Here is a 60,948-nt window from a genome sequence, read left to right as displayed (position 1 = left end):
CTTATAAACAGCTGAGAGGATGTGGATGATTTCAGGAGTTTGTGACATGATAGATTAGGACAGGTCTTAGAAAAGTCTATTGCTTCGAAAATACGTCATAAAGTCTTAGACTGCATTTAATGTGCATTTAACTATAGGTTGCTAATAACTATGTGGGTAAACCTCATAAAACCTCTCAAGAAAATGTCCTGGTTATACTTTAAATTAAGCATTTAGGACCGTTAATATATATTTTTACATTATTTTCAGGACCATTAAGCACATTTACCATCAATTTCTCATTACCGTATTGTGTCCTGTGATTTACTTGCACTATTCCCATAATATTTAAAAATGATTCAGGATAAAAGCAGCAGGCTATATAATGCCATGAGGTGCAAATACTTTTTATTATAAATAATACTGTATTTTTTCATATAACAGTAATGAGAATATGAAAATGAGAATCTTTTTTCCCACATTAAAGTATTATAGTTTTGGTTTATTTTGGAATGAAATATGAGCAATAAACATTTTCTCCACAGGTTTTGTAAGATTCACCTATGTGATGAAAGTTCCTTTCTAGGTTCCTTTTGTCCCAATTCCGTGAAATCATTCAGAAAGTAGAGCACAAAGTAAAGTTGAAGCAACTTTTATTACACAATTCATAAATTAGAAAACAACCCAGGAACATTATGACAAGTGCTCTTTGTCTTTTATGCACTCATCATCTCCTCACTCTCAGCTTGTTTCTGTAAGCTAGACATGAGGTGTTTCTCCAGGACGGGGGGAAGCAGCCACATTGGGTGTTAGTGTTTCCTCTGGAGCTTTATGGACTCCCTGCTGGGAGCATCTCCTTAATGTGCACAATGAGAAGTATTTATACCAGCCTGACCATTCCGACCCCCTTAACTCTGTCCCATCGGCCCAGACTGGCGGATCTTTTCAGAGCCGTGCACAAAGCGCCCATCGGCAGTCTCTGCTCGTTGCTGAGACTGCAACAACCTGTATCTCACTAACACAGAGAAAAGAGATGATTAGCATTACATTCATTCATGGTTTAATTATCATTAAAGAATGTGAAATATATGACCCTCATACTGAGTGACTTGCTCAAAAAGCAAGTTGGAAGCTCCACTTAATACAGTAAGGAAGTTTGTGTCTGGATAATTTGGACAAAAACAAAAGGTTTTGGCTTTAACAAGCACTTTCTATTTTGGTCCTTTTTTTGTTCTCTTCTTTTTCTCGTTACCCCTGCTCTCTCCTTCTCGTTACCTTGTTCTTTTCCTCTTTTTAAACAGTTTACTTCTTTCATTCCAACTTCCTTTTCACTTTCAGCATTGTTTATTCCTGCTTTCATTCTTCTTTCTCTCTCTTTCAGTCCTTTGGATTTCATTCCACCCCCATTTTCTCTCAGAACGCCAGTGTTCAGGTCCCATTTCTGTGGGGAATCGTGTGTGTGTGTGTGGAGGGGGTTAGGGTGGACCCTGTATTTTAGTTTATATGTGTATGCTTTCGCAGTCCCCTGCCGTGAGGAAGAAAGCAGAAGCCTCTTTTTATCTGTCTTTGCATTCCAATGCATCCTATACAGTCCCTAAACCCTGCTAAATGTTGAAAAAATGGAGAGAAAGGAATGAATGAATGAATGATGCCTCTGTGCTAAAGCTCTTTCTTATGGATTTAGACTTTTTTTGGTGAGATTTTGGGACAGATAAATCCTTGAAAATGAATATATTCTCTTAAATTCTATATGGCTGGGACTGGCAAAAGGATATCCGCTGGCTTTGCTTCAGGATTTTACATTGGTCATCAAGAGCGGCAACCCAACTTATTTTTTTATTGCACAAAATTAATTTTTTAATAATGAAATCAACTGCATAGGCCCAGCATTATGAACAATTATTAACATGACATTAGCCAAATAGGAAAATTGAGAATTTTGGTAGTTTTATGCTTTTAGCCAGTAATTCAGTGTTAAAAAAAAAAAAAATGCATATATATATATATATATATATATATAAAAGGCTATAACTAGTTGGAGCGACTTAATTTTTTTGAGTAATCAACTTTAAAATTTGTGTTTATGCTACAAATTATTGAGTTCATCAAGTCAATGTAGCTTGTTGGTTGAACGTAAATTCACTCAAAGTTGTTAACTCAAAAAAAATTATGCAAACTGTTGCGTTAATATTTTTGTTGTTGTTGAGCCCACACATTATTTTTAGAGTATACATATATATAGTCATATTTCATTTCAAACTTTAAGTACATGGGAGAATAAAGGCATAGTCTCACAATCTGTTCATGTTGGCATCTGCTAAATTTGAACCTGTACAAAAATATCGTTGAGTTTGATTGCGTGCTCTGTATTTTTCACATTGATGATTCTGTAGAAAAACAGTAGTGGTTTACAATCAGTGCCTTAGGGTGACTCCACAGTGTTAGGTAATTAGCCAAATGAAATTAGTGGTTTACTTTGAACTGCAAAATGCAAATTGAGATCTTCTGAAGTTTCTTTTGCTTACATCAACAAAAAACACGATATCAGAAGGATAAATGGTGCACGTAAGCAGCATCAAGTACAAAATACCTACATTGCCTATGCGTTTCTTATTTTGTTCCACACTTGCGCACTTGTGAGATTACATTTACATTCACTTAAAAAGGGCAGTTTAGATAATAAATAGCTGAAATTTCACAGATTTCAAAGCCTTTGATGTTGGAAAAGGAAAATCCATTTTTAACATCTTGAAGTCCTACTTGACCTCACACTCTTTGAACAAACGTCCGTAATCATTTCACTGTTTGGACTTTCCGTCCAGAGATCAGGGTTGGGTTAAGTTTATCTGAAGCACATTTTATCTGTCCACCTTGCAAAATTCCACTTCACTGGGATCAGGTGGACACCTGTGCCCCACTGGCCTGTGTTATTTCAAGACCTAACCTTTGACCTCTAAGGTCAGTAATGGTTGGAATTCTGTAAATGTCTTGGAGGATTAGGGAAGGGAAAGGTTATGGTTAAATCTGTCTTTATTAAGACAAGATTTTTTTAAAGCTTCCTAGACTAATGAAATTAAAGGAATAGTTTACCCAAAAATTACAATTCTGTCATCATTTATTCAACTTCCAAACCTGTATGACAATTTGTTATGCAGAACACATAAACATTGATGACAAAAAAACACTGGACCCCAAAACAATGAACCTCCATTTATGTTTAAATATCTTTTGTGTTTCGCAGAAGTGGGTGATTGACTGAATTTCTATAAACTATCCCTTTAATTTCATATAGAAGATGAGATTCTTAACTCCATAAAGCATATTGTATGATATATGATACATGAATTTCTATGGTCTCTATATTATTGACATGCTAAAAAAATTGCATACAATCTTATGACTTCTGCCCTCTGATTGATAGTTCATACTTTTTTTTAGTAATAAAAAGGCCTTTTAGTATAATTCTAAAAATGTCCACCTTCAGTTTATGGTACACGTGTCTTTTTGAAATCTTTCTTATAAAGTAAATTGCATATTTGTGTTTAATTTGGGCCTGTGAATGAAACTGAGCTTCATATTCTCCCTATATAATATTATATGGGCCATAAAAACCTGGTGTATCAAACATGATACACAACATAAAACACATATGCAATTTTTTTTTTAGACTTTCTTTAATATTTTGTCTGCACTGTAAACCCGAATAAATTGGCAAAACTCAAAAAAATTGAGGTAATCAGTTACATTAATTTTTTTAAGTTAAGAAATTCTGAATTTAAGCAGATTTGTACTCAGACATAGCATGCTGGGAAATAGAAATGCAAGTCCATTTTTAGGTAAATGTAAGTTTGTCTAAATTAAAAGAAACAAGTTCATAAAACTCAAATCAATGAAACAATTCAGATACTTCAAATGTGTCAGTTTCATGAATTCAAATGAAAGATCTAAATACTTTAAGTTAATTTGATTGAACTAATTTGTTTAATTTGAGTTTGCCCTACTCAAACCAATGAATTAGTTTGAGCATTGCAGTTTACGGTATGAGTATAAGCTTTGTGAAAGGTTCAATAAACCATCACATTTCATATGTCAGGCTTTACAGGGTTCATTTTCCATGTAAACATCAAACAATTGACCTGCCATGTTCCTCTCTCACAGGAAGTGTTTCACACTTTAAACTGTAGGAGCCTCTCACCCAGCAGCAAGAGACCTACGTTTTTACCTTATAGGAAAAAGAAAAGGGCTGACTCAACCAGTGTGTATCGGTGAGCAGGAAACATCTTCATCATGTGAATGAGGGGTCACAGCCATTTGGGTGTGTATGTGTGTCCGAGTTGGCTGCATTGATGTAGTTGGCCCCACACAATGGCCGCAGTGAAGAACATATATCATCACAGCCCCCCAAACAATGACCTTCCTCCTTCAATAGACTCCCCACATTTCCATATTCCAGCTTCGGGAGTCAACGGCTCATTGGGGCTGTACAAACCTTGGAACCTGTAATATTTCTACTATATGATTCTCTACCCAATTACAAACACACATACAGCCAAACAAACTCCATTTTTCCCATTCTAGGCCCTGGAATTCCAGCCACCCCACACACCCAAGATTTGTGGTTGCTTGATTCCAAATGATTGCCCTTCAGGAAAAAACAGGCTCTTTAGATGTGAGCCAATGATAGGGAAAACGCTGGGCGTCTCGACTCCTGATTCTGGGCCTCTATAAATCTCCAGTAAATGAAGGCGCATCCTCACAGCGGTTCCCTCCCCGGATCTTTTGTGCTGCTAATGCAGATTAGCGTTTGGCTGGCTGCCCGCTTTGACCACTGCCGGCGAGAGCACACTGCCATGCTACAGATGTGGATATCACTGGCACATCTGACCTTCTGCATGGTCCCACATCACACACATTCATGCACACATATTCACTCATTCATATAACATACATAGAAGCACAATGACATAATATAAACAAGCTCTGACTTGTATACAAAGACGCATTCTGTTCCTAAGCCTTAAACACTAATGCATGTAAAGTGTAACAGTTGCATGAGTCACAAACTGGATCGGCCTTAAGAGATTCTGAAGTTGAGAGGAGTTTGCATTTATACCTGTATTTCCTGTCTTAGTTTAAGGGAATATCCCACATCAACTTCTTTAAAAAAGGTTTAAACTCATGTATACAGACATGCATGGTCTGGTGTAATCATTTATGCATGACATGTAGACAAAAAATGGGCAGCTATGGGCAGATTTATGCATGATCAAGAGTAGAAAAGCGCTGCTGCAAAATAATATTGTTCTTAATCAGTATTTTTATTGATAAAAAATCTAAATCTAATTCTGTCATGACAACTCGGAGTGCTTGGCATGGTAAAGGATATGACAATGTTGATATGTTTGGTCTTGGCGGAATAGATCTGCTACACTGCTGCTGCTTTTATTGCTGCTTCTGCTGCTGCAGAGCAAGTACAGGACTTGCTAATGCCAATATATACACGACACGCTGCTGTGAGCGAGTAAGACATGCTGCTGCTGTACAATATAGCGTACATGAATTACCATAGCAGATCTATACAGGTGGAGCTGGGGAAGGTGGAGGGTTTTTGAAAGGCAAATGCTACTCATGTATTTGAAGGTTGAGCATGAAAGCTCATTGGCTATTGATACAGTAGGAACCAATCAGCTGTGCCCTATAGAAAATGATGTGATTACCAGCAGGTTCAGTTAAAAGGACCTATTAGCCTGTGCCATCTAGAGTTTCATGACAGAACTTTGTATTTAAAACAAGATTAAGAAAAATTGCATAAGATATTAGAGAATATATCTTGAATATTTTTTTCTTGTTTTAGGTGTAAACCTTACTAAGTTTGGTTAGAATTTTTTAAAGATACTTAAATATTTTGCTTGAAAACAAGACAAAAATACAGAGTAAAAGAGATTTTTTGCAGCGCACACTTATTGAACTGTTTTGTTGGAGAAAGCGAGTGTGAATCGAGTATTTTGCAGTTCTGCAGGGGGTTTTGGGGGGGTTGAGGATAAATTAAACCCCAGTTGCCTGTAAAGGAGCACTTCATTAGTCTCCAGGCTCACTAAAGCGCTGCATTTCACAAACAGGAGAGCCTGCCGTTCGATTTGCCTCTGCAAAATGAGTTTTTTCAGCTCATGTGTTTCTCTGCTTACGGCAAAATATTATACAGGAAAAAGCTTTCAACTTCAATACTGTTGTACTGTTACAACTCATTAAAAGGTGAAATAAAAAACAACATCCTTCATTAATGCAAGCAAGATTAAAATGATATAAGGTCATTGTGTTGTATGAACTCAATGAAACAAGACAGATTTTATTGAGTATGTAATATAGCTGTTGTTTCTCTGGTTTGAACTAAGACTGTAAACATTTGTTAGAGCAAACAACAGCGCGCACACACACACACACACACACACAAATCTTTTAAAACAAGTCTTTGTGACAGTGATAAAGTAAGTCTAAGGGACATGCTTTTACATCCCACGATCAAAAAAGAATCTCTAACATGAGGAGATTGTGTAGACTGATCATATCTGTTTATGTTCAAACTTCAAAGAGACTTTTTTTTTTTTTTTACATGTAGAGGAATAAATGGGACAAAAAGCCCCATAAAGTACCATAAAGTAATGCATTCAACATACTTTATAGTCCAGTTTTCTGAGGCCTTATAATAACTTGTGAAAAACAAACTGATATTTACAGTAGGCCTCAAGACAAGTTAAATGAATTGAACAATTTTTACAGTACCAAGAAAAAATAAAGAAGAATCAAAAGCACAAATACAGTAGTTTACTGCTATTATGGTAGTATTATGCTACATTTACAGAGGACTCTTTATGCATTTCATTTCTCAAAGGGCTCTACACTTCTGCTTCCTTTGACATTCTGCTGTTCCTGCCAGATTTGTAGCAGATAGTGAATCGTGGTTAAAACAGTAGCTGATAAGCTGAGGCTGATAACCCATTTTTCCCCCTCTTGCAGTCTACTCGTAAATATATGTTACTGCTGTGGTTCTCTGAAGTTGCAACCAGAGAACTTCAGAGAACCACATGCCAGCATCATAACCCAGGTAGATCATGTTAATTGTAACTAGAGCATCAAAGTTACAGATTTGCTTTTCCATCTGAATGAATTTGTAGCTTTGTATTTGTAGCTTATCATCACTGCCTATATATATATATATATATATATATATATATATTGTTCGAAATACTGAATCAACAATTGAATCAACTTTTTTTGTGGTCACTATGTGTTTGTCTGCTCATTTTTGATGGCAAAATTGTAATATGCAACAGGCTGTACCTTTCCCAGTAATAAACCCCCTTGTGTGCTTTGTTTAAATGTGTCATTCTTTCCTGTTCACCAACACACACACACACACACACACACACATTGGTACCCTTAAGGTCATACTGCATTCTTTAAAGGCAGCTCCATTTCCAGACTCACTCAGTGAGGAAATAGAGCCGTTTAATGGAGATCTGGGACTTAGATTAGCCTTTATCACTCTCAATAACTTCCTCTCTCAGGATAAAAAACACACGCTGAAATAAAAAGCTGATAAAAACCATTAAAATAAATCATGCAAGTTATAAACACAAACAAGACAAAGGAAAACAAAACGCTCCCTACGGGAGGTTGTGCTAATAGAGTAAATCGCCAGGATCATTTCGGAAACCCTTTGCCAAGTTAAACAGATTATACTAGCGCTAATGATTTTAGGGATAATTTTGAGGTAAATCAGACAAAATGGGACTTGGTATATGAAATTTGGGATTGGGGGGTGTTGGGGTGGGCTAGACGTCTCGCTAAGATCACTTTGTGAAAGGAGACTTTCTTTACTCCCTCTGTGTGTTTGCATATAATACTCTTAATAACATGCTTTCTTTCTCTTTCTTGGACACGTACTTTATATTTTAAAATGTATTTTATCAGTTTAACATAAAGTCTTTTTTTAATCTTTCTCCTAAAATACACTAGGAGGTGAAAATGGAAGGAATGTAATAAGCATATGTTTAATATTATAGAATATCACATTTATTATATATTTATTAAATAAATATGTATTTTTAGTGTCAAAGTTACCTGTCAAACTGCTCTGGAACACTATGTATTATGAAATGTGGTACACAAATAAATTTGAATTTAATATGATTATTTTTCAGGAAGTGGTCCCTCATAAAGTAATCATCAAATTTAGGGGTCAGCATAAAAAACGAAAAACCCTTACTTAAAACTCAACCATGATTTTTTGCTTGAGTAAGTAAAAGAAAAATGAAGAAGTCTAAATAATTTTCAGTGGTACAACAAAAATCTTCATTTAATCTCATTTTTGTCTGATTGGCACACTAAAGAGGCCTAATCTGTGATTTTCTTTAACCAGTCGAATGTACACCTTCAGTGCTCTATCTGTCCTTTTTCCTCACACACACATGTATTTCATTCCTGTCTCATCCCTGAGGGCAGCCAGAAGACTATTTGGCCTGGTAATACATCATCTCAGTTTGAAAGAAACTCCACGCAGGCGGCTAATGAGGCAAAATGAGACTGATTAGCCAACAAACCTTAAAGTCACTGACAGGGCAGCCAGGCAGTCACACTGAGACACAAATACAGAGCAAACACAACTGATAAAACACTGTTCTTTCTCCATCTATTTCTTAGTTTCCCACCAGTCCGTCTCACACACACACAAAAACATCTTTGTTAAAGTCCCATGAAGTATTTTCAAGATGTCCTTTTCCCTGAATACCTGCTCTGTTCTTCATAACATCATCCATTTCCATGATCCCGCTCCCTTACATCCACTGACAGCTATGTTCCAGTCGTGTGCACTGCACAGGTGACGGAGAACACGGGCTGACCCCTCCATGCACCGGCATAGAGCTACAGCAGATGATCCTTCCGTGGAGTGCACATCGCTCCGGTTTCACCAGCCGGCTGACGTGCGGCTCTGCCATTGACCTGGGGCAGGTAATGCTTCGCTAATTGGCAGGGAATGACTAAATGCCATGTTGATTACTGACAGTCCGCATTGGCCTGCGTCTTCTCCAGACAGTCTGAGTTAGCTGGTGGCTAGCACATGATTAAGTACATGGATGGGGATGGACACCTTCGCACACACACACACACGCTCCAGGTCATCGTGAGGACAGCGAGCCATTGCTGCTGGTCATCTTCAGTTCAGATTGTGGGCCATTGACAGACCTGTCAGCAAGAGAGAGGGTCACATGGAGTGTATGTGAGTGTGCATTTGTTTTAAGGCGGTTGTCTATGATTATCTCAGGTCACATCAGAAGCTCAGTTCAGTTAGTGGTGAGGAAGCTGGCAATATATTTTCATATTTGTATGCACATCATATAGAGCTGCACGATTCTGGATAAAATGAGAATCACAATATTTTGGTTTCAAATAGAGATCACGATTCTCCCACGATTATGAATATACAACTAAACAAAATAACATGTAATTTACTAGAGGTTCTGACAAAATATTAGCCTAATTGATAGAATTAATTTGAATGAATTATTTAAGAAAATGGTTTTGAATGAATTCAATGAATGAATTAATAAAAACTTGTTTCATTACTGGATGAACCAGTGTTTTTCGAATCAAATCGAATCTTTTGAATGAATGATTCAATGACAAATACATTTTTTAACAGTCACTTGTCGCCACCTAGTGGCATCAGATGTAATTGATACAGCCGTTATTTGAAGCGCCATGTTAGTTTCAAAAAGTGGTTTGCTCTATTTTGATCGCTATCGTAGACATCAGTGTTTATATCCTAACTTTAAACTTTAATCTTAGTACTTGTGTGACAATTTTAACATTTGTAAAACAGATATAACTTCTGTGTGGTTCAAAACCACTGGCTCAGCGCGACAGCACGAACACAGATTTGAATGTTCCGGTATGATTTTGTCAAAGGAAATCCAACATGGCGGCCACGTGCAACTAGTCAATAGACATGGGCGAATTAATAAAATAAGATCGTGTGAGTGTTTGAATCGAGATTGCAATCTTTTTACGATTAATCGTGCAGCTCTAGTATCATATAAAAACTAAAAATATGTAATTTGAAAATATATTTTCATTTGCTCGTTTAAAAAATACTGAAATTTGAAAATTAATTAAAAAATTTAACCCAACGGCTGGGTTTGTCCATTTTTGATTTGGGTTGGAACAATCCAGCATTTTTTAGAGTGTACAGTTTGGCGTCAGCAAGATTTTTTTTTTTTTTTTTTATGTTTTTGAAATTTATGCTCACCAACAAGGCTGGATTTATTTGATCAAAACAGTAAAACAGTAATATTGTATAATATTATTACAATATAAAATAACTGTTTTATTTTCACATATTTTAACATGTTTTTTATTCCTGTGATGTTAAAGCTGAATTTTCAGCATCATTACTCCAGTCTTTAGTGTCACATGATCCTTCAGAGAACATTCTAATATGCTGATTTGATGCTCAAGTAACATTTCTTATTATTATCAATGTTGAAAACAGTTGTGCTGCTTAATATTTCTGTGTAATATAAACTGTGATATATTATTTTAATGATTAGAAAGTTCAAAAGAACAGTATTTATTTGAAATCTTTAGTAATATTATTAATATGTTGATTTTAATTTTATGCATCCTTGCTGAATAAAAAGTATTCATTTCTTTAAAAAAAAAAATCTTATTGACCCCATACTTTTGAATGACTTTGAGTGTATGTGTGCCATGTGACTGACAGACATATCTCCAGATGGACAATTCAGGAGTCGACGGGAGAGAAAGCGGACAGGAAATTGGACATGACATTAGCTAGTAGCAGGTTCAGAGTCCAGGTGGGATGCTGATATTCCAGGGTTTTCTCTGAAAATCCTGCTGTTCCAACACATGTTTTGCTAATAAAGACACTGAGAAATGTCTTGTGGTTTAACAAAGCATTGGTGCACTGCAAAAACTGGAGACACTAATACATCCAGACAATAAATTATTGGTCACCAATAACCCAAACCTCAAGTGTGATGGTGTATTATGAGTTTAGCCATCAGGCACTCCTCCCCATTTCTTTCAGGATCAATCCTGAACATTATTAGTCTTTTAATATATTTACTCAATACAACACAGAAGCCATATAAAGTTCAATCAATACAACGAGACAATCATTCTGAATTTCATTCTAAATTTTAAATTTCCTCTAATTTCTACCCCCTTTTCAGCATGTTTAGATGTTTTGACGTGTCTATCCTGTAGGTCTAAGTACAAACACAGAGTTAGGGGGTTGAGATGTGCATAATCAGACTCAAGGGACTATGAGGGACGGTGGTAAGCTCAGATTGCTTCTCACATATGTCTGTGTTGTCGGGGGAGGGTTATCTCTTCCTACACCCTCTTCCCTGTCTACCAGTGCATTTGGATGTTCATGGAGACAGTCCTAGTCTGAGTCCTGGCAAACTGACTTTGACACAAACAGTAGGATATTGCACAATCACTGCATCAGATGGTCATTATCACAAAATAAATCTTGACAAAGTGATGACGATCCCAGCATGAAGCTACCAGCTACTTTAGAAATAATTAAATGGCTAAAATATTGATTTCATATGATTATTAAGTTGCCGCTAACTAACAATTTAAGAAATCAACTGCCAGCTGTGAATTATTCAGTTTAGTCAATACGATCTGATGACAAAAAATATAAAATTTTTACGAGCAAGTTATTTCATATGAATTTGATTAGTGACCTAGAAATAGTGCAAATTCTCAAATATTTCTTTTATCATGTCATAACTCTTGTAATATATCTTGTCATGTCATATATCTATATCAAATGTATATTACAACAATATATGCATAATATATTATAAATAAAAAGCAGTTTCCACAATTTTGAGACCACAATTTTGCCCAGTATAGCAATTCGATATAAAAACTAAAAATATTTTTTAATATATATTTTATGTTGTTATGTGTTATATTATATTATACTGGTCAATGTCAGAATTTAGATTAGTGACCTAGAAATAGTGCAAAATCTCAAGTATTTGTTTTATGTCTTAACTTTGGGCCTATATAAACATCATATATATTTCAATATATACACAATATATTATAGATATAAATATCCAACACAAAGCTACCAACTACTTTCAAAAATAAAGAAAAAAAGAAAGAAAAAGGGAATGGATATAAAGTATTGATTTCATATGAGCCAGAAGTTGTGTGAATTATTCAGTTTAGTTCAACTGATCTCATAAGAAAATTTTATGAGGTGGCAATTTCATATAAATTTGTAAGATGTGATTCGTATTTGGGACTTTTAGAAAAAAAATTTAATCATGAAGGTCCACCTCTAAACCTGTCAGTGCGGCATAAGCAATCATAGGAAAACATATAAATTAGATTGTATGAATTCATACGAATTTGCCAAAACATAAAATAGTTAAGAATTACCATGAGAGTGTGTTGGTTTAATGGTCATTATACAAAAATATCTGACCACAGAATGACATGATCGACTGATCAGAATCAAGTATTCCAGAATATTTTCACAATTATTACAAGCGCAGCCTAAAACAAAATAAGATACATGTTTAAAGTGCAGCTAGAGAAATTAAGAGCTTATACACATTAACAGAGTTTATACACAGAGCTAATTCAAACATGTATTGTTGTCATTTCTGTTATAAACCCCCCTGAGAAAGGAAACTGAAAGATACATCTAGAAAAAAAGAACAATGAACTTTGTAACACACGCAAGCACACACTCTGTGAGTCTCTGAGCTTCTCTCTATTTGAGCAATACATGAATTCTCATGCCTTGTTGAACAGCGTGGTAGGGAGTCTTGCAGACCGCAGCACACAGACAGGCCTCATACTGGGCGATATTACAAGGTATAGACCCAGAGTACCACTCAAACACCCCAAGACACACACACACACACACGCATCTCCAGACTGATCGATACCTGCTTGCAGTCCAGCACTGATGTGATCTATCAGAGCCGTGATGGAAGTCAGTCTCTTGTTTCCTCATGTCAACACACACTAATGAGATCCAGGTTCACTCATTCAGCCTCAATATATTGTCACAAGACTATTATATGTGTATCTGTGAAAAAGAGAGTTAGATATAAGCCACTGAACCACTAGATATCTATACCAGATGTACAATACAATATATACAAAATATATTATAAATATAAAGCGGTTTCCAAAATTTTGAGACCATAATTTTGAGCAATATAACAATTTGATTTAAAAAAAAAACAAAAAACTATTTCCTAAACAAATATATATTATATCATATTAATACATTATATATATATATATATATATATATATATTAATAACAATTTGTTTTAAATGTTATTAGAAAAAATAATTAAGTAATATTAATTTTACATATGTCGTAAAGAGGTCAATGTCGGACATTTGACTAGTGACCTAGAAATAGTGCAAAATCTCAAATATTTATTGTATGCTTATGCCATAACTTCTCTAAAACACCTATTTTCAGGTTTAAATGAAAAAAAAAAAAAAAATGACATTTTTAATCTGGTCTCAGACTTTTGGATCCACCAGTATATCCACACATTCCAATCATAACCTTCAATATTACACACGCGAAAGTATCTGATCATCTCACCTTTTAATCCAACCCCTACCATTCGCATTTAATGAAAATCTGATAAAAATTTATGAGGTCATCACCCTGCCTTATCTACCTTTTATAAAAAAGAATTAAAAACTTTTATCTTTAATTAAAAGGTTAGTTATTACCTAGGAAGGATTTGAGACAAAAATGTAATTTAGTCTAACATATGTGTGCGTTTGATCTTATTTGCTCTTTGCCAGCATTGACTGCATCCCTGAGCTTTAAGCACGTTTTAACACTGCTCTAATGGAAATTGTGCAAACACTTTAGTAATTGTATCTCAGATGCAACAGACAGGCAAAAAGAGACACTTAGTCTAGAATGATCTCACTGATGAAGGCCTGTAAAGTAAATATTGGTGCCGAGATTGAAGCGTCTGCCTAATGGAGACGGTTTTTATGACATCTCCTAAAGGGCTGGGGCAAGATGAGGGTCTTCCCTCTCTGTCTCAGATCAAAGCAATAGCTTGGTTGGTCTCCGGGGTCTCATTGCTCTTCCAGAGTTGAAGCAGCACACGGTGGCTCTGATTGCGGTTAGTGGCGCTGGAGGGGGGAGCAGATAAAGGGGATCTATCTTTCTAGCGCCCCAGGATCAGCTTCATCACCTGGGCATCAATACGTCCCATCACACCCTCTGTCACTGTGGCTCATTTGAATGCACTTGATGTGTGAAAGCTGGAAGGCAGACTGGAGATAGTCATAAAACTGTAGGGAAAGCTCCTAAATTTTTGTGAATATCATAAAAAAAACAAAAAAACAAAAAACAAATCTTGATTCATAATTTTAATGTCTTGAGTCCCATAGCCTGTTTTGTTCCAGTACCCAAGAATCAGATTTTCTTTGGATATTTTCCAGTCTTGAAGACTAATGAGAAAAGACAGAATACTAACTGTTAATTACTGCCGGTGCCACAGAAATCTCCTTGAGGAGTAAAATGGAAACAAACATCACATTTAATACGGTACGTATAATTTGTGGTATAAAATAAATGGAAAGAAACATCACATCATATTTGTTGGGCTTACAGATGCTCGTAGCTGACAGTTTTCATTAGAGAGAAGACAGACCCGTAGACAGACAGGGAAGCAGGGGAGACGAAGGAAAATCTCTGAAGTCTCTGCATACTGTTACAGTTGACAAAACCATAAAAAGCCACACAAAGGGATCACAATGGCTTAATAACGGTCATAAAACAGCCGTTTCCATGTGGTCTGAAGTCTTGTAAGCAGGTTATCTGGATGTTGGGCTGTCTGAGGGGTGAAGAGGGCTCCTGGCTCTATTGTTAAACTGCCTGAAAGAGGTTGGGAGGAAAAATCAGCTCAGAGACCAACGCATTTGATTAGCAACAGAGACAGACGGTGCATCCAGACCTCTGCTGTCCCTCACCCATGCTGTCAATCATATAGCATTCATGTTCATGCTCAGCATTTGTTCAGACACACAACTCACTAATATTTTAACATGAGCACATGCAACATAAACTGAAGAGCTAGCCTGTTTTAACATGTTAACTCTATACAATGCTCAAACAGCAACTGATGGGGTAAGCAAACGTCTGTTCCTGTGACAGACTGGGCCTAGTATGTGGGAGGGGTCTGTCAACCATGGTGACAGATTGACAGGTGACAGGTGAAGAGCCCATAACCAGACCAGACAGTACTGATCATGGAAAACAGCCAATAACACTCTGCAGTGCTTCTTAATGGGTGGGTCACGACACAAAAATGGGTCACAGGTCTGTTTTGTCTGGGGACATCAAGGAATACACACACAAATACACACACACACACACACACACACACACTACTGTTCAAAAGTTCGGGTCTGTATGATTTTTTTATGTTTTTCAAAGAAGTCTCTTATGCTCAACAAGGTTGCATTTATTTGATCAAAAATATAGCAAAACAATATGGAACAAAGGGACATGGTGGTGGAAAAAAATATGAGATTGGGAGGTAAAAATATATTTCAAAACTTTTGCGGTCACTCGCAAAACATTTGCGTTCCCCCAAGAAACTTTTTGTTTGCTTGCAATGAACGCAAACATAATTTTTCTACCCATCTCATATTTTCTTCTATCACCATGTCCCTTTAGGGGCTCTGTAAATCCGAAATGTTGATTGTAAATTGTGAAATGTTGTTATAATTTAAAACAACTTTTTTTCTATTTTTGTATATCTTAAAATGTAATTTTTTTCCTGTGACGGCAAAGCTGAATGTTCAGTAACCACAAAGACTATAGATATAGAAAGACGGTTTGCTCCTATTAGTTATGAATATGAGAAACTGCAACGCGCAATATGGCAGAATATGTCCCGCCTTCTAAGTAAAAGAGCCAATCGCCGATTGATAAAGTCATTGCATCACTGCAGCTGCCGTTAGAGGCTCCGGTTCCCATATAAACTTGAGACTCACGCTTAGAAATGCACATGCTATTTGAGCATAAGGCCGTGTGTCCACCAAAGCTTTTCTTCCAGCGGCTAGCGTAGGCCTACATTTCCATATGTTTTCAATGGGAGCGCCACATTTTTTAAATGGCAGGAGTGTAACGAGGGTCTTTTTCACACTGAAGCGCAGTGCGCTTGCCGTTTTTTACCGGGCACCTAGAGTTGACTTTGAGTAAAACGCTGCGCTCATCATTGTCATTTTTTAGCCAGCCGTCCAATCAGAGTGGAGGAGGGGCGGGACAAATACAACACCGACCAACTGTCACAACATTCTTGCTGTACAACGACATCAATAAGCAGAGAACAGAACAAAATGGATGAGAAATTAATATTGCTGGTCTTCGAACATACACAGCAAGTACTCTACATTGTGTCGACATTTTTAGTTTGAAACAAAGTATCTGCAAAATCAGTTACAAGTAACAGTGCCGTGGATATCATGATAATAACATTTCAACATCGTTGTTGATAACAGTTGTGCTACTTAATATTTTTGTGAAAACAATGAATTTATTATCAGGATTCGTCAAATGTTGTTCAAAAGAACATTATAAATGTCTTTACTGTGACTTTTGAACAGTACTTTATCTCACACATTTTCAATCTTCAATGTTTCACATTATAGCAGTCTTCCGTGGCGAATCTAAACGGTCATTATTGTGCTTACCTCCTCATGTCTTTCTCTTTTCTTCCATGTTCAGATGGGATAAGCGCAAATTGCTCCGTTTGGCCCGAATCTGCCATTCCATTACCCTTCCTCCCCTCTGGGAATGGACATATCCATGCTCCCTATGACCCCTGACCTTTCTCCATCAGGACATGGGGGTGAAACACGGGGGTCTCTTTATGGTCACCCTGACTCTGGGGTCCACAGGGATGTCACCCTGAGATGTTCTTCTACTGATGTTTTTCATGGCTTTTCTCTGGAGACCTGCAACAAATCGTGGTAAACTAATGGTATATTTGTTTTTTAATGACAACAGCTGGAATGTGGGAGTAAAATACCATGACATATAACTGCTACAAGAGAAACGTTCATTCTCTATTTTTAACAGGAGATTTTTCTTGTCTATTCACATCAACATTGCATAATTTGAATTAGATAAAAAGACTGATGAACCTTATATGGACTTTTTTTTATAAAATAGCATGAGATCTTTTGCATGACCCTTCACTAATCTTGAGATGCTGATAAACTCATTCAGTAAATGAATAGCTAGAAATTCAACATGGTCTGATTTATTGTCAGGCCAGCAGTAGATCACGCTAACATTTTTTGTGTCTCCTCATTGGTAAATGATTCTACTGGATGCGGCTGGTGGTCGGAGAGCTAAAGCCAAAGAGCCACTGATTTACCGACGACTCATTGGGTAAACGCTTGAGCAGATCATCTGGTTAGGTTCAAATTATTCTCACAGTAAGATGGCAAACAGAAGTAAGCCCATTTCCTGAAAATCAATACCAACATACACGGCAAACTGAGAAGAAAAAAAAAACCCTGAATAACATTAAGACATGGCTCAGTAACTTGGGGATTACTCAATATTTGTCCTGTGAAATACATTGCTTGAGGGCACGAGACACAAGAAACAAAGGAAAATAGCATAAGATAATTAATAAACAGCAAGAATTGTTTTCCAATTGTGCAAAAATCAAGACATGGAGCATTAGTGAGTATGTCAGTTAAAATTTCACTAATATTCTTTCTTTGCTAACTCGCCCTTTCTTATCCAGATCTAACAGAGGTCCTGTTTACACCTGGTATTAAGATTTTGGTCGACTGGATCACAAGTGGACGATGCTAAATTGGGTCTAAAAAGTTTTGAGCTTGTCCACTTTCGACCACTTCCAGAGCATTTGACTGAATTGCTTTCGTAGTGTAGACGCTCATGTTGTCGAATGTGTTTGAAACGGCACAAAAGACCACCTACTCTCTGCCTACTGACCTAATACGTAAACAATATGCTAAGTGCTCTAACCAGATGGGATTTAAACTTTGTTGGCTGAATACCCAAGTTTGGTTTGAAGACAAAAAAACGTATCAAGCACAAAGTTTGTTTTTCTGTCTCAGACTCAGGACGAAGTTACAGTTTTTAGAATGCATCTGGACGTTTCTGAATGGTTAGTGGATAAATTGATGAGTGGTTAAGTTGATTCAAATCAACGTCACGTTAATCTTTTGTGCAAATCCAGCATTGAATTGACCCTCGTTTGTGAAGCAGTCCGGCGTAAAATGATGGCATGGTAACAACACTCTACTAAAACAACTCTTCCTCTTTTCTAAAGCAGCCCAACATGGCCTCACCCCCTTTGTTGCGTGTTCCCGGGGGCAGGGTTTATGTAAATTTTGGGGTTTGTGATGTCACCAACCCAGGAAGAAGCTTGTTGTAGTCCCTACCAGCCATTTGTTGTAGTCCTTAAAAAGCGATTTCTATAAAAGAAAATATCTCCCTTTGCATTGAACTTTGAGCATCGTAACTTTGCAGACGTTGTTTATACTCTAACAGCAACATTACACACTAACTAAAGTTAAATCATAATCAAGAACTCCTTTAATACCAGGTGTAAACAGGGCCAGAAAGTAAAAGCTTGACAAAATAAATACATTACCCTAAGAATGCTTCATTTGTCACCAAGAAGGGTTTCTGTCTCCACAAACATTCAAGGGTTTATTGCATTCAAGTAATATAGAGTGGCCCCAAAAAGCACTTTTGTTTGACTTTCATTGCATTAGATATAAAACACCAAACCAAGAGGCATCACTACAAAAAAATGATGCTAGAGTTTTTCCACAGAACTAACTTTTCTGACACATTCTTCAATTATTTTTAACCAAGGTCATTTTCATGGAAGTATGACCTCATATTTGAACAATATATTTATTATAACTGTGGCTTAAGTGTCCAAATACTTTTTGGGGCCACTGTATATTTGTGAAAGTAAAATGATCTGAATTAAAGAGGGGAAAAATTGAACCAGTACAGGTGAGTAATAGAGATGGAATAGAACCTTAGAGCTGTGGAGTGAGTTCACTGAGCAGGAACACATTAAGATCGAAGTGAGGAAAACTTTTTCATTCCAAACTCTTTTATAACTATAAATACGATACTAGCAAAATTCTCTGACTGATCTACAATGAGCCTGGGATCTCTCAGCCTATACTAGAGAGACCCTCAATTCTGGGTTCGTTTTCCCTCCTAATGAAAGCTTTCCTATACTAACATCTAACAGATGAAAGTCCACCTTTTTCATATTTCTCTCTGATTGCAGTAATAGCCTTATTTATGAGTGTCCATTCCAACTGAAGCACAGATCTCAGGCCAGGCGGACCTGGAAGCGTGATGGAAATTAATCTAGTAATCTTAAGATCCTTTCCTCATTTTTCAAAAACTACCCCAATTCATCACTAAAATCAATGACTTAGATCGGATCGTGCCAGGTCGTTAGGTAAGGCATGATTAGACTGGAAAAATCAAGGCCAAAAATGTCCCAGACGTCAAAGAAACTCCTGAAATGAGAGCTTGTGAACGCACAGAGGAAACAGCTATTGTTAATACAACATGTTGTAATAGCAACACATGTAATGTGAGTTTAAGAAATGTTACCTTTGGGAATTCCCTTAGCTACTGTTCAGTTAGTGTAATTATGAATGGCGTGTTATTCTACTAATATCTCTAACACATGCGCTCTAAATAGGGAACTGAGCACAATGGATCAAAGTCCTCATCAATAGAGGCCCACAACCGGATACAGAAGCCCCCTCAAAGCTTACCAGCATCCAGGCCTCTCGCCCACCTTCCCATCCCTGATTAAAACAGAGATGGGGCCCCTGAATTCAGCACATGGGGGCGATTACAAGGAATCCTTCAGCAGGGTAATTATCGGCAACTAAAACTAAATGAAACATTGTCATTAAAATAAGTATAAAAACATAAAATATGTCATAAAAGCTAAAACGTAATTTAAAAATTCAGGGGCTTTCAGTGGCTTGGCTTACTCCTGGTAGCCCAAACACACTGATTAATTTAGAAGGTTAAATTAAATGTGGCTTTTTGGGTGTGCTAGCAGTCAGAGGCAAAGATTGGTGTATTTTTCAAAAAGAGGAAAAATACTTTGACTCTTGTGCAGATTGAAAAAAGGTGGCATGTTGGAGCAATGGTCTATTGCTTTTTTGTGACCCATTAAATGTTTTACAAAACATCTCCTTTTAGCTGGCATGTCTACTGCAGTTATCCAGGTAGCTGCCCTTGATTACAAGGACAGATGCATCCCAATTAGCATGCCGGTCCGATTAACACGACCACCTGTACTTGAGAAAACAGGGCAATACCCCTGACTGATTCTGTGAATGGGCTTTAAAAACCTGGTCCAAATGATGAGTCATCCTGCAGCTTCATCCAGTTCAGCTCACATCCCGCTGCAATCAAGAACATTGAAACCTAAAGAGCCGGGAAGCACTTGGGAACAACTGCTTCCATGAATCCCTGCAGTGAAGTGCAGTGGCCAAATTAATCTCTTCATCTTCTCTCTGGACATCTCTTATCCTCCACTGTCATAAACTTGGCGGCTCTAAAGATTTACAATCACGTCTTCCTCTCTCTCCCATGCTGCTTTTGAGTCTAATTACTTTAATGTTTAAGCCTCGGCCATCTTTTTAGACACAAATTTTCTTAGCTCCATGAACCAAACGCCAGAAGAGGCTAAGAATAACACTCCTCATCCTACGTTTTTGAAGGGATGATATGTGTCCTTGCATCATGGATTTACTTCAAGCTGTACAATAATGAAGTAATTTTCCTTCGAAAGTCTTGCATCTTTAGAGATCAGCTGGCAAATTTAGCCTATGAGCTACTTAAGTCTAGTTTTAGCCACAAATAAACCTTGCTAAATGATCGATGACATGTCAAAATATCAGGGACTATTAAACTCAAATTCAGCACATAAATAGAGATGTCTTGTGCAAAGACTAGGAATGGGAATAATTTGAGATGTTAAGCTGGTGACCACCCAAAAATGGCTACTTATTTGACTTCATTTGGACTCAAAGATTGATATATATGAACCCACCTGGTTTTTTGAGTTTACAGTGGTTTTAGCAGTCTTTTTTTCTCTCTCCAAACCATTTGAAGGTCTCCAGAACACGTCCTTGGGCTGTCACTGTTCTTCACAGGGCGGACTTTTCCCAAGCTGCAATATTTCCATGTGATTCCTATGTGCCAAGAATGAGAAAATATCAGTGACATCAAACTCTTTGTGACAAGATTTGTAAAGTAAATGGGTATGTTCAGCTTCAAGGACAGTTTTATCGCCACCACCCAAAGGGCAAGGGTCAATTATTACCACTAGAACATTTTTAGAGCACTTTAAAAAAAAGTGTCCTTAAATATTAATGAGAATTGTTGTAAAATAGTTTATGGTATTAAAGATTAAATTTTGCATTTACATTTATGCATTTGGCAGGTGCTTTCATCCAAAGTGACTTACATTTCATTGAAGGTATACATTTGTTTTTAATCAGTCCATGCATTCCTTGGAGCAACTCAAGCTCAAACAGTAGAGCATGGCGTCAGAAACAATAAGGTCATGGGTTTGATTCACTGGGAATTTTTTATTTATCTTGGCTAAATAAAGAATGAAAACAAAAAAACAAACAAACCCATGACCTTGTCATTGCTAATACCATGCTCTACTGTTTGAGCTTGAGTTCCCCCAAAAATGAAAAATCCTTATCATTTACTCTCCTTGTGACTATGACGTTGTTATTCTGTATGACTTTCTGTCTTCCATGGAACACATAAAGAGAATTTCAGCAGAATGTTTACTGGAATACAATGAAAGTAAATGGGAATGAATGTTGTGAAGGTGTAAAAATGACAAAAAAAAAAAAAACACTATAAATGTCAATCATATGGCTTACACAGACTTGGAATATAACTCTTGAATTGTGCAAATCACTTTTATGATACTTCAATTGTGCAATTCCCTTTCAATGTAAAAAAAAAAAAAAAAAGAAAGAAAAAAAACGGTTAAATATGGGTTTAAAACTTTCTGCTGTAATCACGCCTATGCTGCTTGTTTTCAAACTTTTTTCTTACAGAAACTGGGAGTGATGATATATACCAAGTTCTGTCATGAAAATCTAGATGGCACAGGCTGATGGGTCCTTAAACCAATCTGCTGACAATTACATTGTTAACTAAAATGGCACAAGCTGATTGGTTCCTGTTGCATCTGCAGCCAGTGCGCTTGCTGCTCAACATTTAAAGTGATTGGTCAGTTTTTGATGTAGCAGTTTGTAGGGGTGGGACGGTTCGCTGTAAAAAAAAATCGAACCATTCGGTTCTCCACCCGCGGTTCGGCACGCGCTTGCACCGTGGTTCATCCCAAATCTGACGAAGCATCTATAATATGGTTTGTTAAAAACAATGTGCAAAACAGACAGACGGATTCGACTAATGTATGTTTCAGTCGATGGATATGCATTCTAGTTTCCCAATACGTTACTGGGTACGTGCAGCAGCAGTATGCCTTACAGCAGCTTGTCTGTATTGGCAGTGGCAGTGAGAGAAAGTGTCGACAACAGTTCTGCCAGTCTTCATATGAACCCTTCTACCAGGAGCTCAGATAACCCCACCATCTCCCCGTGTTGTGTCACTGCTGACTGAAGCAGGAAGTGGGCAGTGATGTCTAGAGATAAAGTAATCTGGTGCTGAGGTCACTGCCATTAGAGAGCTGTTTCTTTTCGGTGTTCACTAAAACTGGGTCAAATCATTGGCTCCTTCTAGCTGGGAAACAACCGTTGAATCTGAGCTGAGCTGAGCACATGAACATTAAGTCTGTGGCTAATGGCGTCCCTTGACTTTCTTTTATCCTGCTTGTATCTAAAAAACGCTGTTGTGACCTTTAGAGCTTGTTGTCAAAGTTAGAATTTCTTGTGAGAGGAAAAAAAGAGAGAAGCTCTCATAACTAAAGGCTGACGGGGGCAAGGAGAACTACTGTAGAAGAACAAAAGCAATCAAGGAGAGAGCCTGCACTATTCCACCAAGCGTGGCTTCTCTCTTTACAGAAAATTATTAAGTACAAAGGCGGTAGTGGTCACAGAATGGATTCTATTATTACTGTTTTTTTCATTTCTTATTGTTCCCTGAAATTTCATTTCAGCTCAAAAATAAAAGTGCAGAGAAAGAATGGTCTGTGTGTGAGTGAGTATGTGTGTGTGCATAAAGGAGTGTGTTGGAGTCTGTGATAAGGGAACTATTGCTAAACCATCAGAGGTAATAATAGACATTTTATATCTGGTGTGGTCTTTTTTGTCTCTGTTAGCTTTACAAATGTTCCATTGCTTGGGGTTCTAAACGAAAACTGGATAGAAATGGAACATCTAGGAACTGCTAGATTAGATGTATGTGAATTGGAGTGCCTAGAAATGAACACAGTCTGGAACTTGAGACTACTAGACTGATTGCAACACCACTTTGACACTTCAAAAAGTTCATAAAGAAATCGTAAAACTAATCCATATGAATTGAGTGGTTTAGTTCATATTTTCTGAAAAAACACGATCGCTTTATATGACGAACAGATTGAATTTAGGCTTTTATTCACATATAAACATTCATCAACGCATGTTTGCTTGACGTTTGAGAACCAGTGAGGTTCATTTTCGTGTGGTACACAGCCGGTTCGAGCTTCCGCAAGAACCAATGAGGTTTGTTCTCACGCATCAAGCAAGTACGGTTGATCTTATGTTTATGTTTGCTGATCAATGCTTATATGTGAATAAAAGCCTGAATTAAATCTGTTCACCATAAAAAGTGATTGCATCTCTGCATAAAATTTGAACTAAACTGCTCAATTCATATGGATTAGTTTTACGATCTCTTTATGAACTTTTTGAAGCAAAAAATGTGAGTTGCATGGACTGTCAATGGAGGGACACAAATCTCTCAGATTTCGTTTAAAATATCTTCATGTATTTCAAAGATGAATGGGTTTGGAACGATATGAGGGTGAGTTAATGACAGTTTTTTCATTTTTGGGGTGAACTAACCCTTTAATGCATTACTAATGCTAACAAATAAGATCTTATTGTAAAGTGTTACTTGTGTCTCTTTGATGTGTCTTGATGTACTGTATGAATATGTGAATGAGATTTAAAGTACATATACTGCTATTCATTTAAATATGTACTATGAGAGAAAAAAAAAGGAGAACAATAGAGAATAAGGCAAGAAGAATGAAAAGGGTGAAAAGGCCTGTAGGCATGGACAGTCTTGAGAAATCTGCGGTGGGCTGGAGAAATGCCGCATTGTGGTTGGTCAGATTCTTTTGACCTGCAGGAAGATGGAGACTAATCAGTACAGATCTGATGGCTCGCTTCATATGCTCTGAGCTAATGAGAACACTTAAATTCTCTGCTGTCCGCATAATGACTCTCTTTATCTGCAAATCCTCAGCGGTCTGTTTCTTAACCATCCCTCTCTCTCTCTCTCTCTCGCCCTCTCATTCTGCTTTCACATGTGGAATGCTACAGATGAGGTAATCACTCTTTGTGCATAAGGACTGTATCTGAATCAAATCTGAAAGCCAAAACTATGTTTTATAATATTACCTTTAAAATTAAATTTTGTTTTGTTTATTTTTTAACAAAAGTGTTTGATAATGTGAAGTCATTTTCGATATCATCCTTCTGAAAATCCAGAAAAAAGTAAAATAAAATAAAGAATCTTTAATTTATATATTTATTTGATAGATTATATAAAATATAATCTGTGAAATAAATATAAAATAAAAAATAAAATAACATAATACCTCTCTCCTAGCCTTAATTAGTTTCTTTAATGTTTATTATATATCCACCTTCACTATAGTTTGCAATCATATTAAGTGAAATGCCCTGGCCAACACCACAAACTGATTTTGAATAAAACAGAATGACTTATATGTGTCAGACCATTTTATTAAGAGTTTCTTAGTCATCCGGGACTCATGAAAACATCTAATTAATTACCAGTGTAGAGATTTGCCTCACAGCTCCTCATCAGATTTGGGTAATGACTTCAGGGAAGAGACTGTTAAACATGGCCGCCTGCAGAGAAAGACAGGGACAGGCAGGCTGCTTTCCGTGAGGTCCTCCTGGCCCACACAGACTCTGGGGTTTACCTACCTAACGCTTCCTGTCCTATGGGCAACAGCGGATACTGCTGAGATAGGTGGGGGTTAGTTTTATAGCCATTTTTTGTCAAGCACTGCTGGCCACCAGGAAAAGGTGGTGAAACCTGCCAAGATTCCAACCTCTGGAATTTAACCTAAGCAGGAGAACGGGAGCCATCGACCAGCAGGATGCGATGCTGTATATGAGCAGAGCCATTTAAGCACACACAGGTTGATTCATAAAACAGCAGCATGCTCTTTTAGACAAAGCCAACTCAATATGTATGACAGCCACTCTGCTTTCAACACATTTGTATTTCATTCACTCAAATAGAAAAAACATCACACAGTTGGTGGCATGCAAATGAAAAGACATGGAGTATATTAAAGACCTAATTTTTTAGGCTTTTACTTCATGTCTATTAACTTCAAAGTTCACTTTTACATTTTTAATAAATCATTTAGTATGTAGACATCGGCATGTCCTCATAATGTAGGGGACGTGGCCTGAAACCTGAATACACACTACAATATAACGACTTTGGGTCCTCATAATGTAGGTCAAACTGGTACACACTTCTCTTTCTCTCGCTCTCTAATTTGTCTGATTGTTCATCTGGATTGCAGAGGCCCTGATGTTTCAGAGGATGCAGCATGCAATCCACATCAGCTGCATTTCTGAGAATCTTCTCTCTCATCTCTCGACAGTTTGAAATGTGGCTCATCACTGGAGCATCAGTTCAAGACTTGGTTAACATTAGTGGTGCCACGCCGTAGTATGTCTCTATTTAGCGGAGCCTCAGTGCCCGAGGAAACACCACTAATCACCATTCTGTTCAGTCACAAAGATGGAAGCCTCATCAGTGGGCTGATGGATCTGAAAGGTTGAATACTGAGCAATGCACTCCAATCAGCAAGCACTGGAACAATTTTATGAATTTCCCATGAAGCACATGAGAATATGGCCAAGTGATGGTCAGAAGAGCCACTTACAGCATTATACTTGCATGACTGAGAAAACGTCATTAAAGTGTTTCAATAAAAGACACATCATGGAAAACAGGATTTTCTTTGCCTTTTTGAAGAGTTTGATGCACTGTACCCATTTTTAAAGTTCCCTCGGCAGTCAACCGCAACCATAAAAATGATTCATTCTGAAATCTTCATGGTATCAATGTCAAAATCATGAGTACATAAACATATGACAGCCTACATTTACACATCAACACCTACTGAGTATTCAGTACTATGCTGGTACCGAGTTTAGTGAATCAAAGTAGAATGAACACTACATTTCTAATTCCAAGTATGGTGTCCCATACTTGGAATTTGTGCTCTCCCATCCAAGTGCACACACAGCATTGAGTATCGAAAACACACACATTGTGAACACACAACCGGACCAGTGGGCAGCCTTTTTTTTTTTTTTTTTTTTGCTGCGGCGCCCAGGGAGTGATTGGGGGTTAGGTGCTCAAGGGCACCTCAGTTGTGGGTAATGAGAGTGGAAGAGAGCGCTGTTCATTCACTCCTCCCACCTACATTTCCTGCCAGTACTAAGACTCGAACCCACGACCTTTGGGTTACAAGTCCAACTCTTGCCAACACTGCCTAACTGGTTAAATAATCAGCATTTTATGTTGCTGAATTCATTGTTAAATATAATTAAGTTTTACATTCATTGACAGCCTGTCATTCAATACTAAAACAATGCTAAAAGTGTCAAATATGGCTCTTTAAAGTGAGAACATGATGATACAGGCCTGTCTGCCTTTATCAAAGACCTTAAACAGGATGCCTTTTAAACAGCACCTGTGTCACCTGCCAGGTGAAATAATAGCTCAAAATGATCTCACGCAAACCCCAGCACCAGTCACGTACATTCAAGCTTGTCATGGGTCGGTGTTGACTGAGGTGATGGTGGGACATGGAAACCGCATGACAAGTAAACATTTACACTGATTCAATAAACCTCTTTCCAGGCTAGTGCATCTTGGTCCATGCACATGGTCCAAACATATACATACTCTGTCCTGACTATCTGTTTAAGAATAAAAAAACAACGCACAAACCTTAGCTCCAGACCGTCCTGACTCGTGTAGGAAGGCACGTGTAGAGTCATAAAACTGCCAGGCGCAGCCCTATAAGAGGCTCTGAAGGAAAAGAGGAAAAAGTGCCCGAGGATATGTCATTTAATGCAGTGGAAGGTTAGTTAGTGGTAATTGGCTAATTGCAGAGAGAGGAAAGAGCGGAGACCTTTTAGGCAGAATTAGACAGACAGTGCTGTAGTAGGGGTGAGGGCGACTGCGTCACGGAAATCCAAAGCAGCCACATCAGACCAAATCAGAGGAATTTTAAGCACATATTCATTTCAGTGCCTCATAAAGCTTTACAAAGATTAATTGAAGTAGGCTGCTGGCTCTTAAACTAGGTCAGCTTTGTCACTTTATTTTAAATGATATGCAAAAAAAAGTCAAAAAAAGTCAGACCGATAGATAGATAGATAGATAGATAGATAGATAGATAGACACACATAACGAAAGGCAGATATGTTGAGGTTTTGTCCTATTTGTTTCTTTTAATATGAGATTTGGTCTGCCCTTTATGTGGATTCTCCTCCTCCTTGTTCAGGCCCCTCAAACACAGGCTGATCCCAAACCACAGCAATATATTTTATGCAGGCACAAGTAGAGACAGCCAGACCAGAACATCCTTCACTTTGTCGTTGTCATAAAAATGCAACTGTCTGGCTAAGCTTAAACATTAGAAAATGTTCCTATATTAGACGCCTTTGAGAAATTAGAACATATTATAATATAAGGGTGTGGACGTCTGAATATTTAAAAAGACAAAACATACATGTATAAAGATAAAAATATTTGGATTTAAAGGTGAATTACTTGAAGTGACTTGCCTTGAAGGTGGCCATCTTGGTAACACCTGGCAGACTAAATTCTCCTAAATGAATTGTCAAGATTACCTTTCAATAACTAACTTTAAACAATATTTGACAACAATAGATAATTATAATTTTGATTCTTAAAAATCTGATCCTCATAATTTTGAACCTAACAGTCATTGATTTTGCAATTTGATTTGGTGGAGCTAAAGCAGAAATTACAACATAATGTTTCTAATATGCAATAACATCTCACATTTCCAAATGTCCAATCACATAGAATTAAACATTAGAAAAAATGATAGACAGCACAAGTTCTCTCCGTCATGCCTGACTGCATTGCCACACTCTTTCCTGCACTAACTCAACCTGGTTTGAGAGGGCAAACTGTATGGACCCCTGTTACTTCTCGCTATTTGTATTTTCAGAGTAAACCCTATTCAAGTGTTTGTGTCTGCGGTCCACACCGAGCCATCTATCAGAGCTAAAGAGCTGTAAGAGGGGCACTACACACAGACACGGCTGTGAGAATGGATTGAGGACTGTGGCCAAGCAGAAGACATTAATCAGATACTGGTATTCCCTGCTGGGGTAAGGAGAAGGCTGGTGAAAGCTTCCTTCAGCAGTATACATGAGCACGGGGTCCGTACCACACAGGAAGAACACTGAACATGCTGACTGAGGTATGAAGTTGGACTGCGTTACTGTACAAGGTTTGGCAGGACTTTAGTATCTCAAAGAAAATAAAGCGAAAGGAGGAAAGAGGCTGCGAGAAAAAGACAGATAGTGTGCTGGAGTTGAGAGTGCTAAATACCACCAATGTCATATCAGGTATGAACAAACACAATTCAGTCCTCAACCACCACCCTAAATAACAAACCAATTTAATTTATGTTACACATGGATATTAAATATATAGTTAAAGGGATAGTTCACCTAAAAATAAAAACTGACTCACTCATTTTCTCACTTCTATGACTTCCTGTATTCTGTGGAACACAAAAGAAGATATTAAAAAATAAATATATAAAAATAATAAAAATCAATATTGTTTGTACCCCAAAGTTTAAAATATCTTTCAATATTCAAAACAATATTTATATAATATATTAACATATAATGTACTAATATCAAGTTATTAGAAATAAAATTGGTTTTATATATATATATATATATATATATATATATGTAACTTGATATTAGTACATATGTCAGTATATATATATATATATATATATATATATATATAAAAATAATAAAAATCAATATTGTTTGTACCCCAAAGTACTTTAAAATACCTTTCAATATTCAAAACAATATTTATATAATATATAATATACTAACATATAATACTAATATCAAGTTATTAGAAATAAAATTGTTATATATATATATATTAATAAAAATAATAAAAATCAATATTGTTTGTACCCCAAAGTACTTTAAAATATTCAAAACAATATTTATATAATATACTAACATATGATGTATTTATATCAAGTTATTAGAAATAAAATTGGTTTTATAGATTTCTAATATGGTTATTTCTAATAACTTCATATTAGTACATTATATGTTAGTATATTATATGTATTTTTATGTACACATGTCTATATATATATATATATATACTGCCCAATAGTTAACTTAATACCAATTGTTTTTTAAATAATTTTCGATTAATCTAATATGAGTCAAAATTATTTCTGAAGAAAGAAAGAAAGAAAGAAAGAAAGAAAGAAAGAAAGAAAGAAAGAAAGAACTTGCCTCACAGAGTGACTATGAAAGATACAGTACTAATTCCCAAATCTGTGTTTAGAAAGACTCATTTAGAAAAAATGAACAGAACATGCAGTCAAACAAACACATTCAGACCGCAACTGCCACATGTGTATACTAAGCGGAATTGGAGAGACATACACAGATTAGCAATAAGTCCCAGGATTTGTAGTTTGTTCTTTTTGTCATTAAAAAGGTTTTTAAGTAATCCAGGTGTATGCACAGACTACGGAAATCCAGCTAGGCCCAAATAAACATGCAGGCATTAAGACTCATGAAGGCCCGGAAAAGGCATGCTGGTGACTTCCAAAACCTTTGTTTAAAGTCACACATTTTAGGAGCATGAAACTAAGGGGAACAAATACATACAAACAGAAAACTGCCCCAGGTGTACACCGTACCGGGACGATCTGATACACAAGGACAGTGATGCATCCACACACTCAACATCTGGACATGAGCCCTGCACTATATGGTCTATCCCGGGGCTGATCTGTCATTAGGGCCAGATATGTAGTCGGTAAACACTCACAGATGAGGGGAAGAGCTACACGCCCCCCACCTTTCAATGTGCCAGTGTGTGTGTGTGTGTGTGTTTGAGGGAAACCCGATAGCCCTTCTGTAATCAGTCTTGTTAGTGTCCGTGAGCAGTAGCCCCCGTCTAACCTGCCCTCAGTCAAAAACATGGCACTGACGGAAAGAAAGGACTTACTCTAAACCCAAAACAGATGGCTTTAATGGATGATTGTGTATCCTATTTGTGCCTGTGTGTATTAAATGTTTTGTATTTGGATCAGTGTTGCTGCAGTATGAGTCTTTAAACATTTTCAGAGGGAATGCCCTGATAGGATCACATACGACATGCTTGATTTAATACACTCCTAGTCCAAAGTTCAAAAAAGAGTCCATGTGTTGGTTCTGTTGAACAAAAAAGTTATTGTTTAGGTCTGCATATTAAATACTGTACATTTTGATGGTACTTAACAAATGCTGTGCTGTAAAACCTTGTGCATTCTATCTTACCAGATGGTATACTAAATATAATAAATAATATAGTAAAAGTAGTAAACAAAAACAAATAAAAATAATAAACAAAAAATAATAATATTTAATAGCGAACAAAAATAGTAAACAAAAAATAAATATTAAAAATAGTAAACAGTAATACTTAAAAATGAACGAATATTCTGTTGTATATAAAACCTTGTGTATTTAATCTTGCCAGATTTACTGATATACTAAATATAATAAATAATATAATAAAAATAGTAGACAATAGTAGAAAATAGTAAACAAATATATATATATATATATATATATATATATATATATATATATATATTAAAAATGGTAAACAAATAAATAAATAAAAATAGTAAACAAAAACTATTATAATAAAAATAGTAAACAAAAAATATTAAAAAGAGTAAATAGTAATACTTAAAAATTAGCGAATATTGTGCTGTAAATAAAACCTTGTGCATTAAATCTTCCCAGATTTACTGATATACTAAATATAATAAATAATATAATAAAAATAGTGAACAAAATGAATAATAAAAATAGTAAACAAAAAATATATATATTAAAAATGGTAAACAAAAAATAAATAAAAATAGTAAACAAAAACTATTATAATAAAATTAGTAAACCAAAAAAAATATTTAAAAAATAGTAGATAGTAATATTTAAAAATTAACGAATATTGTGCTGTAAATACAACCTTGCCAGATTTACTGATATACTAAATATAATAAATAATATATTAAAAATAGTAAACAAAAAATAATATTTTAAAAATGGTAAACAAAAAAATTATAGCAAAAATAGTAAGCAAAAAGGAAAAAAATGGAAATTTATAAATAAATACATACATACATGTTTTGCTGCAAAAAGACCAACACATTTAGCTTGGCATTACAATAAAGTGTTTTTCTTCAGTTAAACATAACACATAAAACAGATTTAGCTTTACATTTGCATAAGTGCGTTAATAGTTTAATAGTTAAATAGTTATAACAGGAAGACTTAGTAGTAAAGCGTTATGTTATTCATTCATTGTCGTCATCCAATCATGTATCTTCTGCTTTAAAAGCCCTCTAACATCCACAATCATACAGACTGGCCTCCCAGGTTGTTGCACTGGCTTGGGCCCAGCTGGGATCCAACAATAACATTTTTGTTAATGCACGTTTATGGCTAATCCTGCATGCCCTTTGATATCCGATAACATACCCAGCTTGACTGAACGTGGATTAGAAGCCATTCCGGTTCTACAGAGCTGTGTTCTCCTTGTTGTGGGTCCGTTCTGACAGAACACGGATAAAGCAAGCAAGCTGCGATGACTGAGGCAGGGGAGAATGCGTAATTAAAGTGAAGCATCTCCTCTTCAAATGAAGTTCTGAGGAGCTACAGTTTAATTACAGTTCTTTAGATAAGAACCGGCTGGTACACAAGAGAAAAAAGCAGAAAATGAAAGAGCAGCATAATTAACTCAAGTATGTTTATAATGTATAAAAATATATGGTGATTGTAGGGGGCAAGAATCAAAAAGTGTTAAAACTTTAAAGAGAATTATAAAGGGCCTTTGTGACTCGCTATGTAAATTAGATGTCTTTTCTAACTAGCGTATTTGAACAGGAAGCAGCCATGGTTTGCCCAGACATAAACTATTTGAGCCAAAAAATGATGTAAGGACCAGACGTAACGGGACACCAGAAACAAATATTTCCCCAGTGGTTTGGGGCTCTTGAATTTGGGCGTTCCCGTTTCATTAACACCAAAAACAATACAATAATAATAAAATTCAAAAACAGTGATAATAATTTAAATAAAATCATTATTTTTAATAATTAAATTAACTTAACTAAAAAGTTGACTATTAAGACAACAACTGTTTTCACAATGACAACCACTTCTGTTTTATTTTAGGCATGTATTCTTAAGTTATACGTATAGTATCAAGCACTAACCAGGGCTGATTCAAACAGAGATATGTCAACATCCACGTCTTCCTCTATTGATGTGAGAAAAAAAAATGCACAAATTCATGTCTAACACCATATTAATATGAATGCTGCCTTTGAGGACTTGCATACACAGTGCAGGTCTGTGGAACGAAATGCATGTATATGGCTGATGTATCCTTTCTTTGTGTTTCTAGATTGGTTCTGTGGGTGAGATTCCAGATAAACCTGTGATTCATCTTTTGATCCAGACATAGAGAAAACTATTCTGTCTGTCTGGATCAAATGATGAATCACAGGTTTATGATGTCAGAGAAACAGTGGAAAAAATGTGCCTCTGATATTACTGTTCTAAACAAATAATATTTGGCAGACACCTTGATATTAAGTAATGTAGTTAGATATCTTATGTACGTTACCAAACACATTTTATAAGATAACCACTTATTCAAACGTGCAAATGATCAGTATCACTTTTACGTCACTTAAAAATTAAGGCCACTTCACCATTTTGTGTGAAGCCTGGCTACCACAAGCCTGTTACAATATCAATCTATCCTTAAGGGCTAACTTTGAAGATGAAAGACACTTAGTCTTGGGCCGTCTCTTAACTTAACCATTGGCTTGGTTTGCTGTAAAGGATTTGGCAACAGTACTAAGCCTGTGGTTTTTGGCATCCAGCACACGCCTGCATGTCTTTGGGGATGCGACAGAGGGAGTCGGTTACGTAAAGGTGGGCCAAGCCCTTGCTAAGCGGGCCATATGCTGCCCCTCTCATGCCCAACGATGGGTCACTATGTGCCAAAACTCACAAGCTGTACCAATTACACCACCCACCTCATCTTTGATACAGCGCCCATCAAAACGTTCATCTTTCTCCTTCTATTTTCCTCACTTTTTCTCTCTAGCTCTCCGTGAAAATACATCTCAAACCACAGTTACAGCTTGTTCTCCTTTCTCCATCAATCCATTATCTGTACATTCACTAGAGAGCTCTACTTTAGGTTTCTGGACGTTGTTGAACTGTTTGCCCAAAACAAATATCAAAAAGAGATTTTAGTTTCCTTTCTAGTGCAGTATAATCAGTGAAGGGGCTCACAATGCCTTGCTGGGTCGTGTGCCATTCAGTACTGAATTGAGAATGCCTTTGACATTCCATTTCATTTCTTGAATTTTAATTGAGGTAGCAAAAAAAATGTGAAACGGTGTCACTAGCCAGTTGGCCAGTAACATTTTTATGAATTCTAACATTGCAGGAACGTGAATGAATGTGAACAACACCTGGGAGTTGACGGGCCAGCGTTGCTTCGTCATGAAAGTTTAAGCCTTGACAATTTAAATATCCAAGCACAAGAAGATGCAAAAGGGAAGTCATTTCGTTTACTGCGCACTGAGTGGGTTTAGTGTGCGCACACAACCGCATCGCTCCTAGAAAGCCGCGTCTCAGACAGCGTGTGAATACTAAACTGAGCTCTCTTTCACGTCTTCTTGCACTTGAGCGAACATATTCACACAAAATTAAGTCACAAAATAGCATGTTTCCAAGTAAACATAGTCGGTTATGTCTTAAGTGAACGTAAACAGTTGAGAAAGTAAACGTATGTGTACAGTATCAGTATATTGGATCTGTGCATTTCTCTCTTAAAGTGACAGCAGCCTAATATGCTGTCTGTTGTTAATGTTAAACAAACAGCAAAGTACAAAGAAAAAAATCACTCACTGCTCTTGACTGAATAACTTTAATAAGGATTAATTTATAAGGATGTTTAATTTATACAGTGAAGACTATGCAGTGTTATTTTAGATTTGCTTACTTTATTAAATTTCTGTACCTGAAAACTACTGTTAGACACCTGAAAAACACTGTTTATTATATTTATGTGCTTTTGCTTGTAATTTGATTACTTGTTCTTATTTTATTGCTGACTGTTCATTTGTCTTTAATAATGATTTAAGTTTATATTAGTTAGGCTAGTAGTTTTAGCTGTGGTATCGAAATTGGAATAGATAATTGTGAATTTTCACTGGTATCTATAATTTTGGTGTCATTACTGCTTGTTTTTCATGGCCGGTAAAAAACATTTATGGCTGGTACATTTTCTTAAGTCACTGGCCATTGGCAGATGTGGCAAAAAGTTAGTTTTAGGCCCTGTTTATAAGTGTTATCATTTCTCTCTCTTGATGTGCCTCCTATCAACACACTAACACATGCACAGACATGTTGGGTTTCCATGTTTTATGGGGACTTTACATATAGACATAATGATTTTTATACCCTACGAACTGTATATTCTATCCCCTACCTCTAAACCTACCAATCACAGAAAACTTTCTGCACTTTTACATAAAAAAACATCATTTAGTATGCTTTATAAGCTGTTTTGGAGACCAAAAACAGCATACAAAACCTGGTGTACAAAGTTGCATTACGTTTCTCATTGTCAAATGCATGATGTGCTGGAAGGTTTACAGTGCTTCTTGCATAAAAACCTGTCTAAAAAGCATGATAAAAAAGATGGAGCAACCCCCCTTTTGAAGACCCCCAAATTGACCTCCGACTCTGAAAGCTCAACTTTTCCACTTGGCTCTCATTGGTGTTTGCATTTCAGCAGGCCGCAATACAGAAGATAGATGTATTTGCCTAAATCCTGAGAAGTTGATGGGGAACGGGGAGATCCAAGGACAACAGCAGCCATGACAAGAGGCACTTCAAAAAGAGGTAATGAGTAACTGCAGGTCAGACTCAGAGAAATATGAGGAGAATGACTGCGAGAACGAAAAAGAGACAATAATGTTTGATCCTGAAGGGAGGCCCGACCCCCAAGTCTGACTCCTGCCAGCTTTGCGTCACGCTGAAATCCTTCCCCCTCTTCACATGCTTTCATTATAGCATGAGAGCTCATTAATCAAAGCTCTCCTAAAGGAGAGAGGCTGAACGCTGGGGTGTGAGTGGCCTTCTGATGCTCTACTGCCTCCATGCCCTATTGGACACACACACTTAGAAATCCTCTGGTTATATATAAACTAATCTCTGGTAGCTGATTTTTAAGTATGATGCATTTGACTGATTGAACAGGGAGAGAATGTCTGATTGACATGTAAAGCCACCAACAATAGTTTTTGTTCTGTTTTTAGGTGGCATATAGTGGCGTGTTTCTCTGAAATGGATTATACCACAAAAATTGATCAGTTACCATTTTGATATGCAAAATAAGCAAATCTTCACAAAAAGATGCAACCATCTGTCATAAGGCCAGAGGACACACTATTTTTTGGACACAATATTCTTGTTTGAATTAACATTTATCGCTATCATCAAAGCATCCCTATAAATGAAAGAGCAGTCGGTGAAAAGAACAGACTGCCAGAGCACCCGTGGACTCCACCAGCTGAGCTCCGAACTCTTCCAACCAATCAGAAGATTCATCAGAGACCCCAATCAATCTCACACACGGAATAACAGAGGGAACATTTCTCATACCAGAGCCTCTGGCGTGTGCAAGTCTGCTTCTGCCAGCATGACAGAGGTGTTTGTCCTGTTTGAATGATTGGTCATATCACCATGAGTGAGTATTTAAATGTTAAATATGCAGATGTTATGATGAATTTGGCCAAGGATCAAATACACTACACTGTTTACATTCAGCCTAAAGCCTGTTTCACGTTGCATGATATTTGCTGCTCATTTTAACAGTGAAAATTCACTATAAACCTATTCATCAACTATCTTTTGCAATATAGACTTCTTTGAACCTTTGAAAATCTTTGAATTTGGTCAATTTAATGCATCTTTGCCGAATAAAAGTATTAATTTCTTTAAAAATTAAAACTTTTCTCTTTTGAATAGTAATGAGCATATAGTGACAGCAACCCAAATCTGTGTCAATGTCTTCTTATACATCACTCAAGCATGTCAAAACGAAAAATGCCTTTTCTGTCAGCTAACTCTGTCATTCTTCTAAAGCTATGAAACATTCATCATTTTTCAATCCCGCTGCTTTTTTCGGATCTAGTCTTCAAATTTAAAATTGATCTCAATGGTAGTGCTAACCTACACATTACACACCAAAAAAGTCATATAGACAGACCAGTGCTACTTTGCTGAACATAAATATGTGGAGATTAATGTTCTTCGGATTCATAAAGTGGGAAGAGGGAGGAGACTGGAAGATTTCAAGAGTGATGGGTGGGGTCAGAAAGGTCCATCAACCACTGATGAAGTCACACCACATCAGTCAGGCCCACCCCAGCCCCCATAATCGCCCACAAACATATGTTTCACAGCCTATTTCCTCAGATTGCTATTACTCAAACCCAACCATCACTCTGGTACTTCTATAAGAGTGGTGACTCACTGGAATTATTGACCTATCTTGACATGCATCAGAATATTGTAAACATCACGTCGTAGGAGTTTTATTTTCTTAATTACAATATGTGTATATACTTGTCATATATTGGAGCTTTAAAGGAAAGTTCAGAAGCAGTATGTTCTTAAAATCCAACCAATCACATTGTTGAGAGTATATAAACAGCCAAATACATAACTCACTTCTTTCCGTAGTTCTTCTGGCATCCCTCCTTCAACTCTTACTTCAACTTTATTTCCATAGTTTGTTCCGGAGATGAACTGTGAGCTTATGTGGAGTGTCGTATTTGAAACCCTGAGGACAGAAAACCAGATATGTTTATTCTTTTCCATTGCTCTTATAGATTATAAGTGAAGTTAAAAAATAAAATATGCACATTAGTCATTTTGCACAGATATACAAACAGTTACAAAGTCCACTGCAAAGAGTTATTCTCTATATCAGTAAGCATTGTTTCTGAACTCCCTGAAATGCCTTGATTGTAGTCTTGAGTTTTCTTCCAGAAACGTACACATCATAATATTCCTCATTTAAATAATTCCCGGCCAATTCATACATAAAAAAAGTGGGCAAGGCCTGGTTGAGCTGCGTTAGTAGTGTGTTGAAACTCGTGGTTATGGTAAGGGGTGTGACATTTACGAAACACGCTCAAAGCGTTTGACCAATCACAACATACTGGTCCATCCATCCAATCAGAGCACATGTGCTTTTTAGAAGGAGGGGCTTCATAGAGACCAGGGGCCGGTTGCATAAACCACTTAGACTAGTCTTAAAAGTTAAGACACTGATGTTTTTCTTGAAGAGTGGTCCTAATTAAAAAGGTAGATTGGTGTAATTTGAATTGGAAAAATAACATTGATTACCCCTTGGTTAACTGCAAGTTGGTCAAACTAGTTCTTAAGACACAGTCTTAATATAGTGACTAAGTTTATGCAACTGGCCCCAGAACTAAACAGAGCGTTACTGGCAGACTGGGAAGAGAGGTGCTGCAACAATGTAAAATATGTGAAAAAAAAAAAATTGTTTGTTTTTTTCATTCAGGCATGAAAACCTATTCTAGAACACCAAAAAACTAAATCAAGACTTTGTAAAGGGCATAATATGGCCTCTTTAAATATAGGCTACTCATATAAAACACACATCTTGCATATCATGGTTTAAATCTCATATTTTTTTCTCAAACTAAAATTCATGAGGGAAAAAGTACTTCATCTATTTACTAACCACAAAAAGAAACAGTGAGCTGCTTCATGTCAAACTCATGACAAGAGTTACGATGGGGCAGATATAACCTTCCGAGAGCAGTGCGGTTCATGCCAGCCTAACGATTCCATGAAACACAGGAAAGAGTTCCACATTCCAGTTTTGGAATTGACTGGAGATTCTGTTTCCATCCTTTGTGTTCTCTCGCCATTAAATTTGGAGTCGGAAATAAATTCCAGAAGTGTTTTAAGGGTGGAGTATGAAAACTAAAACAAGAGGAATATTCACTAACTCGTTTTAATGACTTTTGTGTGTTGGTGCAGACATGAAGTCTTTGTCCATGAAATGGACCATTGTGGGTTATTCTGGCACCTCCTTCATTCTGCTGATAATCTAAGCGATAATAAAGTACCAAGTCATGCATCAAAACACAGTTTCTCAACATTCAGATGATCATAGAAATACTAGAGATCCTGAGGTGGTCTATTATAATTAGTCTGTTATCATTAATGTTCAACGAACTCCAAGAAGTCCAAAAGATCGGTTTTATTTTCTTATCATTCTTTTGCAGTGGTGGCTGACTTAATGTAATATTCAGATTACATCTGGCCCTCAAAGACACAAACTAATTGCTCTGTCAAAGCACTAACTGTCCCTTCAGTGCCTTGATCTGTGGACAGAGCATAAGAATGCTGAAATGGATTATAGGATAATAATCAAATTATTATTTAAAATCTATTCATGCCTATATTTTCTTAAATGTCAGGATAAAGACATGTCATAAAAAAAAAAAAAACACACACCAGCCAACCAACTATACAACCAATTAAATTATCCAACCAACCAATACATCTTTTTACTATTAAAAGCAACATAAGCTTAAAAAAAAGTCAAATACAAATAGTGTAGTTTCTCATTTGACTATAATAATATTTATTTGATTAAAAGCCATTGCTCCAGTCTTCAGTGCCACACGATCCTTCAGAAATCATTCTAATATGCTGATTTGGTGGTAAAGAAACATTTATTCTTATAATTATTATCCTTAAAAAGAGTTGTGCTGCTCAATATTTTTGTGAAAAACAGTAATACTTTTTTGTCTGGATTCTTTGATGAATAGGAAGTTCAGAAGAACAATATTTAGTTGAAATATACTTTTTTGTAACAATGTAAAAGTCTTTACTTTTATTCAGCAAGGATGCATTAAATTGATCAAAAAAGTTTTTTTTTTAATGGTAGTATATACAGTATATATGGTTGAGTCCATCCTTAACATACTCATGTTGAGCTACACTCAAATGAACCTACTAGAAAGACATGCCAACCAATTCTTTTCTTGATTTCAACCCAATTTTCCCCCATTAGAAAGAAAGGGAGAAAATAACATTTTGGAATTACTTTGAAGATTAAGATGCTGTCTTTGAGAGCATCCATCTTTGGCTTTGCTCAACAAGCCCATCTTAAACGCATGCACACACAAATGAGTGCACCCCACACCAAAGAGAGCCGTCTGTTGTAATGATGTGCTCAGCTTTGTAAATTAGCTGAGCTGGTTTAAAATATGAAGTCTGTGAACCATCAGCACTGCAAATGGCCATGAGTGTTGACTCCCCATAATCTGTCTCTATTAAACTCTCTCCCAACACGCTTTGAAGTACTATGTTGAGGAGAGAGCGTATGTGTGTGTGTGTGATCACGTATGTCGACGTCATGTCAAATAACATCAAAGTTACTTAACAGGAAACGCAGTCTGGTCCTAATTCATTTACCAATGTACCAAATTAGGGAGCTCTAAATGTAATGGTCTGTTTCACACAAATTGCAGCGACCTGTGTGTCATGTAAGGGTCACAGTAGGTGTTTTGAGGACCTGATCATTTTGCTCAGGAACAAGTAGAAAGCATTCACAACTGCCAGTAATGCACCAGGGATAGTTGCTTAGGGTACAATCCATGCTATACACAGTATGCAAAAAGCAGAAATGAGTAGAACTAACGTATTCATGATACACCACAGTGGTCGAATACTTACATATATTACAAAAAAATGTATGGTAACTAAAGGTAACACTTTAGTATGGGGAACATTTCTCAGTTTTAACTAGTTGCTTATTATCTTGAATATTGGGTGTAGTACTTATAAAGCACATATTAATGTCTTATTCTGCATGACCATATTCTACATCCCTAAATCCTACCCTAAACTTAAACGCTACAACAACTACCTTACTAACTATTAATAAGCAGTAAATTAATAGTTTATTAAGGGAAAAGTCATAGTTAATAGTGAGTATGTGTTCCCCATACCAAAAATCTTTAAAGCAAAACAAATTTATTTAAGAAGCAACACTAAAGATTGTTTTTTATAGACTGTATATCTTGTATTTTTTGTCTTACTGCATGGCAGATTCATTCAAGTAGTTGTTTATACTTAAAACAAGTGAAAATACACTCATATCAAAGATACCAACCTACATTGTATGTATCTAGTTATTAATATCTTACGGAATGATCCTTCAAGAAAATTTGTCTTGTTTCAAGGATTTTAACTGACAAAAATACTCATTAAGAATAAATATTGTATTATTATGTAATAAAATACCATATTTAAATATATTTGATAAAACTAACATTCTCAAAGTTAATAGACATAAAAGTGCCTTTGATTTCACAGGCCATTAACAATCGTTCAGGGAAACCAAAAGGAATGCTTCAGGGAGAGTGAACCTATATAAAGTATATTATGAATTACTTAAGATAAAAGGATCGGATCATCCAAATGACAAATGAGTAACTAGTCTTCTGAAATTGAATATCATAATTTTTTTGGCTTGAGTCTTAAACAGATTTAAGTCCTGTTCAAAAAATCCCTGTTGGATGTCATAATTATACATATCATGCCTAAGAATTACGGATCACTTTAAATTCTCATTTTCTGTCTCATTTAGATTGGCAATGCAGTGTTTTTTTGTCTTACTGCACTGCCAGATTCTTTTGCTTGTTTTTAAATTTTTATACACTTTAAACAAGTGAAAATACACTCATATTAAAGTTACATTTTCTGAAAAAAAACATATTAATATCTTTCGGAACATTGCTTTAAGTAAATTTGTCTTGTTTCAAGGATTTTAACTGGAAAATTCAACATGTCCTCCAACCAATACGCCCATATAGGTCGTTTGTCACTTCCCTGAAATAGAACTCATAGGAGCGTTTACTAAAGTTGCGCCCCAATCGACAACAGGACACTTTCATTTTAATGCACTGTACTCTTTTATCTGCGTTGTATTTCGGGTTTCGCGTAGCTCAATTGGTAGAGCATTGCAATATACAACAATATGCAATCATGTGATCATGCAATTGTGGGTTTGATCCCAGGGAACACATGTGCTCATAAAGTGTATGTGTACTATAAATACCTAAGGGTAGGTTTAGGGTTGGGGTAGGTGTAGTCGTTAATAAAAAAGAAATGAGTTTTGCTAAATGGAAATAGGACAAATGGCGGGTAAGGGACCGTGTAAAAAGTCCACACGTTGCATTTAAATGAACACGCATTTTGATTGGTAACGACGGTCATACGTCATTTCATGACGACAGATGTAACACGACACTGTCATTATTTTTATGCCAGCTAGAGGGCGCATGACTTTAAAACATAAATATAGGTCGTCCTAAGGTGCTTGAAAAAACGACCTATAGGGTAGTTTTTTGGAGGAGGACAGTCTCAGAAATTTAGACAAAAATACTCATTAAGAATAAATGCTATAACATTATTTTATGTAATACAAAATGTTATATAAAAATATATTTGATCAAAGTTAATCAACTTTTAGGAGAACATACTGACGGTCCTCAAAGTTAATAGACATCAACAAAATTTCAGTTTTGATTTCACAGGCCATTAACAATCTTTCTGGGAAACCAAAAGGGAGACTGAACTTATATAAAGTATATTATGAATGACTTTAGATAAAAGGATCATCTAAATGACAAATGAGAAACTAGTCCTCTGAAATTGAATATCATATCATTTTTGGCTTGAGTCTTCAACAGATTTAAGTCCTGTCCAAAAACTCCCTGATGGATGTCATAATTATACGTGTCATTCCTAAGAATTCCGGATCACTTTTAATTCTCATTTTCCGTCTCGTTTAGATTGACAACACACAGAGAAGAGCAATGACGCCCATATCAACATCCATCAGCTGGCTAAAATCAATCAAAATCAGCACAAAATCAAACCCGAGGAGATACAGCGATCCAGCAGGTGTGGATCCCAGATGAATGTGTCCCTCAGGAAAATCTGGAATGGCAAGAATTTACCATTAGTGTAAAGAGTATAAGGTTCTGAAATGATCCATTGTGTATGCGTACCTAGTCACATGTGCATGAGGGAGCATAACTCAAAAGAGACTCATGCCTTTGACATTGTCTGGTCATCCATTCCTTTTCCTATAGATCATTCCATTTATGATTCTTCCCTCTCACAAACAGGCATTCATAAAAGCAGCCTAATGTCAAAGACAGACAGCAAGACAGACGGCGAGTCTGTCCACATCCTCCCTCATTGGTCACAGATCGGAGATGGATGAATGTGATAGTAGGATAAATCAGTTTAAAGAAGAGTAATGTTATACTGTGTCGTTTGTTGTGAGTTATTACCGGTGTCAAGTTGCAGCAACTGGACAGTTACGATAGTCGATTTGCATGAATAAAATCCAGTGTTTTTTATCATGGTACATTTGGAATATGACAAAAATATAGTGCGTGATGACATGACTTAGTGGTGTGGCACAGTGTCTCAAATGATCACTAAAACTTTTTCAACATTCAGAGCATTTTTTTTTTTTACAACTGATTTTAGATTTTAATGAGCCTTGAGAGAAAAATTGAGCAATATTAAGTTAAAAATATGACAGAGGTTGCGCAGATGTGCACAGGCTGCTAAACTTGGTGCAAATGAGGCAAAGAATAGGGAAATTGTCCTTGCAGTTTCTTTATTAAGCTGATAGGTAGCAGGCCACACTGCCTCGGGAAAACGTGCAAAACGGAGAGCAGGACTTTCCACTAAACATTCCTAATGCACACATGAGTGTTTTCAAAACAAGCATCTCATTTTGTATCACCGTTCTGAGCCATGTTAAAACCCACATTGCCCTCATAGCACAAACACAAACATTGTCAAGCCCTTAGAGAGCTCCAGGGGGGAAAGCCAAAGTCATTACATCTACAATCTATATCTTTTTGAAGCGTAGCACTCATAATCTGAGGAAGAAATAGCGAGTACCGGCTCAGAGCTCTCTAACCCAAACAAGAGAGAGATGAATGTAGAGTGAACGGGTGATGAGAGAAGAAGGAAAAGCTCTGCCGGTTGAGATTACATCATTCCATTGAGATGTAGAGATTAAATTGTGGTTTGGATCTGAAGCTTTGAGACCACAGTGTTAGACTGCTAAAACCAGGAATATTTTCGGTGGTTTTTGCCCATTTTATAGGATAAATGCTTTTTTTCTTGTTATAAGACAGTGTGTCAGTGTTAAAGAAGACTTGAAGGCCTTCTAACTGATTTTGAGGGGTCCAAACATCCCCATAAGGATAGAAAAACCTGAAATAACCAAGATTTTGAGTAGCAGCCAATGGTCCCCAATGGCTTAATAAAACATCTTACAGACTAAATAATATTTAGTCTTCAAAAAATAGAAAAATATAAATGTTCGAGTAAAAATCGAAAGTGACCATATAAAAAAACAATTGTAAAAAGAAAAAATCCTATTTCAAATAACTGCTGTTGTTTTGAACTTTCGGTAACACTTTAGTTTAGGGTCCAATTCTCACTATTAACTAGTTCATCCATCTATCATAAAATGTATATGCAGCTCCGGGGGGTTAATAAAGGCCTTCTGAAGCGAATTGATGCGTTTGCATATGGCTGTCACACCGGAAGCTCATTATTTTACTTTATAAAGTAATAAATAAAGGATATTTGTCTTACACAAACACATTGATTCACTTCAGAAGGCCTTTATTAACCTTTATTAGCTGAGTGGAGTATGTTTTATCATCGATGGATGCACTTTTTGGGCTTCAAAATCTCATCCTCCAATCGCTCCCATTATAAAGCTTGGAAGAGCCAGGATATTTTAATTTAACTCTGATTGTGCTTAGCTGAAAGAAGAAAGTCATACACCTAGGATGGCTTGAGGGTGAGTAAATTATGGGTTAATTTTCATTTTTGTGTGAATTATCCCTTTAACTTATTAAAATTTCACTAACCTTTCTACCTGTTCGCTCCCGTATTATCATGTGTATTCCCTTTCTCAGTGCCTTTCTCCTTTCCTTCCTCACTCCTCATCCTCTGCACTTGTCTTTCTCTCTGACTGGAGGAAAGAAATGCTTGTTAAAGTGATGCTGACCTTTTGATAGTGACTAATATTAGGGAATGTCAATCAAACATCTCCTGGGAATGGAACTTCTTGCTTTACACCCAAAATAGCACCACACCATGACTTTTTGTGAGACATCCCTGTAAATCATTTGGATTTATGTTACCAGACAGCAAGATTATTACTTCATGCAAGTTTGCTGACACTTTAAGACAGAAAGCAATTCATAGGGAACGGATATGAAGTACTTTTTAGAGATTAGAAGTGATTAATCAATGTTTAGGACTCTCATAAACAGAACCACTCACATGAGTTTCACTCCCATCACTATTCGCTCAAAATCCACCTCTACAGTGTCAAACCTCTGAAGGAAATAACTTCTCGTTCTCTCTGAACAAATGATGTACTCCATCCACACTCTCCATCCTGAGGCCACTGTTTCCTGCTGCCCTTATCTTCCTGATAAGCCTCATTGCTGCTGGAAATCTGGCATGAGGAGAGAGAAAGAGAGCGAAACAGCCTTATCTTATTTCTACTGGTTCTCTGGCTGACTGAAGGCCAGGCAGGTGGCTTTCCATTGGGTGGGAGTTTCTCCGGAGGCTTCTAGGAATCTGGAACCTTCTCCAGATTATAGATTCTGACTCAAGGTCTTTTATGACCATGTGAAAGCAAACACAAGCAAAATCTCAAAAACATGAATTCAGTTAATCATTAGAAAATTTAATTTTAGAGGTTTTTCAGAATCCCTTATACTAAAATTTTCACTACAGTACAGACACAAATGGCACAAAAAGCGGTTTTGTCTGGTGAATAATGGGTCACATATAGGGACCACAATATCATACACACCTGGAGGTGGGACTTGGGCCAGTAAGCAACTACTTAGCAACCATCAGGAACACCTTAGGAACAAGCTAAAATAACTTGCTTAACTATGCTTAAACTTGCATAACCCAAATGAATACGATGGCTCAATGTGTTGGACTGCATACTTCGGTTGTTAGGCCATGGCATAAATGGAATACATGCACTTAAATATAATCCAAAACATTCAAAAGTTATCCTATAAATGCATGAAACATTCAAAGTTATCCTATAGTGAAAGTCAGATAAATATAAACTTTAATGAACAGTGAATCCACTTTATCGAACAGCGAATCAAGATCTCCTTTTTAGTTTCTCTAATCCTTTAGCTTCATGTGCTAATAAACTTTCTTCTTGTATAATTCCCATCTTGCCGAGGGCTAATTAGGTATGAAAAGCTTCATTAACTCTTCTAAATGATAGCTCACCTCAGGGCATGGCCACAGTGTGAGTTTCACAAAACACTTAGTCAGCTAATCATTGCTGAGAGTTTCCTTAGGATACACATTATAAATGCATTTTAATAGGCTCAACTATTCCCTTAGCAGTGTATGTGTATGTGTGTGGCCACTGTAAGTAGGCACAATTCATATTAATATGCTATATTAGGTAGCACATTCACAAAAATGTGCTTAATTGCACTCACAAACACGAACATGACCCAAATCATCCATCGTTTATCATCTGGAGAAGTCTCTAATGGTTTTGAGGCTGTCTGCTTATATTAATGATAAATGTATCTGTCAACACTTACAGTATTACACTAATTCATTTAAGCAAAATGAATGGTGCTAATAGAGCAAAACAGAAACCATCTAGTTCATTCAATTTTGTATTCAGTAGTTTGTAGTTCAATCAAAAAATGAAAAATGAAACGTCTGTCATTATTTACTCACCCTCATGTCATTCCAAATCTGAATGACTCTCCTTCTTCTGTGGAACACAAAAGGTGAATTTCTGAAACATATACCGGCCACTTTTTCTAATATAATGGAAGTAAATGTCGAAATAAAGCCAAGTATGGAACTGTCAAACTCCAAAAAGCCAAAAAGCACATGTCATAAACATCCTTTTTTTCTGAAGCTATGTTTTAATTTTGTGTGAGGAACAGATGGACATTTAAGTAAAAAAAATTCAAGACATTCGGCTTAAATCTACTTGGTGTCTACTTGGTAGAAGAAGAGATGTCTGATTTGCAAAAAGAACAGTCAGATCTTGGTTACACTTTATTTGATGGTCCCCTTTAGAAATTCTGTTGAATATACAGTAAGTAACGTCGCACCGATATGTCAACTAACTCTCAGAGCATTAGTAGACTGTTAGGGGTAGGGTTAGTAGAATAAGAGGTTAGGGTTAGTTAATGTACTTGCAAAGGTAATTATACTAAGTAGAATGTCTGTTGGGGGACTATCAAAATAAAGTGTTAGCAGATATTAACTAGACAGTCAACTAATACTCTACTTTTACATAGCTCTGGCATGAAACTCTAGATGGTGCAGGCTGATAGATCTTAAACTCATTTGGTAGCAATCGCGTCATTATCTACATAGAACAGCTGATTGCTTGTTGTTGCATCAGTGGCCAATGAGCTGCGGTGTTTGCTGTTAGCAGTCTGCAGTGTACTTTCAGAAACCCTACACCTTCCCCAGCTCCACCTGTATAGATCTGCTATGGGGGTTAATTCATGTATGTTACATGTGCAGCAGCATGTCTTACATGCTCACAGCAATTTCTGTGAATGTATTCGCAGCAGCAAGTCTCGGTACTTGCTCTTCAGCAGCAGCGTAGCACAACTATTTCGCCAAAGACCAAATACAATAACATTTGCATATCCATTACCATGCCAATCTCTATTACCTTACCAATCTCTCGAGAGTTGTAATGACAGAAATACTCTAATGAGAGTTAATCGACATGTAGGTGCAACGTTCCTTATGTTTGAAGAGGACCATCAAAATAAAGTGTTACCAAAACAGACCAATCCGGATCTCAAGTTTAACTCACTGAATAACTTCAATAAACTCACTATCATTCAAAATGTCTCCTTTTGTGTTCCACAGAACATCACAGAGTTTGGAACGACATGAGGTTGAGTGAATTCAATTTTTATTTCTGATGAAACTAATCCCTTAAGACACCAGCTGTGTAATAGACTGTAAGTGTCAAAGCATTTATCAAGCATAATTGTTTGACTATAGGCTGGTTTAAGTGTGCACTGAAACAGAAATAAATAACTGGTTTCGTCAATTACATGCCACTGCTGAATAGTTTTGTTTTATAGGAAATTATTTCTGCTTCTCTGGGCCACAAACAGTTGCTTTTAGCATGTAGCACAACCCAGAGTTGGGTTTCAGAGTGACAAACTTACAGTTCACTGCTCATACATCAAAAAATTGGAGGCCAAGACAAATTCATGCCATTTCTGGCTTGGTTGCAATTACAGTTTTGTTGTTGTTTGTTTGCTACAGCTTAAGGCACGCCAGGCTATTTAAACTGGAGTTCCTGTATTGCTTTTCAAAGCTCCGGAGGTACTCGGATATTTTTATGGTTTGGCGTATTGAAGTCAAAGAAATTGGGGAAACCCAAGCTCTTCCACTGGCATTCCTTTGCATTTTTACGATGTGCTTACCAAAAGCAGTACACATTTGTTCAGCGCAGCCACTGAAAAACTGTCAGAAAGAAAGGGGAGAAGATACCATGTGATTAAGGCCACAGTGCCCTGCTTCATTTCTCTACGTCTTTCGGTTTTTATAAATGTGAATTTATCCAGTGACATTCAGCGGGATAATTTCATTCTTCTTTGTTTATGCCTGCATGCTGTGTTTACATTGTCTCCCTTCATTTGACAGGAATGAGATGCACTGGATATTGCAGTATTGCCTGAAAAATCAAATCACAGTTTTAGTAGTTTTAGACGTTTTTAAGCAGATAAGCACAGCATAAACTGAAATGCAATGAGAATGACAGTCAAATGCAATCCAAAGAAAATGAAATGAAGCCTGTTCATTCAACACTTTCCACAAAATTCTATTTACTTCTATATAAAATCATACATGAAAATAGTCCCTTAAAACTGAGTTAAACTTGATGCCAAGAAAAATGTTCAAAGAAACCTGAAGGGTTTCACTTTTCCACTCTTTAAACATATTTACAACCTTTAATGTCAAATCAAGAACTTTTACAATCAACAAAGAACCATATAGACACCACAAGGACCCTACATAGTGAACCTGAGAGTTGTTTGATATGTTAGTAATCGAGGTTGTGTCCTTTACAGTTTTAATGCTACATAAACACTTAAGAAGGCATAATATTATAGTAGTGCTTTACTTACAGCATTGAAAATGAAGGTGGAGGTCTTTCCGATGTCCAAAACATCAAAATATGTCCCGTGTGTTAGCCTCAGGCTCTGGCAGTTCTCTCGCTACCTGAAAACGAGAAAGAGCCCCTCGGAGAACCCCCCTTTCCTGCTCAAACTCAAACAATTTAAGAAATGACGAATAAAAACATCTAAGCACGTTAAGGAAACTGAGTGAAAATCCTCATAACACTCTGGAAGCATAAGGGAGGGAATCTGATATCCACGTAGCCATGGGGAATGCCATGTAACAGGCTAGCCTGTCTCTCAGTCTGCCTTCAGCTACACTAGATTACCTTTCTCGAGTCCCATGAGGAATATAGGTGGTGTGAAATGTCAAGAATGTTACAATCAGATTTGACATGAAAAGAAGATTGTTTCATACAGACTCTTTTTCACCTCTCTTTCTTGCACTCTCTCCTTTTTCTCTCTCATTGCTAATGTGCATTTTTCGCCAATTGCAAGAGGATGTGTTGATTTGTGCCTGACAGGCTGACAAGGCCCTAAAGTCAACCTAAAGTGAACCTATTTACTTCCTATTAGCTTCTTTTCCCTTATTACTGATGTTATATGACATGTATTAGGTATGTGTGGCTTGCATAAACTGCTTAGACTACTCTTAGACTTGTCATAATGTTTTAAGTCAGTTACATAAAAAGGTAGATTAGTCTAATTTGATTTTGAAATGCCTGATTACCCCCTTAACTAACTGCTAGTCGGTCAGACTAATTCTTCTTATAAATGAGCTTCGGCGATACTGTGATTTGAGTGCATTTCAGTCCATTGTTTCATTACTTCAGTCTATCAGGAGCTTTAAAACTGCACAGTCAGCTGCTTTCCGAGCTAATCTAATGTCAGGTGTATTGATCTTTTTCAAAATGGCCCCAAGCTAAGGCTACCTTCTCTCAGACTGTGATCAGAGTTTGGGTCACTAGTATTTGCAAATTAACTGGCTGCATAATGCAATTCAATGACTTTGGAGCAAAGTAATCAGGTCTATTTTGTGTTCTTAAGCTTTGCCGAGGTGGATAATTAGACTACCTTCTTCAATGTGAGTCCCAGAGGTTATTGCTATGGTGCTGATGCAACTTAGAGAACGGTGGAAATGGAAAATACAAAAAAACACAAAAGAAACAAGTGAAAGTCCATCCAAAAATTATATTTAGGATTTAGAAAAGAAGGTGCCTCCACAATCTAAAGCAAAAAAGCAGGGGGAATAGCAGGGAATATCTCCTTTCTCTGCACTCAGATCTTCCAATCATAAGTCAGAGATTTCAATATGAGCTCATATATAATCAAATTCAATCACACTTTAGTTTAGGGCCCAATTCTCACTATTAATTAACTATGACATTTTCCTCAATAAACTGCTAATTACTGCTTATTAATAGTTAGTAACGTAGTTGTTAAGTTTAGTTATTGGGTTACGGGATGTAGAATATGGTCATGCAGAATAAGGCATTAATATGTGCTTTATTAATAGTACTAATAAACAGCCAATATCCTAGTAATATGCTTGCTAATAAGCAACTAGTTAATAGTGAGATTTGGACCCTAAACTAAAGTGTTACCTCAAATTCTTCTATGACAAAATGATCTAACCTATGCAACTCACACTCATTTTTTTTAGCTCTGTACTCTTTACTGTATGCCAGTAATTTTGTGTTGTATTTCTCCTTGATGAAAGTATCTAAGATAACGTGGATATTGAAAAGTCCATTAAGTCTTATGAGTTATTGAAGAGAAACCTCTGAGCAACATTCTCCTCTGAGGAAGCCAAACAACGCAAATCTACATATATTTGTTTAGAAGTTACAAATGACAGATACCATAGGTTATAGTACGAGCTTTCTCGAGGGCATTCAGAGGTTGGAAGGGACGAATGGTTGAGTGCAACTAGTGGAGCACCTCGGGGAACGGTATGACCAGAGCTCATGACTCAGGCCTCTGAAGGGAGTAGAGGTGGCTCAGGACTGTAAGGAGGCAGATGGCCCTGGTGGAGTAGGAGCCATACAATTTCACGCCGAATTTTGTGCAGATGTGTCTGCAGTAACTGAAGCGAGAGGCCGCAGGAGTCAGTGACAGGCTTGATTGATACTCACAGAGTCCCACTGCGTAGTCCTTCCACATAAAAAAAAATCTCTTAGATTTACCTCCCTGACCAGTTAAAGGAATAGTTCACCCAAGAGTGAAAATGCTGTCATCATTTGCTCATTTACCCTCATGTCATTCCAAACCCGTATGATTTTCTTTTTTGTATGTGCATGTAATATAAATGGATACATTTTCAATAACATACTGGTTGCTCTCCATGCAATTACAATGAATGGGGGCAGGAGCTTTCAAGATACAAAAAGGATGCAAAAGCATAAAAGTATGTGCGCTATATTTCATATCTTCTGATATCATAAGATAGCTTTACTGTATATGAGAAATAGACTGGAACTTACTTGAGAACTCATGAATCAGATCATGAGTTTGAATTATTCAGATCAGTTTTGTGAACTGGATCACCCGAACTGAATCACTGAAAAGATATGACTCAAAATAAAGATTTGTTCACAAATACAGTGCACAAGTCATACGAACTACTTTTTGGTCATTTTATATTATGACAGCCTTAGTCCTCATTAATTTTCATTAAAATACTGGTAAGGAATATTCTTCAAAAAATCATCTTTTGTGTTCCACAAAAGAAAGAAAGTCATATGTGTTATATTTGGAAATGAATAATGATGGAATTTTCATTTCTGGCTGAAATATTCCTTTGAAAACATACAAAATATTTGAAGACGCATTTAGTCTTTTCAAGTTTCATCACTGGAAACCAAGAAGAATGAGTGAATAATCCAGAGTAAGTAAGTACATTTCAAAAGACTGGACTGGCTGATGGACATTGATGGGATACAGCTGGTTAAAGGGTATTTGGCTTTCTCTTGTTCTCTCTCTCTCTCACATCAGTGTGCTGGCTCTATTGACAGAAACTGAATGAGTTCATCAATCAGTTGACTGCATTATTAAGCAGGTCTTAATTATGCCTCGAATAACAACCCTGCAGTAATGCGCAATTAAGACAGAATACAAAACAAAGGAACACATGGATTCCAGGGACTCTTCATTTTTACATTTAACATATTTTTTATTTAATTTGGAACTTGTGAACGGATCTTTATTTATTTATTTATTTACTTAAAAACCATGTGAAATGGATTTATTCAGCAGTATGAAACAAACACTTTAATCATGGTTGCAATCAGCCCTAAACTTCCTCTTGGCAAGTGAACTACACTTTTTGGCTTCTTCACAAATAAAATGCATGTCGAGAGAGAGAGAGAGAGAGAGAGAGGAAGGTACAGATGAGTACTTTTCCATTCATTTAAATCACTGTGCCATTTTCCTTGGAAGGTAGGAATTTCCCAGAGAATGAGCCAATAACGGGCTGGTGATGCACTATTGGTGTAATTCATTGGTTGTTGAAAATTTAACAGACGTTTCGTTACCAGGACATTTGTCTTGTTCAATGACTTCTTAATGTGCCATATTTTGGTTTGTGGCACTCCAAATGAAATGAAATGAAAATATGGATAGCCAACCTCAAAAATTCATCAAGCTTGGCTTTTTGCTTGTGTATAAATTGACAAAAGAATGTTCAACTCACTTCCATTCCCCAACCTCTCAAGCGTTGAGATGAAGAACACTGGGGTCATTTTAGGTACTTTAATGCTGTCATGTTACCAACTACAACAAAAGAGAATGAGATTTTACATGAATCTAAACAATTTGGTTTGATGTCACTCACATTAAATAATTATGAAAATGTGCAGAATTTCCCTCGCTTTTGATGATGATTGACAGGTCCCTCCCACATCCCCTGGCTGTCCGGCACTTGTGTTTCCTTTCACTGTGAAATCACACAGGTACAAAGGAAAATATACATTTAGCATGGACAACACCAACACTAAGAGAAATGTAGTCCTTTAATTATGTACAGTTTTTTGCACTAATCCACATTTTATAGAAAAGCATGGCCCATTTATATAGAGACTTTACTCATTCATTTCAGAATCAACTTCATATTTTAAACTGTTATTCTGAAAGATTCATTCAAACTCATTTGACAGATTAATTAAGATTTAAACATTTTTGTATCACAAAAGACTGTGTTCTTGTTTTTTGGTATATTAATGTTTCTACTGTTGAGTTGTTTGATGCCAGCAAAAATACACTTTCAAATCCAAATACACAAATGGCTAAACTGTAAATTTATAGTGTGTACACCAAAAAGAAGATCTCAACATGTTAAAATTAATTGACCCCAAACAGATGCGATTTATGACCCTGGACCACAAAACCAGTCATAAATCACACGGGTATATAGCAATAGCAATAGCCAACAATACATCGTATGGGTCAAAATCATCGATTTTTCTTTTATGCCAAAAATCATTCGGATATTAAGTAAAGATCGTGTTCCATGAAGATATTTTGTAAATTTCCTACCGTAAATATATCAAAAATGTATTTTTGTAAGTAATACGCGTTGCTAAGGACTTCATTTGGACAAATTTAAAGGCGATTTTCTCAATATTTGGATTTTTTTGCACCCTCAGATTCCAGATTTTCCAAATAGTTGTATCTCGGCCAAATATTTTCCTATCCTAACAAACCATAAATCAATGGATGTATGATTGGTTAGATGATGTATAAATGTCAATTTCAAAAAAATTGACCCTTATGACTGGTTTTGTGGTCCAGGGATACATTTATCAAATTTATATTTTGTTTATAATTAGTTCTTAGAAGATTTGGAAAAGTCATGAGTTATCAACCTAATACTTAATGATGTTAAGTATATTTTTTGAGAAGAGCCTTTTTGGGTAATTCAGACCCCCCAAAAAACATGAGGGTTAAGCAAGTGTGCTGTATTTTGAGAAAAACTATTAAAAATATATTAAAATTATACCGTGCCTTCAAACTATGAACTAAGTGAATATAACTATGGCTACTAGAAAATAACAGTGTGTTCTAACCAGATTTCTTTCTTTTTTTATGAACTGTTAAAAGCTCTTTAGATAGGACTCTGTGACAGCCTGTGCATTAAGCTCAGTCGCACCTTGTAGATTGAAGGAGGCCATATCACTTGGTGCCCTTGTGTGCATGCCAAGAAACCGACAGCGGCCCTTGGTTCAGGCTGTTACAGGAGGAGAGAAGGGTAAATATAGCCAAGCAAGAGCCAGTATGTCTCAGGAAGGATAAGGGTGGAAACTGACACATTTGGAGCCCATCCTTGTGCATCCATTGCTTTCACCCTCACAGTGAGTCTTATCTGTCCCATTGAGAGTGACAGCGGAGAGGCTAATGGTACTTACAGGTCCAAGCTGAAGTTTGGAAGAAAATCCAGACAACAGACATGGCAGACTGTAATCTGAAGTGCGTTGGCCCACTCAGAGGGATTTTAAAGCCCTACTGCTTGAGATTAGATAACAATGAGTACATACGACAAGGGGCCATGGACTTCAGAGGCAAGTTGGGAAATTGCTTTAAGGGGCACAGGAAGATTGTGAGAGGTTTAAAGAGGCTCAGAAGGGTAATTAGCAACACAGACAATGGGTGTCATTCACTATCCATGCACACACACACACATACATACATACATACTATATATATATATATATATATATATATATAGCATAAGCATAAAAATATTTGCACCTGTACAAGTGAGGCTCTGCAGAAACTCCTTACATGGAGATGGTTTCTGAGAGCAGCATACAATTTACACCATTTTAATTCGGCGAGTTCAGCAGATGTGGTGAAAAGTCGGAGGCACACATTGAAATCTGAAGAGCCAGTTTTCTAAACCAAATCATCACAGCCACATATAGAGAAACAGATGAGTGAATTGGTATGCTGCTGAAAGATATCAAGACAACATAAGTGGTTGGATTTCGGAACTATCAAAGTTGTGCCTCGAGCAAAAGAAGATGGTTTACTTCCTTCCGAAGGAACCAGCTTTTTTGGCAATGCTCATGAGAAAATACAACCATGTGTGGATGTTGTGTGATGTGGATGGTTGGGTGTGCGTGTGTTAGAGACTAAAGGAGGGGAAGTATGGTTCCATCTGTTTTGTCCATCTGTCCATCAGTGTCTGTTCATTCTTTTAGACTGTAGCCAGTCTCTCTTTCTTTCCCTTTACTGTCAATGTTACTGTCATATGGCAACATGTCTAAATCTGTGGTTTTGTACTTAAAACAATATGCCAGTCTTTTTAGTGCATGATTGCCAATTAGTTTTATGCGTTTATTTCACTGAAGGCATCGTGTATCTGGCTTTTTAGTGTTCTCATAAGCATGTAGTGTATTTTTGTCTTCATATATGTAATTTACACAATATTGGTCTCAACATTCCAAAACTATTCTTTTTGAAGAACGGCTCTGATAGGGGTAGTGATCGCCTGTGGCCAGGAAATGCTCCTTGTCAACACCAGCTCTCCTGTCATCAGCCTCCCAGACTTTTTGCTAAGATGTGGCTCTCCCGCCTTAAATGTCCCATGCCTGCGTTGTGTTTCTGCCTGCTTGTGTCATGGTTGCCCTTGACAAGAAACCACTTGTTGAAAGTTGACCCTCACTGTGGGAAATTAAAAAGAGGAAAAACTAAGAAACCAATATTTCCAAAAAAAAAAAAAAAAAAAGAAGAAGAAGCAACTAATAGCTTGTCCCATTTTCCTTGAACACAGACAAGGGGGAAAAAAAGGAACAATAAACTAACTAAATGTTCATCCGTCCATTCATCTGTAAGCATATTAAACGATTGATATTTAAGAAAAGTTTGGGCAGTCACCACACCCGTAAGACCTTTGTTCATCTTCGGAACACAAATTAAGATATTTTTGATCAAATCCGATGGCTCGTGAGGTCTGCACTGAGAGCACGTTGATATAGACTTTCAAACGCCCAGAAAATGTACTAAAAACATATTTAAAACAGTTCATGTGACTACAATGGTTCAACCTTAATGTTACAAAGCGACGAAAATACTTTTTGTGTGCCAAAAAAACAAAATAAAGACTTTATTCAACAATATCTAGTGAAGAGCGATTTCAAAACACTGCTTCATGAAGCTTCGAAGCTTTACAAATCTTTTGTTTTGAATCAGTGGTTCAAAGCACTGCCAAAGTCACATGAAACATTGAAATTTCGAAACACTTATTACGTAATGAAGCCTCGTTTACTGAAATCACATGACTTTGGCAGTTTGAGATCGTTTGATACATGCTTCGAACCACTGATTTGAAACAAAAGATTCGTAAAGCTTCGAAGCTTCATGAAGCAGTGTTTTGAAATCGCCCATCACTATATATTGTTGAATAAAGTCGTTATTTTGTTTTTTTGGCACACAAAAAGTATTCTCGTCGCTTCATAACATTAAGGTTTAACGACTGTAGTCATATGAACTTTTAAATATGTCTTTAGTAGCTTTCTGGGCATTTGAAACTCTAAATTAACTTGCTCTCAATGCAGGCCTCACGAACCAGTGGATTTTATCAATAATATCTTAATTTGTTTTCCGAAGATGAACAAAAGTCTTACGGTTGTGGAACGACATGAGAGTGAGTAATTAATGACAGAATTTTCATTTTTGGGTGAATTAACCCTTTAAGAGACACCATTTATGTCCAATTTTACTGCTGATTTGAAATACATTACTGAAACATAATTTTGACAAAAAATTTTGGACATTTCATTCTTTATCCATTCAATAGATAAGAGCTGTTATTGTAAGCCTGTTGCTTACATTAAAAAAATAGCTTCCTGCGGGTGTTACCAAGATTCCCAGAGAGTGAACTGACTTGCCTTAAAGGGACTTTGGTACAAGATTCCATTAAACATGAAGGCATGGCTACAGCCAGACAACAGCTTGCTTAGTTGTCATTCTGTAAATGAAAAAGGGGAGGAGGGGAGTGATTGTGTGGGTATTTTCCATGCTGTTAAGGCTTTTGTATCATTATTGTCTATGCTCATGTGTTTTGCTGTTCACCGAAGCTTGTAAGCCCAAAAGACATTAAATACGCGGCATGTATTTAATGTCTTCGGGTGTTACGGCCTTATCAAGCCGGATATGGAGACACATTAAAGGGAAATATTTTAACTGCTCTTTAAATCCGGAGGATCAACAACCATATGTGAAGTCCACTAATCTTATTTGAAAAGGCCTGAAGCATCAGCGACAGTATGGTTTGTATTAGCCAACTGAAACTGATTTACCAAATGCTCTAGCCAATGTACAGGAGATTTGGGGAAAAGAAAGAAATGGGATTCACAAGCGAGGCGTAAGCTATGCTTTTGACATATCCAGGGAACACACGCTCTGTGTATTAAACGTGCATATATTTGTGAACACATGTTCAGTTCAGCGCTACAATCTGCTGTAAAGTAAATAAAAGCATTGCAAAACTTTACTAAAAGGAAGTTATTTTAGCACAATCCTCATACTGGGAGAAAAATTGAGAATGAATCAAACAAACCTAATTCATTACAGACTTCCAGCCTTCTCCTCAGAACTAACTGGAAAAATTGCGTACAAAATGGAAAAGCCTAAGTGATGTCAAAACATCTAAATGAAGTGGCCTGTGAGTCTACTGACAGTAATGTGATCGTAAACCAAACAATAGTAGAATTAAAGATGTATGATATTTATAGTGAATCTGAGGCTTGCACAGCGGTGTTTAGACTTCCCATGTGGAGGAATGGAAAATCCTAGTAGGATGAGTATGCCTTTTGTGTGCTGCTCTTTCAAACATGAAAGGGACTCCAGGGATTCCACTTCAGATTCAGCAATATTGAGCATCTGTAAGCATGAAACCACAGAGAAAAATCTTTGTGTCGACAAGAGTTATTTAACGTGAAGGATGGAGTGCACTTGCAGGCACATTTCGGCACAGCGAAGAACTGACTTAATGCAGAGTCAATACAAAATTAACTCAAAGAGGTAATGAAAGCTACATTGGATTTAAAGCGTTTTGGTATAATGTCAGAGTTTTGTCAAACAGTCTGTTTAAATGATGAATTTAAAGCACAATGTTCAGAATCTGACATTATAGTAACTACACAAGGGGTTGACAGGTTCTCAACTGGTTTTTAGAATTCAGATTTTACTTTGGACATTAAGTGGCGACCCAACACAGCAGAAAAGTTGTTTATTGTATGAAAAGCATAAATATCTAACACACACTGTTGGGGTTGGTATGTTAGATGCGATTAATCGCGATTATCGATTTTGCAGCCCTAACTTCCACTAAGGCTATTTAAAATTGTTGACTTCACAACTCTATTTGAGACCCATACATCCCATCAATATGCTAAAAAATGTGTCAGTAACACTTTTATACTGATTTCATGCGAATCATTTAATTTTAGGTCTATATTTAACAGTCCACACAAGAGAAAAATCATCTGTCATGCTGGTAATTCCAGACAGTATGGTACTATTGAAATTCATTCTGTAATCGGTTTGCAATGAACTAAGCTAGATTTGTGAGATATTCCAGAATTGAGATATAAAGAACAGTGGAAAGAATCCTTGGGCTTGGAAGCTTTGGCTTTATCATTGCAAATTTCAATATATCATTTCATACAGACATTTATGGCGGTATTAATCATGGATAACTATTAGAACAGAACGTCCATACATCCGGCATTCCAGAAAAGGTCTCCATGCCGTTTTCATTGGATGTGTACATTCATGGGCATCAGTGAACCATCCATCACTGGAGCACAGGGAATGAATGAAACATGGCAAATAACTGAAAGAGGAACTACGGTTAGAGCAGAAGTACGCCAATAGCAATGTGTTGATTCGATTGAGGAAGTGATTCTGGGACGCATTTTAGTAGTAAGGAAGATGTACAGTAGAGGTTCAGTAAAAACCGTAGAGCCCAAACAGCTGGTGCTGCTGTTTCGAACCGAGACCAGAACGGTGGAGGGGGGAAAACTAACCCATGAGACCGAATCTGGGCAGTTGTTTAAGACATTACCGAGGAATACACTACGAATGGAGGGATGAACTTGAATTAAAGCATGACACTTCATGACACTTGTTTTTTCCATCATCTAAGCTCTAGGAAAGACAAATGAACCTTTGTGTATACAGAAAAACACATTCAGCCATTAAAATCTAAATAAACATGAATTTAAAGGATGCATGTCTCAAAATTCAACTGATGCTTCCAGTACATGGTCTGTTGGTTCCTGTTGGCGTATTAAAGAAAAGAACCAAATATTCGCTCCGCAATTAAGTGGAAAACAATTTCTCAGCCCAGATATTCTGGCCTTTCCCAGAGTTCATGCCTTTCTATCACTTGTACTGAGAATCTAAAATGCCTGTGCAAGAAAGACACACATTGAAGACAATAAATAAGCAAACAATGAGTTTAGACTAACCAACCTTGTCCTCATCTGGGCCATATTAAAAGTAAACTGTACATACAAATGTATCAATGCAACCAACCAGGTTGGATATCGACTATTATATATAATAAATAGGCCTAATAAATAATGTCTCCTTCTTGCCAATGATTTTACCTTACACATTTGTGAAAGGAAAAAAAAAAGAAATATCCTCCCATCTCTCATACTCCCTCCTTTATGCTTCTACATCCCACAACCCCTTTTGGACTTCTCTTTGCTGACCAATGTCCTTCAGGAGATGCTGACCTCTGACCTCTGTCTGCTCTGGTGGTCAGTGTTGAGGCCGTTGAGAAGCCATTGTTCGGTCCTCAGGAGGGGGCAGAGCTTTGTGTGCCTGGGACATGACTGATGCTGCATGACCCCTGCAGTGGTTGACTATGTACCCCGATGCCGGGGCAGCTTCTGTAATTAGCTGGGATTAGTCCCCTGACAACCCAAAGTCACGGCCCTCCCACGCTCTGAACAACATTACGCTCTCATTGCAGAAGTGCAGGGGCTGGGTCATCATGATTTACACTTTTGATGCTGGCTCAGGGTGTAAGGGTATGCACATGAAGAGGCGATGAAAATGATCAAGACAATTGTGTCGATTTTACTATGCCTAGTAACCCATTATAACCATACTTTCCATAAAAACAAATGAAATTTCTGTCATTAATTACTCACCCCCATGTCATTCCAAACCCGAAATACCTTCGTTCATCTTCGGAAAACAAACATTAAGATATTTTGATGAAATCCTAGAGCTCTCTGATCCCTCCATAGACAGCAATTTAATTACCAATTTCAAGGCCCAGAAATGTAGTAAAGACATTGTTAAAACAGTCCATGTGACTACAGTGGTTCAAACCTTAATTTTATGAAGAGACGAGAATACTTTTTGAGCGCAAAAACAAAACAAAAATAATGACTTTATTCAATAATTTCTTCTCTACACTGTCATTCTTCTATGCTGTTCACGTAGTAAACACAGTGCAGAGTTTCCAGGTTCTACGTCAGAATGCCGACTCATTATTGGCCGACGCTGTACTCGTGAGCAGCACGATGCATGCGTGTGATGCTGACGCAGGAGCCAGCCATGAATGAGTCGGCGTTCTGACATAGAACATGTTAGCACTGCACTGAGTTTATTACGTTAATCATAAAATTAAGGTTGAATCACTGTAGTCACATGGACTATTTTAACGATGTCTTTACTACCTTTCTGGGCCTTGAAAGTGGTAATTAAATTGCTGTCTATGGAGAGGACAGAGAGCTCTTGGATTTCATCAAAATAACTTAATTTGTGTTCCGAAGATTAACGAAGGTCTTACGGGTTTGGAGCGACATGAGGGTGAGTAATTAATGACAGAATTTTCATTTTTGGGTGAACTAATTCTTTAAAGTGTTAATTCACC

The 60,948-nt window shown here is 36.8% G+C and overlaps 1 long non-coding RNA gene across 1 annotated transcript; it reads right to left on the bottom strand.

Annotated features, from left to right (window-relative positions):
• Window positions 1-16,637: 16,637 nt before the first annotated feature.
• On the bottom strand, window positions 16,638-37,562 carry LOC127523840 (uncharacterized). Its single transcript, XR_007932955.1, has 3 exons — window positions 37,462-37,562; window positions 21,183-21,324; window positions 16,638-17,046 (listed from the first exon to the last, which is right to left on the bottom strand). It is a non-coding gene; the product is annotated as an uncharacterized LOC127523840 (long non-coding RNA).
• Between the last annotated feature and the right edge of the window lie 23,386 nt (window positions 37,563-60,948).

Source organism: Ctenopharyngodon idella, chromosome 12, assembly GCF_019924925.1.
Source record: "Ctenopharyngodon idella isolate HZGC_01 chromosome 12, HZGC01, whole genome shotgun sequence".
In the NCBI taxonomy this organism is placed as follows: domain Eukaryota; kingdom Metazoa; phylum Chordata; class Actinopteri; order Cypriniformes; family Xenocyprididae; genus Ctenopharyngodon; species Ctenopharyngodon idella.
Note: the sequence above shows the minus strand (reverse complement) of the source record. Positions and strands in the feature narration are given on the sequence as shown.